This window comes from Sus scrofa, unplaced genomic scaffold (genome assembly GCF_000003025.6).
Source record: "Sus scrofa isolate TJ Tabasco breed Duroc unplaced genomic scaffold, Sscrofa11.1 Contig1800, whole genome shotgun sequence".
In the NCBI taxonomy this organism is placed as follows: Eukaryota; Metazoa; Chordata; class Mammalia; order Artiodactyla; family Suidae; genus Sus; species Sus scrofa.
The window spans coordinates 450-63,293 of NW_018084952.1; the positions used below are offsets into that span (position 1 = coordinate 450).

At 37.0% G+C, this 62,844-nt stretch overlaps 1 protein-coding gene and 5 pseudogenes across 1 annotated transcript; 2 read left to right on the forward strand and 4 right to left on the reverse strand.

Moving 5' to 3' along the window:
• Nucleotides 1-9,171: 9,171 nt before the first annotated feature.
• Nucleotides 9,172-12,900, reverse strand: LOC110258282 (annotated as a pseudogene).
• Nucleotides 12,901-28,908: 16,008 nt separating this feature from the next.
• On the forward strand, nucleotides 28,909-29,790 carry LOC110258287 (annotated as a pseudogene).
• A 5,672-nt stretch (nucleotides 29,791-35,462) lies between these two features.
• LOC110258283 lies at nucleotides 35,463-36,712 on the forward strand (annotated as a pseudogene).
• Nucleotides 36,713-37,195: 483 nt separating this feature from the next.
• LOC110258284 lies at nucleotides 37,196-38,220 on the reverse strand (annotated as a pseudogene).
• Nucleotides 38,221-51,856: 13,636 nt separating this feature from the next.
• On the reverse strand, nucleotides 51,857-52,780 carry LOC110258285 (olfactory receptor 4A47-like). The gene has a single exon (XM_021081455.1). The coding sequence runs from the start codon at nucleotides 52,778-52,780 to the stop codon at nucleotides 51,857-51,859; it is 924 nt and encodes a 307-aa protein (XP_020937114.1).
• Nucleotides 52,781-52,820: 40 nt separating this feature from the next.
• Nucleotides 52,821-57,256, reverse strand: LOC110258286 (annotated as a pseudogene).
• Nucleotides 57,257-62,844: the final 5,588 nt, after the last annotated feature.

Below are 62,844 nucleotides of genomic sequence, written 5' to 3' on the forward strand. Positions count from 1 at the left end.
CCCTAGCCTGGGAACCTCCATATGCCAAGGGTGCAGCCTTAGAAAAGAGAAAAAAAAAAAAAAAGAGAGAGCGAGAGAGAGAAAGAAATATTATACCTTATTTCATCTCTGCAATGGCATTAGAGTTTTCTTTAGTACATGTCCATTTTGTCTGAGAATTCTTGTGGAGTTTTAAAATTGTTCAATAGACTATAAAGTGTTTGAGCTTTTTTTCTGTTTCACGTCAAAGAAAAAAAAAAAAAAAAAAAAAAAAAAAAAAAAAAAAAAAAAAAAAAAAAAAAACAAGATAAAACTTCTAACCCTATACAATGAAAAATTAATCTGTAAAAAAGAGGTTAGGTTATTTTAAAAGTTAAATTAATAAAAAAAATCAACTAACTTCAAAGGGGAGAATTCCTGGTCGATGTTATATAAATATTGGATTCCAGATCAGTGGTTAATGAATCTGACTAGGATCCAAGAGGATGTGGGTTGATCCCTGTCCTCACTCAGTAGGTTGAGGATCCAGCATTGCATGAGCTGTGGTGTAGGTACAGATGCAGCTCAGATCTGGTGTTGTAAGACTGAGTCAGCAAATGAATACAAGCTGTGGTATGGGCCAGAATCTACAGCTCAGTTGGATCCTAGCCTGGGAACTCCTTATGCATGTGGCCCAAAAAAACAAACAAAAATAATCAAAATAAAGATAAATGGAAGATTTTATTTGAACAAATTAAGATTTATAACCCAAGACCAGCCTCTCAGAAGATCTGAGAACTGCTCATCATTAAAGGTAAAAGCAAAGTTGTTTAAGAATTGAGTCAGAAGGTTATACATTAAAGGATGGATTATTGATAGTTTATACAATTCTCTTGTTGAATACAAAGCAAGAAGTGAGTCATGGGTCATTGTGGCCTTGTACAAAATTAAGAAGGAGGTTATCTCCTATACAATTATCTTCTTAATACTAGGAGAATATTGCTCTTTATGATTCAGCAGGCATTTCTGCTGACAGGGAGGTCTGGTTGATTCCTAATGCAGATACACAATGCACAGTAAAGGGGACAAGAGGCTAAAGGTAGAGAAAAAAATTTTGTTTAAAGTTTTCTGACTTGACTTAAATATACATTTCTATTTCATCAGAGCTGTCAGAGAGGGAAGAAATTCTCATTTACCCTTCTAGGTTCTTTCAGCTGGTCTAAGAATTAAATTTCCATGGGATAGACTAGCAGGAAAAAAAAATCAAAGTCGTATACATGTAGATATGAGAGAAGCCCAGGAAAACTGAGGAACTTACAGAAATTGCCAAAGCTCTGACCTTCAATATCATCTTCAGCTAAGGACTAAAGAGGATGTTGGGGGTAGTGATTTGGGACTTCAAAGGGAAGAGGTATTTCACATGGAAATGGAAAAGCAAATATTTGATAAATAGATATTTGTTGGCCATGCAGAAACAATGACACATGGTGTTCTGACCTCAAGGCACTGCCTGAGTTCCCCCATCACCCCTAGCAGACTTTCTCTACAGATATGGCTGGTGATATTTCTACTATGGGAACAAGCCTTTTACCTAAATTCTTTCAGGTGATAGAGGGGAAGATCAAATAATCTTTCTGAGTCTTTGGGTATTGAATTTTCAACTGGAAACAATCACATGCTAAAGAGACATTTGATGGAGGAGGAGCAAATATCGCTCCCCTAAAGGCACCAAGAGTCTGAAGCTGCTGAGTGACACTTGGCAGAGCTCTAGGTATCTTCTAACTTTTAGTGTTGATTTAGCCAGTTTGATCCAAGGAATAGAAATGCAATACTGGAGATTTGCTAAGCTATTCTATCTAGCCATTCATTTTAAAAATAAAAACTAAATGTTGCAAGGCCTTACAATATTTCCTTACAATGGGAGACACACTGAATCAAGCAAATGGATACAACATTCCAGGAGCAATCCTACCACTTTGAAGACTTTATTGTATTGCTGGAATTATTCTTGTGTTTATTGAGTTTGCCTCCATTTTGAGTGTCAGTTATGAACTCCCTCTCAAGATACTTTTTCAAACTACACACAGCTTTTAGCAATGCTGGATCCTTAACATACTGAGCAAGCAGGGATCAACCCACATTCTCACAGACACTATGTCAGTTTCTTAACCCACTGAACCACAAGTGCAACCCTGAAGATGTCAAGACTCTTTTAGCCTGCCCATACTAATATGAGAATTTACTCCCACTAAAATACTCATAAGGGTACACTGCAGTATTGTTAACTATATACACAATGTTATACAGCAGATAATCAAAAAAAATCAAAGTTGTATAACATGTATATATGAGACATACCAGGAAAATGGAGGAACTTACAGAAATTGACTTATTTAATCCTAGTCATCTTGCATGATTGAAATTTTATATATGTTCATTAGTAATTCCCCATAGCAATCTCACCTCTGGGTATTTATTGATAAGAATGCTATCAAGAACTCTAAATGTTATGAATACACTGTCCCTTCTTATTAAAAAGATGTCTTTGATCATTTTTTCTTTTTTCTTTTTTTTTAATTTTTATTCAGCCATACCTACAGCATATGGAAGTTTCTGGTCCAGGAATCAAACCCAAGCCACAACAATGACTATAGTCACAACAGCGATGATGCCATCTCCTTCACCCACTGAGCCACCAGGGAATTCCTACTGGTCATTTCTTAATATCTTTATGCAACATTTTATGTACTTCCATTTGGAAGTAACCACTACAGCAGACAGGATACAAAAGGATGCAAAAGGATGACTGGCTTTTTAATCTTCAGCCTTGGTGATAGTAGTTAGGAATTATTGGGTTTCAGGGGTTTCTCTATAATCCTTAAATCATTCTATTTATTTTCCAGTCTACTTACTCAGTTTCTAAAACCTATTCTGAAAACAAAACAAAACAAAAAACAAACAAACAAAATAAGTAGTAAGCAACTAGTTGGGAAAACAAGTAGAAAACTGAAAAAATATACAATTTCATGCATGGGAGTTCATCCTTACATATAAGACTTATACACTTATATTGGAATTATTTTCCTTTAAAATATTGCAAACATTTATAAATATTGTAAATAACATATTTTAATGTATTTTTAAATATTACATTGGACAAGCATACATAGACATATACTAAAAATATTTTAATCTAAAATTCATACATAACAGGGTATTGTGTATTTTATCTGGAAAGCCTAACCTTATTATTTTATAATAGCTTAGATCAGTGTTGATTTTTTTCAGATTTTTTTCTCTTTACTTGCAATATCCAAATACATTTTCAACTTTTCAAAATAAGAGGGATATATAAACCTAGTCAATATGTAAGGTTTAATGTCCTAAAAATACTCCAGTTAAAAAGGGAGATAATGAATCTTTGTGGTGTAAAGAATCAATGACTGTAAGAGTGTCCATGTCCAGAAGACAGAACCATTGGAAATTACCTATAGCAGATGATAATTAAAATCAACAATTCCTATCCTTTCACCTTTAATGAAGAATTGGATTTCTTCACCAAATAATTTTTGCTTTTTCTTTGGGTAGGGAGAATGTATGCCTTCCTTCTCTCTTTGCCATGCTCCCTGAGGAAATAGCATATAATTGATTCACGTGATTATGCCCAAATCATCTGAGTGATTTAAAAAATTGCCCATGGTTTTGCTAATTATCTAGGACACGTTACACATTCTCTAGTTGAAAAATGTAAGGGACAATTAAATAAAGATACAAAACAGCATAAATGATCACACTCTTCATGGAGATCCGCATAAAAGTACTTTGCTCACCTACACAGAGTTAATGTTTAAATTAAGCATGGAAAATACTTTGACATCAATTTTATTCCAGTAAAATTAGGAGAGTTCCAAAAGTCACAATAAATTTTAAAGGGCATTGTCATCATCGCATACAATTTTTTCTCTGAATTTATTATTCAATGAAATATGTACTGGCACTGTGTAAAATATATCATTTAACTTATGTGAGAGAGATATTGTTCTCATATTCAGGCAACATCAAACTCAGATAAGCCATGTAATTTGACAAAAGCTGCATGATTGATAACTAGAAGATTTGAAGTTAAAGCCTCATATTTAAATGAGTGATATATAGGCTTTGTCCTTTTTTTTTGTCTTTTGCCTTTTTCTAGGGCCACACCCACGGCCTGTGGAGGTTCCCAGGCTAGGGGTTCAATTGGAGCTGCAGCCACTGGCCTATGCCAGAGCCACAGCAACTTGGGATCCGAGCCACATCTGTGACCTATACCATAGCTCACAGCAATGCCAGATCCTTAACCCACTGAGCAAGGCCAGGGATCGAACCCCGCAACCTCATGTTTCCTAGTTGGACTTGTTAACCACTGAGCCACAGTGGGAACTCCCTAGGCTCTGTCCTTTTATATGGCAAACATATAATAATGGTTGTATAGCAATGTGTTACTATAATGCTTATCTCAACCCTACTGTTTCCTGAGCTGAGATCCCACAACTCTAGGGATCAGCACAATTTCACTGAGAATAAAATCTGGGAGAGTCCATTCATGGCTCAGTGGTAATGAACCCGACTAGTATCCATGAGGATGCATGTTCAATCATGTCCTTTCTTGGTGGTCAAGGATCTCACATTGCCAGGAACTGTGCTATAGACCAGCAGCTCTAGCTCTGAATCAACACCTAGCCTGTGAATTTCCATATGCTACAGGCATGACCCTAAAAAGAAAAAAAAATCTAATATAAGAGAGTATGTTCCATCTCATAATATGTTACCTTGTGCCCCTCTTCCTCTAGGACTTCATGTGTGTAAGAACTGAGGGAAATTCCACTTACAGTTAGAGCTGGATCTCAACTGTACAGATGAATATGTTTTGAAAAATGTTTTATTTGTTTCTAACATATAAATTAATATATAGTTTTCATTCATATAGCTATTTGAGTATATCTAACACTTCTGCATTTTAATTTGGCTGTTCTTTTTGTTACCATTTTTTTGAAATTTTATACATGTGCTAGACAAAACTGCTTTTTAAGATTTTTTTTCCTAGCAGTTTTGTTTCTTTACTTCTTTTGGCCCAAGATCCTGCAGTGATACAAAGCAGAGCTGTGTTACCACTCTCTCTCACCTGAGAGCTCCACAAATATGAAAACAAAATTGGATGCAAGGGATGGGGGTGAGTAGGAGCAGTCCTAAAATTAATGTAGTACAAATGACCTCGTGTGGCTCAAGACCTCCAGCTAAACAGAAACGCTCCCCTGAGCGAGGTCATTCCAAGGCTCAGAGCTGGCCTTCTAGGATCAGGGCAAGGGTGTGGACATCCCAGGCCTGCTGTAGTCACCCTTCACTGCACAGCACATTCAGAGTGTGGGCTCTGGGTCCAAGATCATGCCTTGGTTCTACTGTGAATCAGTGCTCTTGTTTAGGTGTTTCTCTCACCTTTATGTCTCTGTTTCTTACCAGTAATGTAGGGCTGACCTTTGGTGGGTCCCAGCTAAGTGAGCTATTAACCAAAGCCCAGCCAAGGCTTGGTGAAGGTCATCTCTCCTGAGAAGCATTCCAACCCTGCCATACACTCGACTTCCATCTCCTCCTTGTGTGGTGTCACCCATGTGGGAGGAGGGATCACTGTGCCCCTGTGGCAGTTCTGTTGCCTCTGTTCTCACCCCATTTGTTCTTGAATTTCTCCTGAGCAACTCAGGGAGACAGAGGTGAAACATGGAGCCCAGCAGGTGACAAGGACCAGCTTTGAAAAGCCATGGAGGAATGCTGCAGAGTAAAATTGATCCATCCACTAGGAGCCTGGGAGACTGGCCACCCAGGGAGATGTTTATGGACATGAGTGTGGGGTCTGGTTGGTCTGGACTGGGGACATGGCCAGATGCCCTTCTGTTTGCCACTAATCTGAGGGCTAGGCTCCTTGTTGCAGAGGATCCCAATGTCCCTGTCCTCTTTCTGACCTGATTTCTGCAGTGAAATGCCACCCTACCTCACTGAATGCCACCCCTACTCACTGCAACCCCTACTGTCCTGCCAGACAGAGAGCTCTGGAACCATGAGTGAACAGTGTGTCTGGGCCTGTGCTTCTGGCTTACTGCTGCAAGAGCAAGAGGCATTGGCAAGAACAGGATGATCTGGATGGGGACACAGAGTAGAATGTCAGAGGTGGCCTCACTTGTTATATAGCAAAGGGATTAAACACCTCAGTGGGCAGGACGTTCCCCAGCACTGAGGTCTGGCCAGGTTTGTCTGTCATGTCGAGGGTCCAAGGGCCCCACAAAGGCCTGAGGCAACTCCCATGGGGAAGGGGTGAGGCACCTGGAGGGGCAGCCTGGCCTGGGGGCTGTGCTAGACATGGAGTCAGGATACCTGGTTCTAGCTCTGTCCCCACCTGGCTGTGGCTGGAGCATAACAGTGGGATGGAGTTGGGGAAAATGGTCATGTGCAGAAATTGCCGGTGGTGCTGGTGTCACAGACAGTTCTGAGTCTGTGGGGCTAACTTGCCACAGGGCATTTGGGGCATGGAAGCCAAAGCCACGCCAGAGGTCCAGAACCACCTCTGCCCCAGAGGACTCTCCCTCCTCTGAGGAATTCTAAATTTCACATATGGATGTTTTTGACTGTGCCCCAGGAAGTGACAGGATTCACAATGGAGAAAACCAGGACATTGACCCAGAGAGTTGTGGTGCCTTTCAACAAACTGATTCCTGTAAGCCCAGACTCTTGCATCTTCCCACTCAGAGAAAAGCACTAAATTTATTGACTAGTTTGTTCTTGATACTGGAAATAGTATCAACCTGGTACTCTTGCTGTTTTGTTTTCTATGTTGAACCTTTCTGACAATTCTTTGATGTGGTTTCACAGTTTCTTTACATACAGTTGTGCTTTCAATTTCCCCCTCTTTGCACTAACATACAACTGTGATGTTTCTACTGCCTCTCCCAGTAAATATAAAAACACTATACTATGTTGAAGGTATCTTTTACAAATATCATTGGCGGCATTACTGAGCTTTCCATAATTGAGGTTTTACAGAGTTAAATATGTTTAAAACATGACTACATTTTTATGAAACTATAGTTTTTCATTATTTCTACTGCCCTTTCAAATATTTCAGTTTCCGCAGAATGCCTGGATGTCCCTAAAACTTCCGTGGTAAAATCCAAAGCCACCAGCCATTTACTCTGCCTTCCAGGTTATCAGTGGTAAATGATTTTTTAAATGATAAGATGAAAACTGGTTATTACACTGAGCATAGATCCAAATATATGCCAAGAGTGGGATAGCTGAGTCACATGGTAGTTCTATGTATAGTTTTCTAAGGTACCTTCATACTGTTCTCCATAGTGGTTGTACCAGCTTACATTGCCATCATCAGTGCAGGAGGATTCCTTTTCTCCACACACCCTACAGCATTTGTTATTTGTGGACTTATTAATGATGGCCATTAGGACTGGTGTGAGGTGGTATCTGGTAGTAGTCTGATTTTCATTTCTGTAATAATCAGGGATGTTGAGCATTTTTTCATGTGTATGTTGGCCATCTGTTATCCCTTTTATTTGACTAGCTTTCTACTGTTCAGAGAACTTTTGTAATTATTCTATTGTTTTCCTCACAACTATCCTGTGCGGTAGTTTTGTTTATTCCTTATTTAGAGCTGGAGAGACTGCAGCACAGAGACATTTTGTTGGCTTCACTATGGTTACACAACTCACTAATGGCCAACTCCATATACTCTTGTATGGAGTCCCAGGTTATAGGATCTGGGCCAGAATACTTACTCCTATATTATGCCTTTTCCTGCCAGCTGTAAAAGCTGTTCCACCGTTAAAATTCTTGTCCATTTCACTGTATATCAATTATGACAGTAGTTACCTACAAAAGGGAAAAACATATGTAAATATATGTTATAGTCATATAAAAGGCCAAAAATTTATGGTATACCAATGAAGGTCATGCTCACACATTTTCTCTCAGGCGTGTGTTACTGGTATCCACTGATGGACTGAGTATCTGAATAGAACTTCATTTTAAGGGAACTGGTCCCAACTCCTATGTATTTATGCTGTCTATTTTTTTTAAATGAATAAATACATTGGAAGCATTCAGAATGATCACCACTCCTTTAAGCCTGTAGGATGTCGGAAAGCAACAAATCAATTTTTGCATGATTCCTCTCTCTCACTACATTTTCATGCATGAAATTATTTTTAAACAAAACAACGAAGCAAGTTCCCTTTAAAAATAGTCCTCTTAAACTTCAAATATCCTTGCATGTGCTTTATTTCCTATGGAGAACTGAAGATGACAAATAATCATAAATGTTTAGAACTTCCACTTGAAAGGAAATCATCAACATTTTGAAAGCATACATTTCAAATCCTACTGGTTATTCTCTTTTAACTATCTTGTCATCCTCTCAAAATTCTCAATCAACTGCATTCTATATTTATTTCCTATTACATTTTGTTTTTCAATGAAAGCTCTTCAAATTAATCACTAGAGACTTATTATACTTAAACTGAACAGACACTTCAGGAAAAAAATTCACAGAAGCATAGAAGGAAGCAGTATATGCAAACTTTTTTTTCTTTTGTTTACCAAATCAGTATAACTGACTAAAGCTGTGGCTTTTGCTTTCACATTTGGCAGAAGCAAAACAAAAAAAGCATCCCCTAAAACCTCCAAATAACAAAAATCTCAAGCAAGTAGAATGTCCAACTTTATAACACAAAGTAAAATTCAAAACCTGTTCCTCAATGATTTCTGTTGTCAGTTTGGGCATGCAGCAAATTTATTGTTATAATGTGAGGGAAAATAAAATATGGACAGTATCCTATTTAACACTAATTCAAAAACTAGGAAGAGGAAGGAGAAATAACAAGACATCACACATAAACACCCAGAATTATCCTACCTAATTAGAAAGTTTGTAGATAAATTAGTAAAAATAAATTCCCAGTAAAAACCCAAAAAGCATGTCTATAAATACAATATGAAACAACCAATTTAGGGAGATGGTCATTTTTTTCTGGAAAACAACGTTTACACCTCTAGTTCTTACACCAGCAAATAACTGTGGAGGAGCAGTCCAAAGTGCATAATAAGAGAGTTAAATGAGTTGTATCTGTGGTACTTTAAATGCAACTTTTCCTCAATTACTTGAAGGTTGAAACAGACTTAACCAGACTCATATGGGCCAAACAAGTCATCTGATATGCTACTGAATGGCTGATGTTCTATTAGTTGGCTTCTTTCACTATCAGTTCTTCTTCTGTATCATCTGTGTACTTGCTTATTTATTTATTTATTTTTGGAGTGCTGATCTAAAGACAGACTTTCTAAAGTTTCAATACCTTCAATGCCTGCAATGTAATGGCTCATAAAAAGTATTAGAGCTTGTAGTCTTTAACCTGACTTAGCTAAAACAGCAGAAAGAAGTGTTTTTTTTTTCCTCAAATAAGTTGTCTCTTTTTCTTCTCTAACAAGGGAATTATTATGTTCCAACTCCTGATCATTTCATTCTGCACTTTATCTAGCATGAACTCTAATTTCTGGATCCTTTCCTCTGTAGGCAAGCCTTGTGCATGTCATGATTTATTTCTTTAACTGCAATGAAAACACTGTCATCCAGACCACCCTCCTTTCTTACTAACTTTATTTCCATGCTGTTGCCCCATTTAGAGTGACTTTTTGGACCAGAGACCTCTGTGTCACTGCCTTTGCTGTCTGATGTGTTAGGTATGTGTTTTGGCAAAGGATCTACTAGATCAGTTTCTGACTCAGAAAGGTGAGTTTTAGAGACCTGATGCAGATTTAACAAAAAAGAGCTTGTATTGATAATATGTCTTGTCAAACCTGTTGTTCTATTGACTGACATGCCAGCTTCAGCATCAACACAAGGGAGCAGGCCTAAGAGGGTTTCTTGTCCTTTCCAGCAAGAGATTTTTCAGGGCCCTCTCTATCTGCTGATCAGTTGCTCCACAAAGAGGACTCTTGGATAGACACTTTTTCTTGACATTTATTATGTCAAACATAAGCACAGAACATAAACTGGGAATGAGCTTTAGTCCAATTTTTTGTCACACCAAGTTGGGTTCTGTAACTGAGTATCTTGGAAACTATGTTTATTTTCTGCTAAACCCATCTGTCCAAAAAAGTGTTCATCTTTAGTCTAGGGAGAAACCACTTCACCAAATGGAGTTCTTTTTTTTTTCTCTAAGTTACTCTACTACATGATGCACTGGCTCTCCTTCTTTCAATATCTGAAATGAACAGTGATATCACCAAAGACAATTTGTCATTGAACCCATTTTGCATACTCAGATTGTGTAGTGTGGTTTTTATGGCAATGGCCTTAGGTGATGGGACTTCCAGTCTGAATTTGGAAAAGTATTCCATGGTTGATATGTCTAAGCATTCTAAAGTCACCACTTCAAGTTTAAAGCTAACATGCCCCCAAGAGATGAGACCCCATAATTTGATCCATGTACCACACATTGTTATGCTTAATTATCTGTGGCAGGCCTCTATGTCAGAATCAGCTGCCTCTGGTTCTTTCCATCTTCCTAGCTCATTATGATAAGGAGTTTCTGATGATTCCTATGTTTGAGGGTCATCTGAACTGTCCTTAGGAGGACAGGAAATTTCTGACATCAAATCTTTCACCACTTCCTGCTTTGCTAAAACTGTCTAGCTGCAGCTTCTTCTATGTGATCCAGATTTTTTTCTTGCTTTTCAGTAGGTTTATCTGCAGGAGGTAGCAGCAAAAGCACTTCTCTGGGCTTTCAACAGGAATATCTCATTCTGCCCAATTTGCAACATCAGCAGAAGGCAAAGGAATTTTCACTTGCAGTCATGGTGGCACAGGTGGTTTGAAAGTGGGTCCTGGGTGGGTTTTGATATTTGTGCTTGTTCTGTTATCTCAGAAGTTTTCAGGGCTAAGGATTTATGTCCTTCTTTGGATGGGAGTTTTGGTGGTGGCAGGTGCCTCCTACAGCTGATTTCTGGTGTAAAACTGGTGATATATTTCCAAGAGGTTTCACAGAAAGTATTGTTGGCATACATTTGGGAATGTGCCTTAATGACTGTGCCTCATCTTTGACCTCAGTTTGTGCTCTGACATCACTCTCTGAGTCTTCAAATTCTGAATCCAAGTCTCTATTTTCAGCATCTATTGCCAACCCATTTGTTTCCTCTTCATAGTTTGGCTGGCATGAGCTTGACAGAAAGTTTTCTTTCAACTCCAAAATTATCTTGCAGCACCACACTTTGGCCGACAGGCCTTTCGTAATACACCAGGACTTGGTTGCCAGCCTACTTGATAAGCTTCTACACTTGCAGTGTAGACGTAATTTTCACAACCTCCAATAGCAATTAGTTGATCTTCCCACTGAATATCTGCAATTTCAGCAGGTGATTTTGGGGCCACAGTCTCAATTATGACATGCCCATCAGTTGACTGGACAAGATGAAGTGTTGACTGGACAAGATGAAGTGTAAATCCAACACCGTAAATTCCCCTTTATTAATTCAACCATCTCAATAGAACTCTTTTTTCTTGTTTGTTTGTTTGTTTTTTGTCTTTTTTTTTTTGCCATTTCTTGGGCTGCACCCATGGCATATGGGAGGTTCCAGGCTAGGGGTCTAATCGGAGCTGCAGCTGCCAGCCTATACCAGAGCCACAGCAACACAGGATCCAAGCCACATCTGTGACCTACACCACAGCTCATGGCAACACTGGATCATTAACCCACTGGAGCAAGGGCAGGGATCGAACCCACAACCTCATGGTTCCTAGTTGGATTTGTTAACCACTGTGCCATGACAGGAACTCCCTAGAACTCCTTTGTTTTTCTTCCCAAACACTACTGCTCAGCTCAAGTGTGCAATGAATATTTGCCTCTCTATCATAGGATCCAAAAGTAAGTAACCTACCACATCTAACACTGTAACTTTAAGTCAGCCTTCTGTAAATGCCCATTGTTGTATATGGATATGCTCTTCATCTTATTCAAATCCTTGCAAGAAGGAATGGGAAAAATGGCTTAAACCTGATCTTGTAACTCAAAAGTGTGTGCTTGCTCTTGAAGAATTTCTTGAGCTGGTTGAAAATGATGTAGTTGAGCTGGGGCATGGACTTCCCTTGGAACTGGGACCACACCCGAAGTCCATCAGTGGGTTCTCCACAAGGGAGAAGAACCAGTGGGTGAAGGGCATAAGAATGAGGAAGAAGCTCAAGCTCCCCACCATTGGGGACAGCTTGATGAAGAGATAGCTGGACTTGCAGAAGACCAGGTCCATGTCTATGGCCAAGCGGAAGCCCCCATTGTACTCCATCTCCACCTTGAAGATAAGCTCTGCAGTGGAAGTGGTGGGCAGTGCCTACCCCTTGAGGCTCTTGAGCTCCAGGTGGCTGAGGGCCCAACTGGCTAGAGAAGCCAAATGTTCTTGATGAAGGGCACCCTCTTGCCCAGGAACATATCCTCACACACATCCTGCATGCTCAGCCCCTCCATCAGGTGCTTGGTGGTCATGGTCTGCAGCAGCTCCTGGAACTCCACCTTGATGTTTTTGGTGACCCTCTGGAAGGCTAGTGCAGTGTCTGAAGCTCCAGGAACAGGAACAGGATGGTGGCATTGAGGAAGTAGCAATTCTCCCGCCAAGCGGGGTTGAGGATCTCATGGGTTGGGTCCTGCCACCCTCAGGGGCCCGCTGGAGGACTCCTTATCCAAGCTGCTTCAGCCACAATGGTACTCCCTCAGGGCTATAGTGGAAGCCATAAGCTGCATGGGTGGCCTGGTCAGGCTGCAGCTAGGGCTATTTGTGGCAAAGCAGCAAGAACTGGGTGAGGAGCATGAGGAATGAGCCAAGAATGGCCCATGCCATGATTATGAGCAGCAGCCCCATCCTGCCACCACCTCTTCCTGGGGTGCCCAGGCCCTTGCCCCTGTGCCTACTGTCTGGTTTCTTCATGCCCCTCTCCCTGCTGCCACCATCTTGAGGACATTGGGTGGCAGGGTTGTGTGAGCAGCTCTGTTGGCCTCCTCAGGTTGCTCCTGTTGGTGCTGAGGCTGAGATGGAGGTGGCAGTGGGGCTTTAGGGTACAGATTTGTGCTTTCATCTGACCAATACATTGCATTTAGGAGAATTACCTTTTAGAAGATTTCATATCATATACTTTGTGATCATAAACTATAAGGACACTGTACTCCCCATTGTCAAAATTTTCATACTAATTTGGAAATTCCTCTTATCTGAAAAATGAGTAGGTTGATTTGTTTATATTTAATGAACATTTTAATTCTGAGATGGTATTTCCCTTAGGAACCCCCGAGATAAGAAAAGTAGAGAGCCTAAGAATGATTTGGCTTTTAGATTACTATAGAACTTTGGTCTTTTTCTCCACTCTATGCTCTATTTGATTTTTAAATTAAAAAAAAATTGGACTATGAATTTACCTGAAAAAGAATTGGACACCTGGGAGCCAAGAGGCACAAACATTTATTCTTGGATTATTAAATATATTTTAAAATGTCACATATTTAAACAACACCATCTCTCTTTGGCAAAATAAGTATGTTATGTTTGTGAATAAGTACAAGACTGAGTGACAATACCTATCATCCTTGAAAGTATTGTGACAATACTTATCATCCTTGAAAGAAGATATTAGGATTAAAAACATTGTCATTTCTGTTCTATGCCAAAGGCTCTGGGGACTTGTTTCTAGCATTTATTGTGATTTTTCCATGTACTGTTTACTGCATAAATATTTTGTTATCAGTATTGCCTTATCTGGTTCTCACAAGATCCCTATCAATAGGCATTTTTATTATGCTTGGTCATAATGTTAGAATCCAAGTGTTTGAGAATTTTTAATAACTTTTCCCCATCACATAATATAACTAAGTAGAAAACCTGGATTTGTACCTAGGTCTCTACGAATGTGGAGTTAGTGATTTTACTCATTTCATTTCATTGTCTCTCCTGCTTTGATCCAAGAACAAGTTGATAACTGCTGAACCATATATTTATTTTCTTTACTTTTAATAAAAAGTCATTGGTGCAATGGCCTTATATGAATGGTCTTATATTCTTATTTTCTTAGTGGCAGCCTGTAGCTGGATATGGAATTCATTTGTGCAGACTGTTTTGGAATGTCTGATATACTGGAAGCATAATTGAATGTTTATTTTAAAATAAGCAAAGGACAGATATTCATATACACAATCATATATTTGTAATATTAACATTGTTAATTAACTTTTTAGCTATAAGTGGCATTTGTAACAGTGAACTTATTTTTAATCCATACATTAAGCTTCATTATTCTTTTATTGTCCTTTTTTTTGTCTTTTTAGGGCATATGGAGGTTCCCAGCCTAGGTGTCAACCAGGCTAGGTGTCAAATTGCAACTACAGCTTCTGGCCTATGCCAGAGCCACACAAGCCAGACCTGAGCTGCATCTGTGACCTATACCACAGCTCACAGCAATGCTGGATCCTTAGCCCACTGAGAAATACCAGGGATCAAACCTGCAACCTCATGGTTCCTAGTTGGATTCATTTATTTCCACTGAGCCACGATGGGAACTTCTATTGTCCTATTTAACAAATATAGATAATATGGACATATACTGACACACAATTACATACAATTCAACCGATGTATTTTTCTTATATGTATAAATAAGGACCACCTTTCCAGTGGCATGAACTAAAGGGCTTGTCCTTGCAACCATTCAGAGCTTCCTCCTCACAGTCTAGCTGCTTTCCCTTGCACAGGGACATATATCCAAAGATATAGCAAAGACCATTGTCAAGAGATTACTGCCTATGTTTTCTTCTAGAAGATTTGTGGTTTCAGGTCTTTATTCCATTTTGAGTTTACTTTTGTGTATGGTATGGGGAAGTTTTCAGGTTTGATTACACTGCATATAGCTCTCTCGATTTTCCTTCTCTTCTCTGAAGAGTCTGTCTTCCCTATTGTATATTCTTGCCTCCTTTGTTGTAGATTAATTGTACATATAAGTATGAGTACATTTTAGGTTCTCAATTCTGTTCCATTAACCTATGTGTCTATTTTATTGTGCCATTACAAACCTGTTTTGATGACTGTAGCTTTGTAGCATAGTTTGAAACCAGAAAGCATAATGGCTCCAGCTTTGTTTTTCTTTCTTAAGATTGATTGGTTTGTATAGATTCTTCTTTGTTTCCATAAAAAAAATAACATTATGTTTTTCTAGTTTTGTAAAAATGGCTTTGGTATTTTTATACTGAGTTGTATGGGATCCATAGATTATCTTGGGTATGATCATCACTTAACAATATTAATTCTTCCAATTATTGATCATGGTATATTTTTCCATTGGTTTGTGTCATCTTCAGTTTATTTCATCAGTACCCTGTAATTTTGTGGGTTTTTTAAAATAATGATTTTTATTTTTTCCATTATCACTGGCTTATAGTGCCCTATAATTTCCTTGGTATAAGTATTTACCTTCTTAATTATGTTTATTCCTATATGTTTTAGTCTTTTTAATGCAATTGTAAATGAGACGGTTTCTCGATTTGTTGATCATGGTGTATGATCCTTTCAAAGTAATATTGAATTCAGGAAACTTTTTTTTAAAGATTGTAGCATCCATTTTCATCTGTGATATTAGCCTATAATCTGGTTTTGGTATCAACATAATGAATAAAAAGAATTCAGCAGCATTCCTTCCTCAGTGGTGTTTTTATATTGGTTGATAAAAATAGATGTTAATTGTTTTTCTATTTTTTTTCTTTTTAGGGCTGAATCTTTGGCATATGGAAGTTCCGAGACTAGGGGTCAAATCAGAGCTGAACCTGCCAGCCATGGCAACATGGGATATAAGCCACATCTTCTACCTATGCCACAGCTTATGGCAATGCCAGATCCTTAACCCAATGAGTGAGGCCAGGGATAGAAGCCAGATCCTCATGGATACGAGTCAGGTCTGTTAACACTGAGCCACTATTGGAACCCCAAGTTTTAAAGCTTTTTTGATATTTGGTATAATTCATACATGAAGGTGTCTGGTCCTGTTTGCTTTATAGACTATTTTTTAATTACTGATTCAATTTCACTACTGGTAATTAATCTGTTCATATTTTCTACTTCTTCCTGATTCAGTCTTGGGATATTGTGCATTTCTAAGACTTTATACTTTCCTTCCACACTGTTCATTTCATTGGCATATTATTGCTTATAGTAATCTCTTGTGATCCTTTATCTTTCTATGAGTTCAATCTTCTTAGCTTGAGGCTTTTTTTAGCATCCTACTATACGATCTATGCTGGAGCATGTTCCATGTGCACTTGAAAATAATGTGTATTCTGCTACTATTTGATGGAATGTACTATATATATATATATATATATATATATATATATATATATTCTCTATATATGTTAATTTCATCAAATATAAAGTGCCATTTGAGGCCAATATTTCCTTAACAGTTTTATGTCTGAATAATCATTCATTGGTATAAGTGGAGTTTTTAAATTCCCTAAGATTATCGTGCTATTGTTTATTGCCCCCTTAATGTCTATTAATATCTGCTTGATATAGAGGACCTCCTACACAGGTATAAACATTTAAAAGTGTTGTATCTTTCACTGGGATTCATTCTTTTTATCATCTTTTAATGTCCTTCTTTTTCTCTGTTAGAGTCTTTGTTTTAAAAGACTAACAAAATCATTGTTACCCTCAATTTCTTTCTTCATTTTCCTAGAATAGTTTATCCATTCCCACACTTCATTTCACTACATTTTTGTATCAGAAATGAGTTTTTTTGTAGGAAGCTGATATTTAAGGCCTTCTTTTCATATCCATTTGGCCACTCTATATCTTTTACTGGTGCATTTAGTCCATTTACATTTAAAGTAATTATCAATAGGTATATATGCTCTGCCATTTCATTAGTTGACTTTAGCTTCTCTTTGTAGTTCATTTTGGTTTCTTTTCTTTTGCTCTTTTCTCTTATGATTTGATGACTACCTTTATTGTTTGAATTGCTTTCTCTTTCTTTGCGTGCATATCTAGGATAGTTTTTTATTTTGTTGTTACCATTAGGGATGTGTGTGTTAGGTGTGTGTGTTTGTGTGTGTGTGTGTGTGTGTGTGTGTGTGTGTGGTTAGCTAAAGTTGCTGAGCTCTTAAGTTCAAATGAATTTTATTTATTTTTATTTGATTTTTGTGTGTTTTTTTGGACCCACTCCAAGGCATGTGGAAGTTCCCCAGCAGGTATTAAAAGCACACCACAATTGAAACCTGCTGCACAGCTGCAGCAATGCCTGATCCTTAACCCACTGCTCCACACAGGAAGTTCCTCAAATGCATTTTAAAAACTTTGAGTAATTTCTCATCCTTGCCATGTTTACTTTTTTGACCCTGGCCACTTATTCTGAATATAATTTTACTACTTTTTTCTGTTGACCTTCTTACTACCTTTATACTTGGTTGACCTACTAACTTTAATCTATGTTTTCCTTTCCAATGAGATTTTTCAGTTCCTGATATTAATATCTCTATTGTGGCCTTTTCTTTTATGTTTATAGAAGTCCTTTAAATGTTGCCTGTTAAGGTTGTTTCATGGCGCTGGAGCCCTTTGAATCTTTCCTTGTCTGTAAAACTTTTGACCTTTCCTTCAAATTTGTAGTGTATTCTGTGTTACAGATTTTCCCTTTCATCACGTCAAATATATATTACCACTTCCTTCTGCACTGCAGTGTTCTGATAACTTTATAAGTGTTGCCTTGTAAGAAACATGTTTCTCTTCCCTCACTGCATTTAATATTTTCTCCTTATCTTTAATTTTTGTCATTTTAATTGCAATGTATCTTGATGTGGTTCTTTTTGTGTTGTTTCTGCTTGGGGCTCTCTGTGCTCCCTAGACTTCTGTGTCTGTTTCTCTTCTCAGGTTAGGGATCTCTTCAGCTCTTTTGTCTTTAAATTTGTTTTCTGCCCATTACTCTCTCTCTTCTCTTTCTGGGACCCCTGTAATGCCAATTCTGGAACACTTGAAGCTGACCAAGGGTCTCTTAAACTGTCCTAATTTCTTTTAATTTGTATTCCTCTTTAGCTTAAATGAGTTACACTATTCTGTATTCTAGCTCACTGATATCTTCCTGTATATCATATTATCTACACTTGATTCCTTCTAGTTTAATTTTTATTTCAGTATTACTCTTTATCCATTTCTGGTTATTCTCCATGTTTTCTAACTCTATAAAATCTTCTAACTTTTCACTCTGTTCATGTAATTTTCTCCCAAGTTATTTGAGCATGTTCACAATCATTATCTTGACCTTTTTAGCTGGTAGAATTTTATAACCATTTACTTTAATACTTCTTCTCGGGTTTTAATTGCATTTCTTCATTTAGAACATATTCCTTTGTTGCATCATTTTGCTGAATTTTCTGTGCTTTATTTCCATGTATTTGGCATTGTCATTATGTTTCCCAATCTTGAAGAAGTGGATATTTATAGGAAATGTCCCATTGGCATATTGCTTTCTGTTCACCAAAGCTATGTGTTCTACTGATCTCTGGGCTTCATGGATCCATGTTGTTGAGGGCTGGCTCCTTTGCACACACTGGTAGATGGGGCTGGAACTGGTCCTATTGATTTACAGGCCCTACTTTTGTGGTGGCCACTTGCTGCTGGTGGACAGAGACAGGTCATAGCATGGCTAGTTGTATAATTGAAGAGTCCAAGTCCTGGTGTAGGCCCTTGGTAGGTGGGGCTGGGTCACAAAGAAGCTAGCTATGAAACTTCACCAGTCATGGGTCTAGTGTGGTTAATTGGCTGTCAAAGCACATTCTTTGGTAGATTAGCTGAGGGCACGATTCTGTCCCAGAGCTGATGTCATTCTACTGATGGCGAGGATTTTCCAGGGTGTTCTGATGTGGTTCTAGCCTGCTGGTGGTCAGACTGAGTACTGACAAGCTGACTGCAAGGCATATTGTTGCAGAGGGTGGTATCTTCTGTGGTTTGCTCAGGCTATGTCCCTGAATGTAGGGCCCAGTTAACTATTTGTGGATGATGCTCTTTCCTGAGGAAAGTGGTGTCATTGATTGCTGATCTGAGCCAGTTTCCAGAGTCTCTAGCTATGTGACATGGGTCTTAGTGTTGGCAGCAGCTCACTGGTGGAAGAACTAGGGACCAAGAGGTTCTGAGACTTGTGCAGTCCCACTGGTGAGTGGGCTACATCCTGAAATGGTTGACTGAAATATGACTACAGTCTCACGGCTGGAACTACACATTGGTGTTTGGGGCTATGACACAATGGGCCCTGTGCTTAGATACAGCACACTGTTGGCTGAATCTGGGTTCGGGAGTGTCTAGTTGTCGTGCCCAGAGTCCTGTAGGTGTTAGGATACATGTGGACAAGGTCATGGCCCATGTTGTCCCATTGTAATACATTCCTTGATGGGTGAGGCTGGATCTAGGGCTGGTGATATTTGAATGATTAGTGAGCCTAGGTCTGAGAGTGGTTAAGGTCTCAAGAGGTCCTAGAGTAGCCAATTGGATGGCACTTGAGGATGTATCCTTGCTTGGCCCAGGACTTCTCAATATTAGTGTGAATGGATAGTGAGCAAGTTGTGGCTAACCACTAAAAAACTTGAAGGAGCATTCCAATATGACACTTTCCCACATGTTTCCCTATTTTAGGACACCTCACCAAAATGGCTACTGCCAGCATCTATGAACCAAGGAGAGTTCAGTTTCCTCCTAACTCTCCATGAGGCTCTCCAAAATCAGCAAGTGGTTTCACTCGGGCTCCTTTCAAATTACTATAACTGAAAATCTGCAATGAGTGTTTGGATGTGTGTGATTTTGTGTGTAAGATTTAAGACTGGAGTCTCTATTTCCCATAGCCATTTAGTTTTCCCAAAAGGATGCCCTAGTATCTTTCAAAGCAAAATATTTTGGAGGCTCATTTTTGCAATACAGCCCCACCCTGGCTTGGGTAGCTCCATGAGTTTTTGAGTCCCTTCATTCTTTTGTGAGAAATTTTGCAGTTGTATTATCCTCTTATTTTTGGGTTTCATACATACTCAGGCTATAAGACTTGACTATATCTTGTCTCCTCCACTTCAACTTGTCTTATTGTTATTCCTTCTACATCCTTAGTCATAGAGGATCTTTTCTGTCACCAATAGTTGCTTCATAAATTGTTGTAATTTTCATATGCCCATGGGAAGAAGTGAGATCAGGGTCTTTCTACTCTACCACCTTGGCCATTCCCCCCTGTATGTCTGTTTCTATGCCAACATTCCACTGTTTTGATTACCATAGCTTTATAATATGTTTTAGAATCATGAAGTATTATTGTTTTGGCTATTTGGAAACTCTTGAGATTTCATACAAATTTTGCGTTGGATTTCTCTATTTCTGCAAAAACATTTTTGGGATTTTGATAGGGTTTATGGTGAATTTGTAGCTCATTTTAGGGATTATTGATAGTAAATAATATAAATGATATTAAGTATTCCATGTGATGAATTTTTTTTTCCATTTGTGCCTTCTACAATGTTTCAGCCAAATTTTGCAGTTTTTAGTATACAAAGCTTCTGTCACCTTGCTTAAGTTTATTCTTTAGTACTTTTTCTTCTTAATGCTTATTATAAATGGAATTATTTTTAAATTTTTCTCATTATATTATTCACATAAATGCAACATCATTTCATGAAAAAAACACTCACAATAAATTGGGTACAAAAGCAATGTACCTGCATATAATAAAGTCTATATATGACAGACCCACAGGATATGACATATTCAGCACTGAAACATTGTAAGATTTCCCATTAAAATCTGGAGCCAGACAAGAGTGCATATTCTCACCACATCTTTGCAACATAGAACTGAATTTATAGTTTTCTACATATATAACAGATAATCTCTGATGTGATATAATTTTATTTTTTACTGTCTGTAACAGTGATTCTGATGGTAACCAATTCCTATTATTTGGCTCTCATCTTAAGCATTACATTTAGGAAAGACTATCTCTAATTATATTATCTTTAGTAAAAAATTTCCCTCTTAAGTCTGTTGGAATACCATATTTGTTGTCATGACTAAAACTACTTTATAACTAGCTTACTCTTTATTGTCTGACTCTGTCTTTAAAATATAAGACTGAATCATGAAGAAACATTTTTTAAGTTTTCCTTGTTTTATTAATTGCTGTTTCCTCAACCGTAGTTGGCATATAATAAGTATGCTAATTTTAAAAAATAAAATAATTTGATAAATAGAGTTATTATATCTAAATTGGTGATATTTTTTCTTTATCTAACCAAATGTAGGGCAGAATAAATTGAGTATTAAATAAAATAAAAGAAAAATTTGCTAGAACAAGTGGAGAGATATACAGTGAGTTAATCTTTACAGAAACAAAATAATTTAACGGATATGTTGCTCTTGGTTTTTAAAATGGTTCTAAATCTGTTGTTTTTCAATGTTACATTTTTTCTGACTTTAATTCTATAATTAGTTTAGTAGCATATTTACATACAAATGTACTTTTTAAATTTTGTGGAAAATCCCAGTGATTTTAATTAGGCAAGAATCAGTCTTGGACACACTCCAGTTCTAAGACTTAATGATAAGTGAGACAGATGCTCACAAGCCTTCCCCCATGCTCCCAGCCTCCTTTTCCTCCTGCTTGCCCGAGACGCTCTACCGGCTCAGGTCTCGCTCCAGCCTCCACCTCCCCATGCCTCACCGCTCGCTCATCTCCCACATTGTCTCTGCCTCATTTTCTCTCCTAGTTGAGGGGAAAAGGAAAATCACCATCATCTTCCAGGAGCCCCCTTGCCCTCAGAAAAACAAGACCAGACATGATCCTGGGCTCCCACTCCTGAAGGATTGGCTGAGCATGGAGCAAGCAGGCAGCCTGGTGGAGCCCGCATGAAAGGTCATGGGAGGGAAGCCCCTGCAGCCCCTGACTCTCTCCCCTTGCCCAGCTGGTCCTCGGCCCCAGCCTGCTTTCCCAGGAGCAGACCAAACACACCTCCATTGATGGTCTAGTGCATCCGGGGGAGCTAAAGATTTGGTACAAGAGGATGAGATTGAGATGGTGGAATAGAAGGACTGGAGCTCATCTTCTCTCCTAAAAAAAAAAAATTCACAACTAAAACTGAGCACTCTTCACCCAAATGGACTGGAAACCTTAAAAAAGATATCCTACTCCAGAATAAAAAGAAGAGGACACAAAAAGAGGTAGGATGAGTGATTTCATGATATAAAGAACCCCATACCTCCTGGGTGGGAAGCTCTACAGACTGGAAACTAACTAGTTCACATAGACTCACCTACAGGAGAGAGAGTTCTGAGCCCCACATCAAACTCTTATGTGTGGGAATCTGGCATGGGGAGAAAGGGCCCCAGAGCATCTGGCATTGAAGGCCAGTGGGGCTTGTGCACAGGAGCTCCATGGGACTGGGGGAAATGGAGACCCCATTCTTAAAAGGTGCAGACAGACTTTCACATGCATTGGGTCCAAGGGCAAAGCAAAGTCTCCATGGGAATCTGGGTCAAACCTGACTGCAGTTCTTGGAGGACATCCTGGGAAAACATGGGTGAATGTGGCTTGTTGTGAGGGAAGGACATTAAAGCAAAGCTCTTGGGAATATTCAGCAGGCATGCCTTTCTCTGGAGGTGGCCATTTTGGGAAAATCTAGCCCCACCCATCAGTAAGCTGCTGAGAAGCCCCAGGGCAAACAACAACCCTGGTGGGATCACAGCCCTGCCCCTCAGTAATCAGGCTACCTAAAGACCCCTCAGCCACACAGCTGGCTCTAATCCCATCCAGAGACTAAACCCCACCACCAGAGGGATTAGAATCAGCTCCACCTACCAGGGGGCAGGCATAAGCCCCTCCCATCAGGAAGCCTACTGCAAGCCTCCCATACCGAATTCAGCCACAGGGGGGCAGACATCACAAGTAAGAGAGGCTACGATTCTCTCTGTAAAAAGGACAGCACACCAAAAACCTATAAAAATGAAAAGACAGAGAACTATAACTCAGATGAGGGAGAAAGGAAAAACCCCAGAAAGTGAGCTAAACGGTGAAGAGATTCATAGCCTCCAGGAAAAAGACTTTAGACTGTTGATGCTGAAGATGATGCAAGACATTGGAAATAAACTGGAGGCAAAGATGGATAAGTTACAGGAAACATTGAGCAAAGAGATACAAGATATAAAACTTAAACAAGAAGAGATGCAAAATACAATAACTGAAATAAAAAATTCACTAGAAGCAGCTAACAGCAGCGGGAGGCAGAAGAAGGAATAAATGAGGTGGAGGACAGATTAGTGGAAATTATGGATGTGGAACAGAAAAGAGAAAAAATATTGAAAACAAATGAAGAGAGTCTCAGAGAACTCTGGGACAACGTGAAACACACCAACATCTGTATTATAGGGGTACCAGAAGGAGAAGAGAGAGAGAAGGAGACAGAAAAAATATTCCAAGAGAGCCGAAAACTTCCCTAACATGGGGAAGGAATCACTCAGTCAAATCCAGGAAGCAAAATGAGTACCATACAAAATAAACCCAAGGAGGAATACACCGAGACACATATTAATCAAACTGACCAAAATTAAAGACAAAGAGAAAATCTTGAATGCGGCCAGGGAAAAAAACAAACAACATACAAGGGAACCCCAATAAGGTTATCAGCAGATTTTTCAACAGAAACTCTGCAGGCCAGAAGGGAGTGGTATGATATACTTAACGTGATGAAAGGAAAAAACCTCCAACCAAGATGACTCTACCCATAAAGGCTCTCATTCAGATTTGAAGGAGAAATCAAAACCTTCACAGATAAGCAAAAGCTGAGAGAATTCAGCAACCCTAAACTAGCCTTACAACAAATACTAAAGGAACTTCTCTAGGCAGAAAAGAACACAAGAAGAAGGAAATAAAAAAGAGCAGCAAAAACAAATCCAAAGCAATTAATAAAGTGGCAATAAGAACATACATATCAATAATTACCTTAAATGTTAATGGACTAAACACCCCAACCAAAAGACATAGACTGGCTGAATGGATGCAAAAACAAGACCCATATACATGCTGTCTTCAAGAGACCCACTTCACTTCTAGGGACACATACATATTGAAAGTGAGAGGATGGGAGAAAATATTTCACACAAACGGGGATCAAAAGAAAGCTGGAGTAGCAATACTCATATCAGACAAAATAGACTTTAAAATGAAGACTATTTTAAGGGACAAAGAAGGACATTACATAATGATCAAAGAATCAATCCAAGAAGATATAACAATTTTAAATATCTACACACCCAACACAGGTTCACCACAATATACAAGGCAACTGCTAACAACCTTAAAAGGAGAAATCAACAATAACACAATAATAGTGGGGGACTTTAACACCCCACTTACAGCAATGGACAGCTCAACCAGACAGAAAATCAATAGGGAAACACAGGACGTGAATGATGCATTAAACCAGATGGACTTAATAGATATTTATAGGACATTCCATCCAAAAGCAACAGAATACACATTCTTCTCAAGTGTACATGGAATATTCTCTAACATTGATCGTATCCTGGGCTACAAATCCAACCTCAGTAACTTTAAGAAAATTGAAATCATATCAAACATCTTTTCTGACCACAACACTATATGACTGGAAATCGACAACAAGAAAAAAACTGCAAAAAACACAAACACATGGAGACTAAACAACATGCTACTAAACAACCAATGGATCACTGAAGAAATCAAAGAGGAAATTAAAATAGACCTGGCAGGAAATGACAACGAAGTTACAACACTCCAAAACCTATGGGATGCAGCAAAAGCTGTTCTAAGAGGAAAGTTTATAGCAATACAAGTCCACCTCAGGAAACAAGAAAAAGCTCAAATAAACAAGCTAACTTTACATCTAAAGCAGCTCGAGAGAGAAGAACAGACAAGACCTAAGGTTAGTAGAAGGAAAGAAATCATAAAGATCCGAGCAGAAATCAATGAAATAGAAATGAAGGAAACCATGGAAAAGATCAATGAAATGAAAAGTTGGTTCTTTGAAAGGATCAACAAATTTGATAAACCCCTAGCCAGACTTCTCAAGCAAAAAAGAGAGAGGACTCAAATCAATAAAAGCAGAAATGAAAAAAAAAGAGAAGTAACAATGGACATCACAGAAATAAAAAGGATCATAAGAGACTACTATATGCAACTATATACCAATAAAATGGAAAACCTAGAAGAAATAGACAAATTCTTAGAAAAGTACAATCTTCCAAGACTAAACCAACATGAAATAGAAAAGACGAATGGACCCATCACAAGAACTGAATATGAAACTGTGATTAAAAAACTCCCAATGGGAGTTCCCGTCGTGGTGCAGTGGTTAACGAATCTGACTAGGAACCATGCGGTTGCAGGTTCGGTCCCTGCCCTTGCTCAGTGGGTTAATGATCCGGCGTTGCCGTGAGCTGTGGTGTAGGTTGCAGACGCGGCTCGGATCCCGCGTTGCTGTGGCTCTGGCATAGGCCGGTGGCTACAGCTCCGATTCGACCCCTAGCCTGGGAACCTCCATATGCCGCGGGAGCAGCCCAAAGAAATAGCAAAAAGACAAAAAAAAAAAAAAAGAAAAAAGAAAAAAAAAACTCCCAATGTAAGGATAACCTGACCCCCTTGCTGTACAGTGGGAAAATAAAATAAAATAAAATAAAATAAACCTCCCAAGAAACAAAAGTCCAGGACTAGATGGCTTTACAGGCGAATTCTATCAAACATTTAGAGAAGAGCTAACACCTATCCTTCTGAAACTATTCCAAAAAATTGCAGAGGAAGGGATTCCCCCAAACTCATTCTATGAGGCCACCTTCACCCTGTTACCAAAACCAGACAAAGATTCCACAAAAAAAGAAAACTACAGGCCAATTTCACTGATGCATATCGATGCAAAATCCTCAACAAAATACTAGCGAACCACGTCCAACAATACATTAAAAGGATAGTACATCATGATCAAGTGGGATTTATGCCAGGGATGCAAGGGTTCTTCAGTACGTGTTAATCCGTCAGTGTGATACACCACATTAACAAACTGAAGAATAAAAACCATATGACCCTCTCAATAGATGCAAAAAAGGCCTTTGACAAAATCCAACACCCATTTCTGATAAAAACCCTTCAGAAAATGGGCATAACAGGAACCTACCTCAACATGATAAAGGCCATATATGACAAGCCCACAGCTAACATCATTCTCAATGGTGAAAAGCTGAAAGAATTCCCACTGAGATCAGGAACAAGACAAGGATGTCCACTCTCGCCACTACTCTTCAAAACTGGTGCAACCACTGTGGAAAACAGTATGGAGATTCCTCAGAAAACTAAACAGAGAACTACCATTTGATCTAGCAATCCCACTCCTGGGCATCTACCCAGAGGAAATCATGACTTGCAAAGACACATGTACTCCGATGTTCATTGCAGCACTGTTTCCAATAGCCAAGACATGGAAACAACCTAAATGTCCATCAACAGAGGAGTGGATCAAGAAGAGGTGGTACCTATACCCAATGGAATATTAGTCAGCCATTAAAAAGAATGAAATACTGGCATTTTTAGCAACATGGATGGACCTAGAAATTATCATGCTAAGTGAAGTCAGCCATACAATGAGGCACCAACATCAAATGCTTTCACTGACATCTGGAATCTGAAAAAAGGACAGATAGAACTTCTTTGCAGAACAGACACTGACTCACAGACATTGAAAAACTTACGGTCTCCAGAGGAGAAAGGTTGGGGGGTGGGGGGATGTGCTTGGGCTATGGGATGGAAATCCTGTGAAATCAGATTGTTATGATCATTATACAACTACAGATGTGATACATTCATTTGAGTAATAAAGAAGAAAAAAATAATACTTAATGATAAATAATGTTAGAAATATAAATGTCCAGTGATCTTTTCCCCTGTGGGAACAACATAATATCCTTTTAAGAACTGATAGAATTTTTTCAGAAGGTTATTTGTTAGGCTTTAAGCAATGCATTAGAACAAAACAAGAAAGAAAGAGGAAAGAAATAAAGGGAGAAAGAAAAAAAAAGCAAGGAAATAGAAACAGCAGAAGAATATAGGCTCTCAAATACTCGAGTCAACTATTCCTGGCCACACCAATACGACAGGATGAGAAGACTAAACGATTGAAGGGTATTTTTCTATTTTGAAGTTTGAGAAAAAAAGAGTAAGTTGAGATAAATATTCCTGGGATCTGGCTAGATCCTACCTTGCCAAGTAAACATAGGATTTGATCATCTTCCTGATAAATTATCCAAATGTATTAAGCCTTTGATTTTTTTTATAGTCATCCTGGTATTTCTTTTAAACAATCTATAGTGAAATTAAAATGTTGTAGGAATAATCAGAAGACTCCATGGAGAAAATGAACAGATAGATGAATAAGATAAATTATTTTCACAAGAAAAAATCCAGTCTTTCACTCTTGGCATCAATATGGGATGAATTACAGTTCTTTATGTATAACTTAAAAGGTGCCCCTTCAGATTGTGAACAAGAGTCCACAAGGTAATACTCTCAGTAAATATTGAGAACCAGACTTTAGAGTTGTGTGACTTTTTTATTATGTAAAAATTAATCATTTTGAAATAAATTAAATTTAGATTCCATTTCTCAAGTTTTATCTTTTAAAATTTTGTGACCTCTGGTAGATTAATGAGATATCCTGAGCCTCATTTTTTCAGCTATAAAATGGTCATTGCTGTTCTTATGAAAGTAAATATTAAATGTGACAAGTAAATTGTGAGTGTTTGATTGGAATTCACTGTAAGAGTTTATAGCAGTTGAGTGATAAAATTAAAGAAGATTCAAAGAGAATCCTTTGGGCTGCTTCAAGATAACACATTGTTGGAGGGCAGAATAAAACTGTAGAGACTTGGCAGGAGGCCATTGCAGTAAGCCAGGAAGGAAATCAGGGGAGGAAATCATCAAAATTGTGGTATATTTTGAACATAAAGGCAACAGGAGTTGTTAAAAAGATGAATAAGAAATATGAGAACATGAAAGGGAAAGCAAAATGCTGTGATTTTTTTGTCTGAGCATTTATATTGAAGGTGGTACCATTTAATGATGTGTGGGACACTTTTTATATTATGGAAATCTTAAAATTTTGTCTTATATATACCAACTTGAAATCCAACTGCATTTGGCAAAAAATGAAGCTGTTTATGCAAAATTTAAAATATGGTAGAGACAGGGGATTGAGAGACAAAACTGAACTGATTCAGTATTTATTAATCAAGACAATCAGTAATATGCAACTAACACTCAGAAAGAAGTCTAGTGGTTCTGTGACAATCTGGGCAGTGACCTATTCATAGTTTGATCAACTTACAAGAGTTATGTAAATTAGTTTAAATGGGCCTCAAATATTACACCTTTGCAACTTTATAACTTTTGTTTTTATGGAATATTCCCAACTCTTCTTGTTCATTCACTTTTCCTTAAAAACTCAGCTAAGGCATTGCTTCCTCCAGGAAGCCTTATCTGGTTCCAGCTTGAATGATATATTCCTACACTGTTATCCTTAGCCTTGCATCATTATTCTTGTAATGCACTTATTACACTGGCCTGGAATTGTGTGATCCCTCAATATATGTCATGTTACAAAGGGGAGAGAACTGAGCCTCATCAACTTCATAATCACAATGACTATGACACATTGGATTCAAACAAATTCTTCATATTCATTATTTTAATTGAATTGATAAAAGATAAAACTTATAATTCATTTTAAAGTTCCCCTCCCTTATTTTATAGATAAACTGCATGTAATAGGTGAAGTCATCCTCTTTACAGACTAGATGAAACAAAGGAGCAATATAACTTATTTCATCCTCTTGGGGTTCACACAGAATCCAAAAAAACAAAATGTCTTTTCATTATGTGCTTGTTCTTCTATATTGTTACTGTGGTGGGAAACCTGCTCATTATTATGACTATAACTCTCATCAAGACAATGAACGCACCAATGTACTTTTTTCTTGCTACTTTATCATTTATGGATGTCACTTATTCCTCTTCATCTAGCCCGAGATTAATTTCAGACTTGCTCTTTGGGGAAAATACGATATCCTTTGAATCTTGCATGACTCAGCACTTTATAGAACACTCTTTTCAGTGGATCAAAAGTCTTCCTTCTTTGGCCATCTGTAAGCCCTTGCAATTTTTGGTTATCATGAGGCAAAAGGTGCATGTTGCACTACTGTTGCTGTCCTGTGTTGGAGGTTTTCTGCACTCAGTATTTCAATTAAATACTATTTATGGACTCCCATTCTGTGGCCCCAATGTCACTGATCATTTTGTGTGTGATATGTATCCCTTATTGGAACTCATTGGCACTGACACTTATTTCATTGGCCTTACAGTGGTGGCCAATGGGGGACTGATCTGCACTATTGTTTTTCTGTACTTATCTCCAATGGAGTCATCTTGCACTCTCTAAAGAACCTGAGTCACAAAGGGAGGCATAAAGCCCTCCAGACCTGTGGTTCCCACCTCACTGTGGGTGTCTGCTTCTTTGTTCCCTATGTTTTCATATATGTAAGACCTGCCAAGACCTTTCTCATTGACAAATCATTGAGTGTGTTTTTTACAGTCATAACCCCTATGTTAAACCCATTAATCTATATAGTCTAAGAAATTCTAAGATGACTAATGCTACGAAGAACCTCTGGAGAAAATAAAGGCAGATCAGGTATTAAAAGTAAGTGCATTTTCTCTCATGAAGAAATTAATTTAACATAAGGGTATATTTCTTTGGAATGTAAAAGTCTTCATAAATCTGATGCAAACTTTCCTTTCTCTGAAGGATTTATGATAATAAAATTAAGGAATAAACTATATGTTCATAAACAACTATAGTTTTTTTTCTGCTAGAATGTAAACTCTATAATGTTTGTCACTTCACCTGGAGAGGTGGAATGCGTTTACAGTAGGGAGTCAATAAATAACATATAATGTAATAGTCAATGAAATGTTTATACAGTTACACTAATTTTTAAAATTTATTCATTTATTTATTTTGATTTTTTTAGAGCCACACCCATGGCATATGGAGGTTGCAAGGCATATAGGTCTAATCTGGGCTACAGCTGCCAGCCTACACCACAGCTCATGGCAACACCAGATCCTTAACCCACTGAGTGAGGCCAGGGATTGAACTGCAACCTCATGGTTCCTAGTCAGATTTGTTTCCTCTGTGCCACCACAAGAACTCCTGGTTACACTAATTTTTAATAAATTTCTGAAGTTAGTTTCATTGCTTTCTCATTCTTAATTTAATTTTTGGTCAGCATCTCAACCTTTATCTTCATTTTTTTTAGTTATACTAGATTAAATAGTTAATGATATCTGGACCATCCTCTTTATTCAATTTCATTTGCTTCACAAATGAAATTTTTAGTGTGATATATAATTTTTAATTCAAGATTGAAAATACTATGGATAATAACACATATTAAAATTGGAATGCAAGCAGAAGTAAAGAGAGTAGAATAAACCTCATACATATCCCAAACTATTATCTCCCGGGATTTCCAGACTCAATCACTATGTTTCTGATATTAACTCATAACTTGCAAGTACAAGCATGTTTTCATTTGTTCATGTGTTTATGTCTCTGTGTAAACATTGTACATTGCTCTGCTTAGCCCTCTGAAAATCTTTACATACTAGTGTATATATACCTAATTAATTCTCAGTTTCCTCCTACTGCTTTACTTCTTTATAAGGATACACTAAATTGTGCCCACTTTGGCAGCACATATACTAAAATTAGAATGATACAGAGATTAGCATGGCCCCTGTACAAGGATGACACAAATTCATGAAGCATTCCATATTTTTAAAAAATACACTAAAATTGATATAACTGTAATAAGAAAGATCAAACATAATTCCATACTGGATCTGTTTGTTTAATTTTGTATACTATTGCTTTTCTACAAATTAATCACTAAATGGAAGTTGTCTATAGCTTAAAATAAACATAATGCATGGCCCATCTCCAGGAATCCTGCCTCTGGTGCCTGAGTATTAAGTTAAAATACTTTAGTTTAGCACCAGGAAACATCCTGCCAGGCCAGCTGTGAATGGCTGCAGGAAAAAAGAAATTAACACATGCCTACTGGAATCTGGCCAGAACAAGAAAATATTTGCAACAACTTATTCCTTTTCCTTCACTACCTCACCTCTCCCCACTTTTTTTTTTTTTTTTTTTTTCCCCTTGTAAAGAAACTAGCATCCAAACCCAGGCAAGTTGTTTCTCTGGGACACTAGTACACCATATCCTCAGTCTGCTGGCTTTCCAAATAAAGTGTCTATTTCTAGATACAACTTGTCTTTCAGTTTATTGCCTGAGATGGGGCAAGCAATATGAATTTGAACTCAGTAACAAAAAATTGTTTTTATTTTAATCTTAAATTTTCATTCACTTTAAACTTCATTGTCTCAGTTTTCCTTTGTTGGTGTGTATTTTATATATTTTATATTTCATGTACATTTTTGAGAAATTGATGGCAAGTTTTAGTATACTATAATGGCAAAGAACATTGTTTTTTGTTTTTTTTTGTTTTGTTTTGTTTTGTTTTTGTCTTTTTGCTATTTCTTGGGCCACTCCCACAGCATATGGAGGTTCCCAGGCTAGGGGTCGAATCGGAGCTGTAGCCACCGGCCTACGCCAGAGCCACAGCAACGCAGGATCCGAGCTGCCTCTGCGACCTACACCACAGCTCACAGCAACGCTGGATCGTTAACCCACTGAGCAAGGGCAGGGACCGAACCCACAACCTCATGGTTCCTAGTCAGATTCGTTAACCACTGTGCCACGACGGGAACTCCAGAACATTGTTTTTTTAAGGAAGATAGTTCTGAGATCAAATCTCAGCTAAGCTGCTAATAATGTAAACTGGCAAAACATGACAACCTTAAATTTTGGTAAATGTAGAATGATGGACATACTTGCAAGATCAATTAAATAACCTATATAAGCTGTTAGACAAATAAATTACTTATTAATATTAATTATTGTGAACTTTTTATTATTAGATTCTTTTAAATGTAATAAAACTACTCACCTGGCCAACAGTGCTAATCTAAAATAGATACTAGTGTTTATAAATACAAGTAAATATAAAATATATTAATTAATTAATATTTCTATCTTTAGGAAGGATTACTATTTTTTTGTCTTTTTAGGGCTGCACCTATAGAATAAAGGAGTTCCCAGTCTAGGGGTTGAATCAGAGCTACAGCTGCCAGCTCACACTACAGCCACAGCAATGCCAGATCCTTAACCCACAGAGTGAGGCCAGGGCTTGAACCTGAGTCCTCATGGATACTAGTCAGTTTTGTTACTGCTCAGCCATGATGGGAACTCCAGGTATAATTATGTATAATTTCTCTTTGCCAGATGAGAACACTGAAGTTCACTGGCCTCTTAAGTATTATTGCTATTGGACTAATTCCTTATCTTCTTGACAAAACTTGGATCTCTATTTTTTGTTCTCTGCTCCACATTATCTCTGTACTTCCAAAAACTTGATGTATTATAGCTGTGAGTCTAAATTCCCTGACAACAACTCTCCAAGGGGTCAAAAATCATTTTGCTGTGAACTCTGGTTCTCTACAGCATGCAAGAAGTGCATGTAAAGACTCAAAATATAGGAAGTTATTCAGAAGGAGTATAGAGTATGTGTTTTGTTCAACATCAATTATCCTGACAGTAGAAGAAAACATGGCCCAGAATAAATGCTTCATCAGTATTTACTTAATGAACAACCATTATCTCTACTTAACCCTATTAGTGGTAACTGCTTTTGTAAAAAAAGGGCCCTTGTTAACCATGATGCTTCTGACATGGTTGGCATTGCATTCTTGGTTATAAATTGAAAAGCAGGATTTTATGTCTGATACATGTGAAGATTCTCATCTGAAGATATTGAATCATGTCTATCTAGTTGAAGTAAGACGGACTTAGTGTATGCAATTAACTGGCTTGAAGAATATCTGGAGATTTTGGGTCATAGATTCTAATTTGAGCTACAATTAACAAGTTGCAGAAGCACACCTGACAGGTCAGTTTTGCTCAAGGGGATGCTGTTCTGTTGATGCCATTCATGTCACCACTGGCTAAACTGCAAAGGTGTCACCACATTCCTAATCCCAGAAGCACTCAGAGTCTCAGAACTACTTGCTTCCAATAACTAATATCTATGCAAAAATTTGCACAAATCCTCCTGGTTGTTGGAACCCATATAATATGTCTCCATCCAATTACTTAAGAGTGTGGGGAATGTAGCACTTTGGCCTTAAAATTGCAAAAAATGGATTCACATTTTGGAAACTCATGGCATAGGCATATTATATTTATGAGTATTTTGCCTAGTCACACACTCCCAATGTTCACTAGAGTTGGGATTAGAATCTTATAATATGGGTTTAATTTATCTCATAGAGACTTGTTTATTCCTACAGAATTTTAGAATGTCCATGTTTCTACCTTGCAAGCAGGAAGAGAAGGAGAAACAAAAGACCAGGAGGTTTCTGGCTAGAGTGAAGTCATGGATACAAAAGAGTTATTCATATATTTACTGTTTTTTTATGGAATACATACTGCTTAATAATTGTGGCTAGTGATAAAGTAGAAATAAAAATAGAACAGTTCTTCATCTTCTGGAACTACCAGAGTGCAGAAAAAGATTTGGAAGCACTTCTCAAGGAGCTCTTTTACCTTAATTGTAAGGTATCAGACAGATGCTATCCTTAACTAAAAAAGAAAAAAAGAAAAAAAAATGCTTGTTTTGCATTACTCACTCTAATTTAAAGGAGCATTAAGTGAAAGTGAGAGGACGGAATATGACATTCCATGCAAAAGAAAAGCTGTGGTAGCAATACTCTGATCATATAAACTTTAAAATAAAAGTGGCTACAAGAGACAAAGAAGGTAATTACATGATGATTAAAGGATCAATCCAAGAAGATATAACAATTGTAAATAATAAGCACTCAACATAGGAGCACCACAATGTATACGGCAAATGTTATCAGCTCTAAAAGAAGAAATCAGCAATTATACAAAAATGGTGTGGGATTTTCACATCACACTTAAAGCAATGCACAGGTCATGAAGAGAGAAAATTAATAAGGACCCATGGACATTATATAATGCATTAGACCAGATGGGCTTAACAGACATTTATAAAACATTCTATCTAAAAGCGGAAGAATGGACATTGTTTTCAATAGCATATGGAACTTCCTCCATGATAGATCACATTCTGGGCTACAAATCTAGTCTCAGTAAGTTTAAGAAAATGAAATCAGGTGTGGCCTGGGAGGAGGCTCTTGAGCAAGTCAGCAAGGCAGTGCAGCCCACTCCCACATGCACTATGTGAGCAAGGCCTACAGCATGCCAGGGAGGGTGAGGCATGTGAATGGGCCAGGTGGTGCCACCTGAGCAAGAATAGGAACATGCAGTGGCAAGGAGAATGTAGGGCTCCCAGCTGAGGTTGGGTTGAGGGGATGAAGATGATTGTATGTGGCTGGCTGTAGCTAACGCTAGGTGTCAGGGTGCTGGAGATCTTACAGAGGAGCCACCTGGGGGTGGCCATGGTGGCACCACTGAGAAGTAGCAGCAGCAGCAGCAGAGATGATGCCCCTGAGATACATTTTCCTCTCCAGTGGCCATGTTAACAGGAAACTTTCCACTGCTGCTCTGGGTGCCTACCTGACCAGTAAGGAAGCCTGGACCCTAACCCCCCATGAGAGCCCACCCCAGAGACCCATAACAGCCCAAGGCCAGCCCCTGTGGCACAGGCCCATGCTGCCCACAGAACCTTGAACAAAGTCTGCACCACCAGTGGGGCAGCTGCAGGGACCCTGGGGAGGATTGCTCGCCCTCGCCTGGGCTTTGCTTATTTTTGCATGTGGGCAGGGTCTCCTTTGAGCTTTCCTGGTGGGAGCCCTCCCAGGCCTCCTCCACCCCAGGCTGGGCTAGGTGGTGGTGCCCAGGCTGGCAGTCCATCTGCCCCTCCTGGCCTGCAGAGGTCAGAAAAGGGTGCTACCGGCCTGGCCTAATCCTGCCCAGCTTCCCTGTGGGGTCATGAACTTACCTGCACTAGGGGCCCCACTTAACTTTGAAGCTACCAGAGCCCTGTCAGTGGGTCCACCTACCCACTGCTCCCTGGAAGCCAGAGTTTTCCATCCTGGCTCTGCCCTGGGGAGAGCTGGCTCCACAGCCCAGAGAGGTGGGGAAGGGCCACAGGGTCTGGGTGACTTTCTTCCCCTTGACCCTCTTTTGTTTCATCTCTTGCACAGCTGCCAGGCAGAAGAGTGGACAGTGCATCAGTTTCAGGCTTCCCCAGGGCTTGGCACAGGGGCCACATGGAGTGGAGTGGGGAGCAGCCCACCCTCCCCCATTGCCTTGCCACCTCTCCTGGCCAGCAACACTGCTGACACAGCCCACAACTGGCCCACAGTAAACACACAATGAATGATCACCTATACTTGGGCAGCCATAGCCACGGGCAGATCCATGTTCAGCAGCTGTTTGAGCCTAAGAGCAGCAGACAGATGGTGCTCAGGATACAACAAAATGGGCTTACAACAGTGAGCAAAACAAGGTTGCTAGTGGTATCAGAGTGGCAGCTGGAGAGCATCCACAGATGGCAGGGGAGCTCTACCTCTATGAAGTCTCTGGAAGGCATAGGGAAGATGAAAGCCACCCCCATGGCACCCAAGCAAGCAATGAAGCAGTATATGCAAAAGCTAATCAGCTTTGAACACCATGAGATTTTCAGCTACCCTGAAATACATTTCTTTGGTCCAAGGCAAAGAAGCACCAAGGCAGGCCCAACAACAGTAGCTATGATGATGACCAGGGATGTTATATGCAGGTGCACCACAATCCTATGGCTTACAGGTATGAGGTGCTCAAGGTTATTGGGAGGGGAGCTTTGGGCAGGTGGTCACTCTTACCACCACAAAGTCCACCAGCATGTGGCCCTGAAGATGGTGTGGAACTAGAAGCACTTCCACCAGGAGGCAGCTGAGGAGTTCCACATCCTGGATTACCTGCAGAAGCAGGACAAGGACAACACCATGAACATCATACACACGCTAGAGAACTTCCCCTTCCACAGCCACATCTGCATGACAGTAGAGCTGTTGATCATGAACCTCTAGGAGCTCATTAAGAAGAAAAAGTTTCAGGGCTTCAGCCTGCCTTTGGTTGGCAGGTTTGCCCACTTCATCCTGCAGTGCCTGGACACTCTGCACAAAAACAGGATAATTCACTGTGACCTGAAGCCTGAGAACATTTTATTAAAGCAGCGGGGTTGAAGTGGGATTAAAGTGATTGATTTTGTCTCCAGTTGTTACCAACATCAGCAGGTCAACATGTACATCCAGTCCCATTTTTACCAGGCCCGCAAGTGATCCTCGATGCCAGGTATAGCATGTCCATCTACATAGAGCCTGGACTCTATCCTAGTGGAGCTCCTGACTTGTTACCCCCTCTTGCCTGGGGAGGATGAAGGGGGCCAGCTGCCCTGTATGATTGAACTGCTGGGCAGAAATGCTGGATGCCTCCAGGTACAAAAATATTAGTATGGGTGGGCTATCAGTGCGGGGAGGTGTAAACCAAGATTTTATGTCTTATGTCTTATTTTATTTTTGTAATATATGTAATAAACCTATTAATTCTGAAACTATTACAATATTTAAAAGAGAAACATAAGAAAAACTTCCACTAAAAAATTTACAGTAATAACTCCATAACATGCCTTATCACATGAAACAAAATCAGTACCTCAACATAGACATTTACAAACAAAACTGTATATATTTTCATAAGAAATTGTGAAAACCTTAAAATTTTTTTCAAATAAAATACATACTTTAAATTATAAAATTATGAACATCTTAAAAGTATGTTTTGATCATTGGAATTATTCACACAATAAATGTCTTCAGTATGTCCACCTTATTAAACCTGAGCAGAAATTTACTGCAGTTAAATAATCATGCATAGCCTTCCTGGAAATAGCAATTCTCCTTTGAAAATAGGTGATGTATGTCCCTACTGCTTCATTATCTTTTGCTGGTCCAGAGCTTCTTCATGGCACTTTTCATCTCTCCATTTCTCAGAGTATAAATTAAAGGGTTCAACACAGGAGCAATAATAGTGTAAAACTCCGTCAAGGATTTATCACTGGGCAGGGTAGAAGGAGGTTTCACATACATAAAAATACAGGGCACAAAGTACAGGACCACAACAATAATGTGAGAGCCACAGGTGGATAAAGCTTTGTGCCTCCTTTTTTGACTGAGATTCTTCAGGGAGTGCAGAAATGACCCCATAAAAGATGAGTAAGTGCATAAAGATGACTACACAGATTGCCCCATCATTGACAACCTCAGTGAGGCCAATGATGTAGGAGTCAGTGCAGGCAAGTTCTAACAAGGGGTACATGTCACAGATGAAGTGGTCAGTGCCACTGGGACCACAGAAGGGAAGGTTGTAAACAAAGAGAAGCTGGACTACAGCATGTAGAAACCCACCAACCCAGGCCAACAGCAGCAGCAGAACACACACCTGCTCATTCATGATCACTATGTGGCCATCTGCAAACCCTTGCATTATGGAGAGAAATGGAGAGATGAAAAATGCCATGAAGAAGCTCTGGACCAGCAAAAGATAATGAAGCAGTAGGGATATAATGCAAATAATGCAAGAGTTTGCAGATGGCCACATAATGATCATAGGCCATGACCACCAGAAGTATTGTCTCAGCACCACCAAATAAGTGCCCTATAAAAAGCTAGGTCATACAAGCTAGGTAGGAAATGGTTCTCTTCTCATAGAGTAAGTCTATAATCACATTTGGTGTGACTGTAGTAGAAAAAACAGCATCCATAAAAGATAAGTATCCAAGAAAGTAGTACATAGGAGCATCCAGAGTTGGGCTGATCCTCGCAGTCATGACAATGAGTATGTTGCCCACCATTGTCACAATGTAGATGAGCAAGAACAGGACAAAGAATATTTTCTGACCCTGGGTGCTCTGGGTGGGCCCCAAGAGGACAAATTCATTTACATTGTTCCTTTGTTCCATAGTTTCTTCTCTATGTTTTATTTCAGAGATCAGTACAAAATTACGTATAAATGTAATAATTACCAGTGACTTCCTGAAAGCTTAGGTTGATTTGTTTATTCATTCAAGCAATAGGAATTGTGGTTTATCACATTCCAGTACATTCAGATATTATAATACAAAGCTGCTCAAAACATGATCCCAACCTCAAAAATCTTACACTTTAATGGAAAGGCAAGTAATTAGATACATATGTGGGAAAAGGACACATTATTAGTCTTTTTGTCTTTTTTTTTTTTAAGGGCTGCACCCATGACATATGGACGTTCCCAGGCTAGGAGTCTAATCAGAGCTGTAACTGCTGGCCTATGCCACAGCCACAGCAACACTAGATCCAAGCCGCATATGCGACTTACACCACAGCTCACAGCAATGCTGGATCCTTTATCCTCTGAGCTAGGCCAGGGATCGAACCCACAACTTCATGTTTCCTAGTCAGATTCATTTCCACTGTGCCATGACGGGAATTCCAAGGACACATTATTAAATACATAAGTTTCCACAACTAGATTGCCACCTGGAAGCTAATTAAATTGTACAAATTGCTAATAATTTATACAAAAAAATTCATCAAATCTTTAATAAAAAGATTAAAGCAGGATTTCCTTCATACTTACTTTCCCAGTTAATAAAGGAGATGATGTGCTACGTTTAAGGGGTAGAAGAGTCTTCTTAATCAATCAATGAAATCCCAAATAGGTATCTTTGGAAATTTGAAAACTTTTTAAGGATTTAGGAACAGATATCACATTGTCAATAGACAAAAGTAGTTTGGGGAAAAGATTTACACTGTAGAGTGTTTAAATAGAGTTAATATCTAAAGTAGATGAAGACCACTAAGCAAATAACAAATTAAAAATATAAATAAAAATATAGGGTGTTCCTGTTGTGGCTCAGTGGTAACAAACCCAACTAGTATCCTTGAGGATTTGGGTTTGCGCCCTGGCCTAAGTGGTGTGCCTAAGTGGTGTAGGTTGCAGAGGTGGCTTGGATTCCACGTTGCTGTGGCTGCGGTGTAGGGTGGCAGATGTAGCTCCAATTCACCCCATGCTGTGGCCCTAATTATATATATATATAATTTGTTTAAATGTTTTATATATTAATATATAAAACATTTAAACAAAACAATTAAAGATAAAAAACATCTAAATTGCCAAGAAACATAATGGGATGCTGAAACTCAGGTGTGAACAAAAAAAATAAGAATTGTAGCAATGGCCTGCTTACTACAGAATTAGAAAGTCAGTCGGTCAAGAGCTATAGATGTCACATCACGTTCTAGATTTTAAAAGATTAACAAGAAATTCTTAGAGAACATATCAATTGAAAATATCATGATATTTAGAAACATCTGCCAGTTAAAATATCCCCAAATGGTTACACTTGAAATTAGTTTCTAAGTATACCTGATGTTAGAGAAGGTAAATTTATTCTGGATCTTTAAATATGAAAATATTCAAAGAGAGTACTACATCATAGAGTTGATTTCCACATATCTTAGCAATCACAAACTAACTTGGCTGATCATGAGGGTCAGACAGAGGAACATTTAAAAGGATAAACTCTCACACCACCAATGAACTCCTGCAAAATGTAAACCCTAGTTCAGAATCTTATGTATAAATACAGTTCCTGGGTTTTCTACATAAGGAGACAGATATTCAAGCCACATTCTTGGTGGTGATGGCTTCTCCTTTGTCCTTCATGCACAGATGCCATCTCAAAATCAATAAAGGGATGGATATATGCACCATCACTGGACCTTGAACTGTTTCCATGCTTGCAGCAAATCTGATTTATGTCATTCTTTCAGAAAAATATGACCTTTCAAATTTTTGAGAATTTTAAAAATGAATATGAATGTCCTTTTATGTGAAGAAATTTGAATCTTGATTGTGAACAGAGATTAAGAATATTCATGGCTAGCAGAATTTATCCTATTAACAAACAAATGTTCAATCAACATTTTGATTAGAGGGAAAATTGTAAATTTTGGATGAATTTTTTAGATAAAAAATGCTATTCGTGTTTTACCAATAAAATCAAAATATTGAAATAGCCTTTGCCACATTTTGATTCTCAACCAGTTATACTATCTGGTCTTCATTACATATTGTTGAACTTTGGGTTTCTTGGAGGATGAAGAATAATTTTGTATACATACTCTATTGTTTTGAGTCAATCATTTTAATTTGTGAAAAAGCCAGTCAAGTCGTTACTGGCACAGGCAAATACTCTCTGAGATAAGGGCAAAAGACTGCAAAACACTTTATCTACAGCTAACTGCAGCTCATGTTATTGAGTTATTCACTTGGGGCATCTCCAAGGGTGATTCTTATCTAATTAAATTCTTAGGGACCTTAGTCATAATTTGGAGGGCAGAGTCTTTATCTCCAGAGATGCCACCATGATAAATCACCTTGTAGAACAGGACTTACAGAACCCTATGCTCTGGAGGGAAATCTTAAAAGAATAAATAGAGGCCAAATCACCAAAAGGGAAAAGCTCAGTCTGGGCATAAATGAAATATGTAAAAAAGCTCTTGTTTAAATCATTACCTTCAAAATAGGCAAAACTGTTTAAGATTTGTCTTTGCAGATGACATCTGACCTGATTTCCAGAAGATGATGAATTTTAATTTCAGAACAAATCATTTAAAACTTGTTCCTAATGTAGATAGTTTGTCATATAATTTATCACAGAGTTTCAAACAGGCAAGTTGATAGAATTTGTGTTTGTGTGAGAGTGAAATAGAGAAACACTTGTGGGACTGTTCTATTTATCTCAAAGTGCTGCTCATGGAGGATTCACCAAAAAAAAAATACACTAGGTCACAAAAGATGTTGCAATAAATTTCAAAGTGCTTTAATCATACAGACTATATCTATCTATCTATAGGAATAGAGAGATGTGTGTGTGTGTATATATATATATGTATATATATACTTACATATGAAATGTTATATATATAACATTAAAATATTATTCAACTAGAAACTGATAACAAAATTTTAATATTTTCTCACTATTTACAAATTAAGCAACACAAGTCTAATTTACCCATGAACATTTTGAAAAATAAATTTTCAAGAGAAATATAATGGTATATGCATGTAACATATATTTAAAAATCTATGAATTATATACATAAACTACATATAATGTGCTACATAGTTTCATATGTAAATTAACTAAGTACAGCTAAAGGAGTGGTTAGAGAGACATTTCCAGCTTTAAAAGCAAGTATTAGAAAACAAGAAATATTTTAAGAAATGACCAAGCTTTCATATCAAAAAGCAAGAAAAATAAAAGTAAAATAAGGATAGAAAACATTATAGCATAGAAATAGGATATAGAAGTAAGAAATCACTGAAATAAATATTGATTGAGGAGTTCCTATTGTGGCTCAGCAGTAATGAACCAAACTAGTATCCATGAGGACATGGGTTTGATCTCTGGCCTCACTCAGTGAGTTAAGGATCCAGCATCATTGTGAGCTGTAGTGTGAGTCACAGATGCAGCCTGGATCTGGCATTGCTATAGCTGTGGCAGCTACAGCTCCAATTTGTCTCCCACCCAAGAACTTCCATATGCCACAGGTGTGGACCTAAAAATACTATATATACATATTAAATTTTCATTGAACCAATTCCTGGATTCATATGTTTTATTATCCAGCTTTAAAAGCAACATATGAATCATATGGAAACCTATGAATCCAGGAATTGGTTCAATGAAAATTTAATAAAATTTATAAGCTCCTAGCAAAATGGATTTAGAAAAATAGAGAAAAAATAAATTATCAGAATCAGGAATCAAGAGAATGTCATCACTGCAGATCCTACAGATCTAAGAAATATAATAAAGGATATGATAAATGAATTTATGACAGTATACTTGCCAACTAAATGAATTGTCACTGCTCTGAAAAACCCAACTTTCTAAATAAACACACTAATAAAATAATGTAAAACTAGAATAATCTACTACACAATACAATTAATTATTGGGAATCCTTCCCTTCCCAAACAGAATTCTATTCCCATATAGCTTTACTAATGAATTCTATACAAAAATTAAACAAGGAATAGTACCAATCCTACCTAAATAATATTAGAGATGGGAGGAAATTATTATACTCCCTGACTCATTTTATGTATGCATCATAACCCTTATACTAGAATGAAATAAGGGCATCAAAACAAAAATAATCAAATTGATATCTCACATCAACATAAACACAAAATTCTAAGCAAAATAGTTTGATTTCTTTGAATGTTTTATTTTTAGATTTTTTTTTTCTTCTTATGGTATATGAGGCAAGTCTGGAACAGTGTTTGGTCAGGGGCTAATTATGTACCACTACTGATCCAAAATCTTTCTAGTGTTTAGCCTACTGCACTGACCCTGTGAACCACACAGTTTTCTATCTGGTGAGAATAGGCACTATTCCTGGTCCAGTGTGAGCACCAAGGACCTTTCTAACTAATCCATCTGGGTAAATCTTCCCCAGCCTCTGGTAGTTTCCTCAAATCCATGAATTGATGGGGATCATCTCCAGGTGCCCAACATTCCCTCCCTCAATCTCTCTGAATCTCTCTTTCTGTCCTCCAAGTATATCATATGCAATTAAAATAACATCAGAATTCTAGCTGTCTTGGTGCACTGGTCTCCTCAATCAACATCATCTCCTCAACTCAGGAAGTCTACCAGAATCTTCTGAGTATCTCTCTCTGTGCCAAAACATAGAAACATTTTGAAGGTAATAAACTAGAAAAATCCTAGAGCCCAACTTTTTCCCATTGCTCAGTGGTCACTGATAATTGCTTATGAAGTCCAGTGTCTTGAAAATAATTATTTCATATTATTTGTTTGTTTCCTTGATTTTACAAAAACCTATACATGAATATTTATAGAAGTTTTATTCACAATTTCAAATAGCTAGAAACAATCAAAATATCTCTTAATAGAGAAAAAAATAAACAGGTGATACAGTTTAGAATACTACTCAGCAGTGAAATGGACTACTGGTAAATAAATAATATGTATAAATTTCAAATGCATCATACTAGGAACAAGAAGCCAGATTTAAAAGACAAAATACTGGGTGTGATCTTACATATAGTAAATGCAAAAAAAAAAGCACCAAAAATTCTTAGAAACAATAAGCAAATTCAACAAAGCTATGAGATAGAAAATTAACAAAAAATGATTTTCACTTACATACATCAACTATGAACCATTTATAAGCAATTTCATGTTAAATTTGTAAATAATCCCATTTGCAATGGAAGAAAATGAATAAAATGCTAGGTATTCACCTGAGTTGAGGGATGTATGATTTAGCTTGGTTGTGGTAATCATTTCACAGTATATATGTCTGTAAAATTATACAATTTATATACATAAAATTATTTTAGTGGCCACACCCACATCATATGGAAGTTCCCTAGCCAGGTACTGAATCCAAGCCCTAGCTGAGGCCTAGGCCACAGCTATGGCAAGGCCAGATTCTTTAACCCACTGTGCCAGGCCTGGGATGGAACCTGTGCCTCTACAGCAATCCAAGCAACTGCAGTCAGATTCATAATCAATTATGCCACAGAAGGAACTCCAAATATATACAATATATATAATTTCTCAATTATACTTCAATAAAGCTGGAGGATGAAAAGACAAAACTGTAGGAATGGAAATGAGTCAGTGTTTTCCAAGACCACTGTTTTCCAAGGTATAGACAGGAGATGCTACAAGGAGGCATGAGGAAATAGTTTTGGTGGTGAAACATTTTGAATATTGATTAACATGTTGATTACACTATATAGGTATTAATCAATACCTGCAGAACTTTCATGAAAAATGATGAATAGTATACTGTGAAGTTTGTGTTTTGAGTAAAACAGAGAAACAAAGAACTCTTACATTGAAATATCAGACAACTGGAAAATTTAATAGAAGACAAGAAACTACTTAAAATATCAGCCAAAAAATAAAAAAATTAAAATTTTGATGAAATATGCTAGTTCTTTATGAATGTAAAGGAAGAAGTGTTAAATGGAAATAGCTACCCAGTTTGTGGATAAGAATTCACAATTATCTAAAGACACAAATTTTTTCTCAATCAATCTTATCAAAAATAGTATGTGTATTTTTTACCAGACTAGCTTATTGAAAACTAATTTTTAAATATAAATGTGCAAGAATAAACAATTCTGATAATGTAAAGTAATAAAGGAGACCTAGATCTATGAGATATCAATGCCTATTATATATATTTTTTAGGACCACACCTGTGGAAGTTCCTGGGCTAAGGGTCAAAAAGGAACTGAAATTGCCAGCCTATGCCACAGACACAGCAACATGGAATCCAAGCCATAACTACAACTTACACCACTGCTCATGGCAATGCCAGATCCTTACTGCTGAGCCACAGTGGGAATGCCTCAATATGTATTTTAAAATTGATCATATTTCATGTTAAACAATAAAAGAGTAAAGAGTAAAAAAGAAAACACTGGGAGTTAATAGAGACATGATTTTTATCCAAACATAGACTATATTTTAGAATACAAAGTTGGGATATCAACTAATGAGGAAAAATAATTACTCATCTATAAAAATGGCCATCTTCAAAAATGATTAAAATTCAATCCCCACTTAACTCTTTACATTAAAGTGTAGATGGTTCAAAAATTTAAATATAAAACAGCAAAAATAGTTAAATTTTAAGTGTTGAAAAAACATGGGAGAATATTTTGGTAACATTGAAATAGGGAAATTCTGGAAGTTCCTGCTATGGCACAGGGGGTTAATGATTTAGATTGTGTCTGCTGCCAGTTTGATTCCCAGTGTGGCAAAGGGACTAAGGATATGTCATTGCAGCAGCTGTGGCCTAGATCACAGATGCCGCTCAGATTCGATCCCTGAGTCAGGAATTTCCCTATGCCACAAGTGTGACTGAAAAAGGAAAAGGAAAAAAAAAATAGGGAAATTCTTTCTAAGCAGGACATAAAAGACACAAAATATTGATATATTTAATTATATATTTCTACCTGACCAAAATATTCTGCACATTACAGAAACAACAAAATCAAATAATGAGCTAGAATAAAATAATAATTCCACAGACATGGTAAATGGAATAACTTCCTTAGTATGTGATTAAATCATAAAAATCATTATGGAGGAGTTCCTATTGTGGCTCAGTGGTAAGGAAATTGACAATTATCCTTGACTTTGCTGCTTTGATCCCTGATCTGGCTTAGTGGGTTAAGGATCCAGCATTTTCATGAGCTGTGGTGTAGGATGCAGAACTAGCTTGGCTCCAGCATTGCTGTAGACCAGCAGCTGCAGGTCCAATTTGACACCTAGCCTGGGAACTTCTATATGTTGTGAGTGCAGCTGTAAAATAAATAAATACATAAAAATCATTATGGAAAAAGTTCAGCAGTTAAAACATAAAATTCCTTAGTAGGTGATTCATGAAAAGGAATACAAATCACTTTTAAAATGTGAATAAAGACCAAAGTCAATTTGATGTCTTTCTAATTAAAGTATAAAAATGAAGCAAAATTTCTTTAATCAAACTGTCATATACAAAAAATGTTTATAAAGCACTGGTTTTTGGCAATGTGGTCAAAAAATATATTTTCCAGAATGAGGGGCATAATATGTTTTGTTCAAGGCTCTGGATAGCAATAAATAAGAACATCAACTTTTTATGGCTGCACCTGCAGGGATAGGGGTTGAATTAGGGCTGCAGCTACAACACCGTACCTAAAAATGAATCTAAATTTGACTTATTTTAAAGTTATTTAATTTCTTACCAAATAAGGAAAGTCACACATCAGAAGCATGATTTCCACTATTTATTCTTAGTCTTATCTGTGCAAATGTGTTCACAATCTGAAGAATGAGTTTTTAACTCACTCATAAGGATATGGAATTCTTCTTTTATCCAGTCTGATAACAGAGAGCAAAAGGCTGCATTATTCCTTGAGGAATACTCTAATTCATTTACATATCTGCTCATTTTCTCCATGGATTTTTCTGATTACTCAGAAGATTGTTTTTACTTACACTATATCTAATTTAAAAGAAATTTCATGGTGCACACACAAAAAGACAAAAAAAAAATACCATGTTAAAGGATTATTTATCAAAAAGACAAGGAAATCATGCTTACATAGGAAGACAGCTACCAGGCATTTCCCAAGAAAATGTGTCTCTAGTAACCTATTGTCTAACTTCAAAATAGAAAAATACCATTCAATTGTGCATTCCTTCTCATTCTACCATGTTGATGGTGCCAGCAGAGTTGACTTGATATTTTGAGAGAAATTCTTGTGATTTTCTTTTCTCCATGCTATACTTTAAACCTAACAAAGGACCTCCTAAAAGTTTTATGTCGGTTCTTAAAAGAATATCATTTTTTCCTGATATTGGCAAAGATACTGGACATTTTATCCCTTCTAAGCATATTTATCATTGAGTCTTAGTATTGGAATGTGTGTAAGACTGAGTCATGCTTAATGAAATTCACTGGGATTTTCCATAAATTTTAAAAGTACACATACATGTAAAAACACTACTAGGTTAAATCACATAAGTAGAGTGTGAAAGATGTAATACAGAGAAAAAAATTGCTTTAGAAGCATGATGAGATCATTGTCAGTCAAGAAAAAATACTAGCCCAGTTATTTTGTTTCAGTTAGATGAATTAATCAGACATTTCTCAACCTGCCACAGTGAGGGTTTGATAACTAAATTTATTCTGCCTTCACATTTGATATGAACTAAATTTATTCTGCCTTCACATTTGGTATGAACTAAATTTATTCTGCCTTCACATTTGGTTAGATATACAACATTTTATCAAAATTTAGAAGAAATAACAAATATTTTAATCTATTAAATTATTATTTTCTTAAATTTTAGGTATATGATCAATTAAAGAAACTGTGTTATGAGTGAGAACACCGAAATTAATAAATAGGTGGATGGGTAGGGGAGGAGAAGGGAATCATATAAAAGTTCCTTCCCACATGGATCTCAAAACAGTAAAGGAAAAATTTAATAAGGTAAGTATAGACTTATTCACTGCTTATTCCATAACAAATAGAGTTCTGCTACAGAAATTAGACAAAGAATACTACTCTGGATAATGCAATCAGAGAAGGCCTTTCTTAAAATGTGATGATTAGGTTTGCAGAATGGACAGTGACTCACAGACTTTGAAAAACTAATGGTTTATGAATGAGATAGATTGGGGGATCAGGGATCTACTGAGGGTTTGGGATGTACTTGCTTTCAAATTTGGTTGTAATGATTGTTGTACACCTATAAATGTAATAAAATTCATTAAGTAATTGAAAAATCAGAAATGGCTACTATTAAAAGCACTGTTACAGACAGTAAAATGAAGTAAAATTTAATTAAATAAAATTATCTCACTTCAGAGATGATATAATCTATATGAGTAAATTATAATAATCCAAAGGAATTTCTTTTATTAATATGTTAACAGAAAAAGTAACAAGAGTGTGCATTCCTCTTGTTTCTGATTTTTAATAGGAAAGATTTCAGCATTTCAATATTGAGATTAATGTGAGCTGTGGAACCATTATGCATGGCCTTTATTATGTTCACGTACATTCCATCTGTACACAATTTTTGGAGAGTTTTTTTTTTTTTTGGCTTTTTGCCTTTTAAAGGGCCACTTCCTGTGGTATATGGAGGTTCCCAGGATAGGGGTCAATCGGAGCTGTAGCCACTGGCCTACACCAGAGCCATAGCAATGCAGGATCTGAGCCATGTTTGTGACCTACACCACAGCTCATGGCAACACTGGATCCTTAAATCCACTGAGCGAGACCAGGGATTGAACCCAAATCCTCATGGTTCTTAGTTGGATTCATTAACCACTGCACCATGACAGGAACTCCTGGAGAGATTTTTATCATTAGAGAATGATAAATTTTTATGCCTGCAATGAACAACACAAAGAAGAAATTAGGAAAAATTTCCACTTTTAAAAGCACCAAAAAGAACATAATTATTGTCAAAACAATGTAAACCAAATACACTAATAATTTTTATGAGTAAAATAAGAGTAAACTAAAGAAAGAGGCAATAGTCTTCTGCAGAGAAAACTACAAAATATCACTGAAAGATGTTACAGAAGCTGTACCTAAATAAAAAGGTTGTCATGTGCTGGGAGGCTTAATTTTTTTTCTTTTTAAGGTCACATCTGCCACATATGGGTGAATCCAGGCTAGGGATCAAACTGAACCTGCCAGCCTGCACCACAGACACAGCAACACAGGTCTCAAGACATGTCTGTGACCTACACCACAGCTCACACCATATTCTTAACTCACTGTGGAAGGCCAGGGAAACAACTGGCATCCTCATGATTGTTCATAATTTGTTGAGCAAAAATGGAAACTCTACAGAATACTTAATGATATTCAGATGTCAACATTAGCTAGGATGATCTACATATTCAATTAAATATTATCAAAATTCAAAAAAATTTTTTTGCAGAAATAGAAAAATCCATCCTAAAATTCATACTAAATCTCAAGGGAATTCATATAGCCAAAGGAATCTTGAAAAAGAACAAATTCAGGGGTTTCCTATTCCTGAAACTAAAACATACTATAAATGTATAGGAATCTCAGCAACATGGTTTTGGCCTTGAGGCAGACATATATCAAGTAGTGATTTACATGGCAGAGTAGGAAAGTGCTGAGCTCACCTCCCCCCATGGGGATACAAAAAGACAACTATTTACAGAGCAAATACTGATGACAATGACCAGAAGACTGGAAAAAAAATTCCTCTACAACAAAAACATAAAAAAAGGAACTACAACAAAACAGGAAGCAGGAGACAATAGTGTCAAGACTCCCAAATGGGAGACACAAAAACAGGAGGATAATTACAATTGCAATGATTCTCTACCAAAATGGGAGGGGTCTGAGCCCCACTTTGAGATACCTAGTCAAGGAATCCTGTACCTGGAGGATGAGGAACCAAAATAATTTGCCTTCGAAGGCCAGTGGGGCTGACATTTGGAGGAGCCAGAAGACTGGGAAGTGGGCAGAAGCAGTCATTTGTAAAGGGCTTGGGTCAGACTTGCCTGATAATATTACAGAGCCTCCTAGAGAAGCAGGGAGAAATTGAGACTCACTCTGGGGATGTAGATGCAAGCAGCAGCCCTTTGGGGGAGCTCTCCTAGGATAGCTGGCAAGCTCCATTTTGGAACCCTCCTCCAAGCTTTGTAGTGATAGGACCCAGTCCTTCCCACCAGCCAGTGTATGTCAGTATTAGGGAGCCCCTCCTAGGCTGCTAGTTGGGCAGGAACACAACCTCACCTACCAGCAGCCTGGCTACCAGAGGAAGCTCTCAGGCCCCAGCCACCCACAACCATCTTTACCCACCAGGGTGAGCACCAGATCCAGAATCCCTTGGTCTCTCACCCCACCTATGGGCAGGTAAACGCTGCAGTTTGGGACATGCTGGCCTTGCCAGGAGAGACCTACCCAGTGTGTGGTTAAGAAATCACAGCTCTCTAAATGTACAAATTCTTTCTCAATCAAATCTTATGCAAAATACCAAACAGTTGTAGTTTTTACTATACTAGCTTATTGAAATTTAATTTCAAAACATGAACATGAAAAAATAGTAACAGATCTGATAATGAATAGTAATAGAGTCCTAGGCTTATGATACATCAAAGTATATTTTAAATCATAGTAATTATATCCTGTGTTAAATGGAACATGAATAAAGAGATCCCTGAAATGTCATATATTAAAACACAAAGTTGGGTTATGGGATGGAAAAAAAAAGATAATTAAAACATGACCTAAATGGAGAGATAAATCATTTAAGAGAATGGGAATATTTACTGTAATAAAATTATAAATTTTCTTCCAAAATAAATAAATAAAATAAAACACAAAGTTGGGATATCAAAGCCAGGGGGAAAAATAATAATGCATCTATAAAATAGCAATCCAGAAAAATAATTAAAATGTAATCCATACTTGACTCTGCACCAAAATGAAGTGTAGTTGATTTAAAGTTTTTAAATATAAAATATAAAGAAATAAAAAGATATTAAAATTAAATGTTGAAAACATGTGGAAGAATATATAGATAATGTTGAAACTGGGAAATTCTAAGACCTAAAACCATAAAATATTTATCAATTTAATTACATATATGTAATGGTATTTCTTCAAGGCCAAAAATATTATGCACAGTATAAAATAAAAAAATAAATCACAAGACAGAAAAAAAACTCCTCGTACAAGATAAATGAGATAATTTATTATACAATTAAATAATAAAAACCAATATGGAAAAAGATCAGTGATAAAACATAATACATAAAATCATTAATAGGCAATTCATTAAAAAGGAATACAAATCCTTTTACAAAGGTAAAAGGATGCCAAAATTCAAGTGTATTTATTTATTTGTAGCTAAAATATACAAATGAAATAATTTCTTTAATAAAATTTTAATATATCATAAAGGTTCATTAAGCATATGTTGTTCAGCATGTGGTCAAAAGGTACTTTCCAGACTGAAGGGATCAGTAAGTTTGGTCCAGGTCATGAATGGTATTTCAGCAATGCTACGAACATGAACAATTTCAATACATATACCAATTGACTCAGCAATGCCACCTCTAAGAATTCACACTTAGAAAATTTCAATAAGGTTTACTTGCAGAACATTTTCTCATAGAAAAACACTGAGGACAACATGAAGAGGCCTGGATACACCAATTTTAATATGTCTTTGTAGAAGAGTTAAGCAGATGAGGAAACAGAAAGAGTTAGGCCTATACAGACTGGCACATAAAGATTTTCAGGAGGCTGAGAAGAAAAATGCAAAAAATAGAGTCATAAAGGCAAATACATATATGCAAATATACTTAATTTTTGCAAAGATTATTACTTGAAGAACTTTAGAAAGAGACTAGAGTGACTGCCTCTGGAAGAAATAGGAGACTCTGGTAGGGGATGGGTAGGAGGTTTATTCTACAATATTGCATTTTGCATAAATTCAATTTTAAATGTCTTTTTATCCATTATACTTTCAACATTTTATTTTAAAAATTAAACATTACTTTAAAATATCATATCTAATGCAAATTAAAGTGAAGAAGATTATAATCTGTGCAGCATTAAATATTTTAACAATTACAACAAAATGATGAAGATAAAATAAAAAGAATATGCCTAAAATAAAACAGAATTAGAATGTATTAAAAGGAAATAAGTAATTAAGTAAACATGAGTGTAACTCTATAAAAATTTTATTGACTAATAAATTACATATTATTTATTGATTCCCTTTTTAAATGAATTACTTGTTTTTAGATGCAGTGATAAACAAGGCATTATAAAATGTAAAAAAGGAAACCACTATAAGTAGCACAAACTATTAGAATCTTTTTTAATTATAATGATCACAAATCCTTTAAAGTTTGCATCAAGTTTGTGAAGACATTTACATTCCAAGAAGATTGACCCTAATGCTAAATTACTCTTTTCTTGATGTATAGTGCACTTATTTACTACTTAATATGATATGATTTTCTCCAGAGCTTCTTCACAGCATTAGTCAACTCAGAATTTCTTAGACTATAAATTAATGGGTTCAGCATGGGGCTTATGGTTGTATAAAACACGCTCAATGATTTGTCAATGGGAAAGGTCTTGGCAGGTCTTGCATATATGAAAATACAAGGAACAAAGAAGCAGACAACAACAGTGATGTGGGAACCACAGGTGTGGAGGGCTTTCCACCTCCCTTCCTGACTCAGGTTCTTTAGAGAGTTAAAGATGACTCCATAAGACATGAGTAAGAGCAGAAAAAAAATAATGCACATCAGTCCTCCATTGGCCACCACTAAGATGCCAATGACATAGGTGTCAGTGCAGACGAGTTTCAACAAGGGGAACATGTCACACATAAAGTGATCAATGACATTGGGGCCACAGAATGGGAGCCCATAAATAGTGCTCAGTTGAATAACTGAGTGCAGAAAACCTCCAATACAGGACACCACCAGTAGCACAACACATACCCTTTGCCTCATGATAACCAAATAATGCAAGGGCTTACAAATGGCCACATAGCGGTCATAGGACATCACCAGCAGAAGAGAGATCTCTGACCCACCGAAAAGGTGCCCAGTAAAGAGCTGGGTCATGCAAGATTCAAAGGATATGGTATTGTATCCGAAGAACAAGTCTGAAATCAATCTGGGGGAAATTGAAGAAGAATAAATTAGGTCTATAGATGATAAACTAGCAAGAAAGAAGTACATCGGTGAGTTCAGGGTCTTACTGACAGTTATAGTCACAACAATGAGCAGGTTGCCCACCACAGTCAAAATGTAGAAGAGCAAGAATATAACAAAAAGGACTTTCTGCTCCTTTGGATTCTGTGTGAGGCCCAGGAGGATAAAGAAAGTCTCATTTTTCCTTGGTTCCATCTAGTCTGTACAGGAACTGACTTCACATATTAGAAGTAGTTTACCTAAAAAACAGTGGGGGAAACTTTTTAATGTGTTATAAATTTAACCTTTTACTTATCCATTCAATTATAGGAATATGTATAAAATTTCTACTTATGGCATAGAGATTGTGATTACCAAACTGAATAAAGCATAGTTCCCTGTGCTTAGTGATATGATAGAAGACAAGGGATCAGACAATTCCAGATCCATGTAACAAATATGGCTGTGAGTATATTCATACAATTCCAGATTCACAGTGTACGAATATGTTAATCAAAATGGAATCAAAGTCTCACAGAGGAAGCATTCTTTTTTTGTAGAGTTTTAAAAGGAAAAGTGATTAACAAGAGAAGAAGGGAATTCCATGAAAAGTTGCACCATGTCTAAAGTCAAAAATGTGTAATACTGAAGGCCCATATAAAAAAATTTCCATCATTTGTGTGAATACATGAATAGAACATTACTGTTTTGGATTGTTTGAAACCATACTGAGACTTCTTTCCTAGGGTCCTGCACTGGATATTCCTCCTTTCCCAAAAATGCATGCTAAAGCACTTTTACTTTGTATCTCAGACCCTGTATTTCCACTTATTTTCAACCTTGAAGAGGCAATATCTACAACTTGAACATCTATATTTGGATATCAATTTAGTATATATAAAAGCAAAATTTAAATTTTCCACAATACAAAGGGAGTTCCCAATCTCATTAAATGGTACCACCTTCCGTGTAATTATTCAGACAAAAAAAAAGGAAAAAACTCCCAAAATTTTTCACTCCTTATTGTTCTTATATTACTTATTTATACCTTTATCCCATCCTCTTTTCTTTACTTTCAAAATACATCCCAAATTTGATCATCCCCCTTGTCCTCCATTTTCCTCCTGGCCCACAGAAAGAGCCTCTTGACATGTCTCTCCACTTGTATTCTGGACTCCAACAATGTGTTCTCCTGAAACATCCCAGATTACTCTCACAATGTTTTACATGTTCTGACTTATCACTACACTTCTTAAACTCTTAGAGTGGATTCCAACCATGCACACACAATTTAATACATCACCTTGAAATTTACAGTAACAACAAATATAATCCCATTTCATAGTTTAGGAAACTTAATGTACAGAATATCTCATTATTTTTCCCAAGGTCACACATTTTTAAGTGGTAAACCTAGAACTGAATCTAAATTTGACTTATTCAAAGTAATTTAATTTCTTACATAATAAAGTCGCACAACTCTGAAGGATTATTTCCACTATTAATCTTACCTGTGGAGGCTTATTCACAAAATGAAGAATGAGTTTTTAACTCACTCCTAGGGATATGGAATTATTCTTTCATCTGGTTTAACAACAGAGGGTAAAAGCCTTCACTATTACTTGAGGAAATTGTTTATTTGCATATCTGCTCAATTTCTCCATGGATTTTTCTGATTACTCAGAAAATTGTTTTTATTTGCACTCTATCTTATTTAAAATAAATGTCATGATGCACACAAAATATAGACAAAAAATACTATGTTATAGGATAATTTGTCAAAAAGACATGCAAATCCTATGTTTACATAGGAAGATAGTGATCAATCATTTCCCAAGAAATTTTATTTTGAGTAACATATTGTCCTACTAATTTCAAAACAGAAAAATTCCATTCAGTGGTACAGTCCTTCTAATTTTATCTTATTGGTAGAGCCAGCATAGTTGACTTGAGATTTTGAGATAAATTCATGTGCTTTTCTTTCCTTCATGCTATACTTTAAACCTAACAAAGGACCTCCTGAACAATTCATATCAGTTTTTAAAAAGATATCATATTTTTTTCTCCTGATATTGGCAAAGATCACTGGACTTTTTATCCCTTCTAAGCATATTTATCATTGAGTCTTAGAATTGGAATGTGTCCAAGACTGATGATTAATTAAATTCACTGGGAGTTTTCAGAAAAATTTAAAAGTACACATACATGTAAAAACACTAGTAGGTTAAATCACACAGTTAGGGTGAGAAAGAGATGAAGCAGAAAAAAAAATAGCCTTAGAACCACAACGAGGCCATTGTCAGTCAAGAATAAAATATCAGCTCAGTCATTTGGTTCCAGTTAGATTAATTAACCAGAGATCCCAAACCTGCCATGGCGAGTGTTTATTTCTTTTATTTGATACTAAAATTATTTTACCTTCAAGTTAGGTTAGACTTAAAAAAATTTTATCACCAATTTAGATGCAATATCTAATTTTATGTATTAAATTATGATTTTTAATGACTTTTTAAAAATTTGAGGTACCTATTCAATGAAATGTTTCAAGTGAGAACATAAAAATTAATAAAATGGAAGTTGGTGAGGAATCACGTAAAAGTTCTTTCCTGAGTGAATCTTATATTCTTACAAAAGAGTAAAATAATAAAGCAAAAAATTTAGTAAGGTAAGTATAGAATTATTCACAGCTTACAATATAACAAATAGAGTGCTGTTGCAGAAATTAGAGGGAGAATCTTACTATGAATAATGTAATCAGAGAAAGCATTTCTTAAAATGTGATGATTAGGCTCAGATCCAAAGGATAGGAAATGGGGAGTTACCATTACGGTTCAGCAGTAAGGAACCCAACTAGCATTCATAAGGATGAGGGTCAGATTCCCAGCCTTGCTCAGTGGGTTAAGAATTGGGCATTGCCATAAGCTGGTGTGTAGGCTGCAGATGCAACTCAGATCCCAAGTTACTGTGGCTGTGGCATAGGCTAGCAGCCATAGCTCAGATTCTAAATGCCTAGCCTGGGAACTTCATATGCTGCAGGTGCAGCCCTAAAAAGATTAAAAAAAAAGATAGGAAATGGCTACCATTGGAAGCACTCTAGGGGTAGAATCAGAGCTGCAGCTGCTTGCCTATAGCTGTGTCTGTGACCTACAGCACAGCTCAGAGCAACACTGGATCCTTAACCAACTGAACAAGGCCAGGGATTGAACCTGCATGCTCATGGATCCTAATAAGGTTCCTATCTGCAGAGCCATAATGGGGATACCTTTTTTGTTTTTTTAAAAAAGAAAAATGTAACAGACAGAATATTTTGTATGTAATGCAACTGAAATAGAATATTATATATTACATTATATATTATATACATTATGTATAGTATATAATAAAATTAAATATACTCACTAATAGAATTAAATGGTTTCACTAGAATGGACAAAATGGCAAGACTACAACTAAAAAAAAACAGCTTCAGAAAATAATGTTAAAGATAAGTGCATAAATTGATTAAAAATCATTGAAAATGGAAAAATTTTATTAATTGCATTTTTTTATCAAATCCCTCCTTATATGTGTTACAACTTTCCAGTCAATGTGATAAATAAGACATTATATAGAGAGTTGGCATTATATCAGGTAAACATATTACTGCCCAATCATACAGTTAACACTTTATTATAATAAATGATTTAAAGGAAAGGAATAGGTCAGTTTTAAGAGGCATTTAGTTTCCAAGAGGTCGAAACTAAAAGTCATATGATCCTCTTCATGTTGAATGTCAGACTTACCTACAAGATAGGGTGCTGCTTCTCCGGAGCTTCTTCATAGCATTAGTAAACTCAGAATTTCTTAGACTGTAGATTAATGGGCTCAGAATGAGGGTTATGATTGTATAAAACACACTCAACAGTTTGTCAATGGAGAAAGTATTGGCAAGTCTTGCATACATGAAAATACAGGGAACAAAGAAACAGACAACCACAGTGATGTGGGAACCACAGGTCTGGAGGGCTTTCTTCTTCCGTTCCTGACTCAGGTTCTTTAGAGAGTGCAAGATGACTCCATAAGACATGAGTGAGAGCAGAAAGACAATACTGAAGATCAGTCCTCCCTTAGCCACGACTAAGAAGCCAATGACAGAGGTGTCGGTGCAGACAAGTGTCTATAAAACATACATGTCATAGATGAAGTGATCAATGACATTGGGGCCACAGAATGGAAGCCCATAAATAGTGCTCAGTTGAATTCCTGAGTGCAGAAAACCTCCAGTACAGGACCAAACCAGCAGCACAAAACACAGCCTTTGGCCCATGGTAACCAAATAACGCAAGGGCTTACAGATGGCCACATAGCCATCACCAGCAGAAGACCTCTGATCTACCAAATAAGTACTTTGTAAAAAGTTGTGCCATACAAAATTTGAAAGATACGATATTTTCCCCAAAGAGCAGATGTGAAATTAATTTGGGGGAGATGACTGAAGAATTAAGTGGCATCCGTAAATGAAAAGCTAGCAAGAAAAAAGTACATTGGTGAGCCCAGAGTGTTACTGAAAGTAACAGTCACAACAATGAACATGTTCCCCACCACAGTCAAAATGTAGAAGAGCAAAAACATAACAAAAAGGACTTTCTGTTCATTTGGATTCTGTGTGAGGCCCAGGAGGACAAAGTAAGTCACATTGTTCCTTGGTTCCAACTATTATTTTATGAATACTGATTTCAGATATTAGAAATAGTTCACCTAAAAAACAAAGAAAAGATATTTGAAAGTATTATCAGCTTAATATTTTCTTTTTTAATTCAAATTTTAAAATGCCTTTGGAGGATCTATTTGCATCATATGACCTGCCATAGAAATTAGGGTTACCATTTGAAAAGTAATAATTTGCATCTATGAACCCCAAACTCCCCATCCATCCCACTCCCTCCCCCATTCCCCTAGGCAACAATAAATCTTTTCTCTATGTTCACAAGTCTATTTCTGTTTATAATGGATAAGCAATATGCTCCTACTATATAGCACAAAGAGCTATCTATGTCTTGTCTCTTGGGATAGACCATGATGGACAGCAGAAGTTGGCACAAAACTGTTAATCAACTATATTCCAATTTAAAAATTGGGTGTACCATTTTGAATAATCTTATGTTTCCATGTTCTCAGTGATTTGACATATAATAATGTGATTATATATTTTAAGCCATTTCAATAAATACCATTATAAATATATTCATATTGTGCTAAGAAACATTTGAATCAAGGTGTGATTGGAAAGTACTTCCCAGAGGAAACAATGCTTTAGTGGAGTTTAAATGAGAAGTGAGAAAACAAAAAAGTATAGGAAGAGAATAACATAAAAAGCTGCACCATGTATAAAGCCACAAAACTGTCATACTGAGGATTCATTTAATACAATCTAAATCCTCAAAGTCAGTAAAAATAAATTTTAATGTAAGGGTATAGACCAAAGTCATTGCATTAGTTGCTAGGAGGATGGCCTATTAAGAACAATAATTGTTCATCCTGTTTTTAATAAGATGTTCTTCATTCCTTTTGAGGCCTCAAACTAACAGCATATTTCTAGCAACATTCTGTTCATCATGAGATATACTTTCTCTCAGATGATAGGTACTTTCCCTACAACCTTCCCAGCCCCCAAATCTTTACTAGTTTGTAGAAATTCTATGACAAAGCAGCATAAGCAGTAGAACTTTATCACCACATCATTGTGGATGCTAGAAATTCAAAATCAAGGTGTCGACAGTATTGGATGCTCCTCAAGACTGTGAGGAAATGACCTGTTCCATACCTCCTTCCTTGGCTTAAAGATGAATGCATTTAAGTTTGCAAGATGTTTTCCATGTAAGCATGTCTGTATCCAAATTCTCCTCTTTATGAGAAAACCAATAACATCGGAGAGTCACCCAAGGGATTTTATTTTAACTCAGTTACCTTTGTAAAGAACATATATCCAAATAAGGTCACATTTTAAAGTTTTGGGGATTGGGACAGCAACATGTAAATTTTAAGAGGACACAATAGAACCATAGTTGTATGATCGGACATATCATGTAACCCACAGCAATAGTTGTCCCAGATAGTCTAACACTACGCTACAACCTCCTTCTTAGTGAGTGTCTTTACTTGGATCCTCTTTTTTGTTCACCATAATAGCTAAATCACTCTAAAACTGTGTGCCTTCAGTCTCTATCTCTCCCTTAATTTTCAAACTTGTACATGCAGCTATCTAATTGATTTCTTGAAATAAACATAAACTTCATATTTATAAAACTAAATATTTAATTTTCCACAATAAACTTACTCCTTCCTAGATATTCCCTAACTAAATGGAACCATTTTGCATATCATTGTTTAGAATTTATATTGGACAGTATCTTTCACTTCTTTGCTTCTCTTGCATTACTTACTGAAAATTATAATTAGTTTCATTGACTCTCCTTCTAAAATATATTCCAAATTTGATCATTAATGCACCATACCATTCCTTCCTTTATCTAATCCAGTAGCCTCCTTCAAGTTTTCTCTGCTTTTGTTCTTTGCTTCATGAAATAGTCTCATGAAGCAGCCCAAGTAATTTTTTTTTGGCTGCACCTACAGCATGTTAAAATTCCCAGGCTAGGGATCCTAGCCCATCTGCAGCAGCAACCTAAGCTGCTGTTAACCAGCAGCACCACAATCAAACTCCTAATATTCTTTAAATCTTATACAAATTCTATTATTCCCCTGTTGAAAACCTCTAAAGTTGATTTCTTTAACACTCTTTAAAATCAAATTCCCTGGTATATGTTTGGCTAAGAGACCATAGATGACTTAGAAGCTGGCTGCCTCCCCAAACTCATGTCTTAACAATTCTCCATGTTCATTCTGCTCAAGACTTCATATTAGTCCTCAAACATGGAAAGTGCTTTTCCATCTCTTTAGATCCATCAGTTCTTTTGCAGATGTTAATTTCAGACATAAGTTTTTACCTCTAACATGATGATTATAAATGTCTCATCCTGCTTAATATCCTCAGTTTATATATCATGAAAGCCAAAAAGGTTTATGACACTGGGTTTCACATGACCCTTATCATTAATGTATATGCAGAAACAGTTCTATGTTACTTAAAATGTCTATAAAATTCTCTTTTAGAAAATATATCACTTTTATAGTAAAAGATATTTCAGAACCAGTAAATTATATTTTCATAAATCTAGGTGTAATACCTTAAATAAGTGGCAGTCACCACACAGGGTCATAATTTGCATACTAGTAAATGAGATTACAACCCTGAGTTTTTGTATCTAGTAGACTAAAATATATGAACATATGTAACACAGTTCTTGCACTAATATAGATAATCACTCTTCATTTTCTTTTCATTTTTCTGCTGTACAGCATGGGGACCAAGTTACACATACACACAATTTCTCCTCCCACTTTTGTGTTGTGATGTAACTATGTAGACATAATTCTCAATTCTACACAGCAGGATCTCTTTATAAATCCACTCCAAGAGCAATAGCTTGCATCCGTTAACCCCGAGCTCCTGATCCCTCCCACTCCCTCCATCTCCCCCCAGCAGCCACAAGTCTATGCTCCAAGTCTATGATTTTCTTTTCTGTGGAAAGTTTCATTTGTGCTATATATTAGATTCCAGTTATAAGTGATATCATATGGTATTTGTCTTTGTCTTTCTGGCTCATTTCACTCAGTATGAGTGTCTCTAGTTCCATCCATGGTGCTGCAAATGGCATTATGTCATTCTTTTTATGGCTGAGTAGTATTCCATTGTGTATATATACTACATCTTCCTAATCAAATCATCTGTCATGGACATTTGGGTTGTTTCCATGTCCTGGCTATTGTGAATAGTGCTGCAATGAACATGCAGGTGCATGTGTCTTTTTGAAGGAAAGTTTTGTCTGGATATATGCCCAAGAGTGGGATTGTGGGGTCATATGGAAGTTCTATGTATAGATTTCTAAGGTATCTCCAAACTGTTCTCCATAGTGGCTGTACCAGTTTACATTCCCACCAAGAGTACAGGAGGATTCCCTTTTCTCCACAGCCCCCTCCAGCACTTGTTATTTGTGGACTTATGAACGATGGCCATTCTGACTGGTGTGAGGTGGTATCTCATGGTAATTTTGATTTGCATTTCTCTAATAATCAGGGATGTTAAGCATTTTTAATGTGCTTGTGGGCCATCTGTATATCTCCTTGGAGAATATTCTATTCAGGTCTCTTGCCCATTTTTCCATTGGATGATTGGCTTTTTTGCTGTTGAATTGTATAAGTTGCTTGTATATCCTAGAGACTAAGCCCTTGTCCATTGCATGGTTTGAAACTATTTTCTCCCATTCTGTAAGTTGTCTTTTTGTTTTCTTTTGGGTTGAGACAGACCTGAGAAAATATTCATGATGTTGATGTCAGAGAGTGTTTTGCCTATGTTTTCTTCTAGGAGTTTGATGGTGTCCTGTCGTATATTTAAGTCTTTCAGCCATTTGGAGTTTATTTTTGTGCATGGTGTGAGGTGTGTTCTACTTCATTGCTTTGCATGCAGCTGTCCAGGTTCCCAGCAATGCTTGCTGAATAGACTTCTTTTTCCCATTTTATGTTCTGCCTCCCTTGTCAAAGATTAATTGACCATAGGTGTCAGGGTTTATTTCTGGGCTCTCTATTCAGTTCCATTGGCCTGTATGTGCATTTTGGTACCAGTACCACACTGTTTTGATGACTGTGGCTTTGTAATATTGCTTGAAGTCTGGGAGAATTATGCCTCCTGGTTGGTTTTTGTTTCTAAGGATTGCTTTGGCAATTCTGGGTCTTTTGTGGTTCCATTAAATGTTTGATGATTGTTCTAGTTGTGCGAAAATGTCATGGGTACTTTGATAGAGATTGCATTGAATCTGTAGATTGCTTTGGGTAATATGGCCATTTTTAGATATGGAATTTTTCCAATCCAGGGAGCAAGGAATATCTTTCCATTTCTTTACATCTTCTTTAATTTCCTTGATTAATGGTAATAGTTATCAGCATATAAGTCCTTTACCTCCTTGGTCAGGGGTATTCCCAGGTATTTGATTTTTTGATGTGCAATTTTAAAAGGTATCGTATTTTTTGTATTCATTTCTTTTATTTCTTGTTAGTATTTCAGAAATATGATTGATTTCTGAGTGTTAATCTTATATCCTGTTACTTTGCTGAATTTGTTGATCAGTTCAAGTAGTTTTGGGTTGATCCTTCGGTTTTCTATGTATAGTACATGTCTCTGCATACAGTGACAGTTTTATCTCTTCTCTTCCTATGTGGATGCCTTTTATTTCTTTGTTTGTCTGATTGCTGTGTCTAGGACTCCAAAACTATGTCGAATGCAGTGGTGAGAGTGGGATCCTGTCTTGTTCCAGATTTGAGTGAGAAGGCTTTCAGTTTTTCCCCATTGAGGATTATATTTGCTGTGGGTTTGTCCATAAATGACTTTGATTATATTCAGGAATGTTCCCTCTATACCCACTTTGGCGAGAGTCTTGATCATGAATGGATGTTGGACTTGTCAAATGCTTTTTCTGCATCTATTGAGATGATCATATGGGTTTTGACTTTTCTTTGTTAATGTGGTGTATGATGTTGATTGATTTGCGTATGTTGAACCATCCTTGTGAGCCTGGGATGAACTCCACGTGGTCATGAGTATGATCTTTTTGATATGTTGGATTGGTTGGCTAAATTTTTTGGATTTTTACATCTTATTATAAAGATATTGGTGATATTTTCTTTTTTGGTGGTATCTCTCTTGGTTTGAATAAGGTGATGGGCATAATGAAGTTTTGGAGTTCTTCTTTCAACCTTTGAAAAAGTTTAAGGAGATGGGCACCAGATCCTCTTTGTATGTTGATAGATCACCCTGTGAATCATCTGGTCCTCAGCTTTATTTGTAGGAAATGTTTTATAACATATTCAATTTCATTATAGTGATTGGTCTGTTCAGTTGGTCTGTTTTATTGATTCAGTTTGGTAGGCTGTAAGATTCTATAAAGTTGTCCATTCTTCCAGATTGTCAATGTGTTGGCATATAGTTGTTCATAGTATTCTCTTATGGTTTTTGTATTCTGCAGTATCTGTTGTGATTTCTCCTTTTTCATTTATAATTTGGTTATTTGGGTTCTTTCTCTCCTCTTTTTAGTGAGTCTGCCAGGGGTTGTTCATTTTGTCACTTTGCAAAGAACAAGCTCTTGGTTTTTATATTTCTCTATTTTTTTGAATCTCATTTCTATTGTATT

Excerpts from the sequence above, each read along its gene's own strand:
- LOC110258285 (XM_021081455.1), bottom strand. The coding sequence starts at position 52,780 with ATGGAACCAAGGAAAAATGAGACTTTCTTTATCCTCCTGGGCCTCACA.